Genomic DNA, 71,142 nt, shown 5'->3' on the forward strand with positions numbered 1-71,142 from the left:
CAGACCTGTACAGTTATATTTGGCATGGAGCAAGAGGGGCCAGTGAAGTCTTAGCAGACTTAAGTTTGCCATCCTAGGTGAACTGTATGGCCCACCAGCATCCCCAGCCATGTACAGAAGTTGCATTTCTGGGATAAAAAATGTGGAGAAAGTGCAAGTGGCTGCTCTTATGAGTAGAGCTATGCATGTCCTGACTAGAAAGGTGTTAGTGGAGGGCGGCACGACACAGGGTTCAAGGGCAGACCTGTCCCATTTCCCTTCTTGCTGCTACTGTGTGGTTTCTGTTCCTTTTCTTTAAACCTCTTCATTAGTGAAGGGGAGCCTTTTCAGGGAGTTGACTCAAAAGTACATGAACTTAGATGCCTGGATAGCATCTGTTTCTGCTTGCTGGGGAGCTGGGTAGAAAGGAACTGAAGGTTTTCCTCCTCCCCCTTCTCTTTAGTTTCCTGAGTTTCTGCCCCACTTCTTGCACTTCAATAGCTCCTGCCTGCACCTCTGGAGAGGAAGGCAAATCTTGAAGTGACAGAGTCATGTTCGAGGGCAGGAAGGCGCCTTGTGATGAAGGACTTGATGAACAGAGGCAGAGATTTACTGGAGTAACTTCTGGTCTCTCTCTCTCCTCCTTGCCAGCCCCTCCTTGGGCCTTTTCAGAGCTGAGCGCTGGTAGTGCAGGAAGCGTCTGACCGCACCGCGGGCTGCGGCTCGGCTCAGCTCGCAGTGATTTCCTCTCCGTCAGTCCGTTATCTGTCGACTGTCAGGACAGGCTTTCCCTCTTCCTCCCCCCCCCACCCCCGTTCCCCATCCCCGTCCCTCAACTCCTCTCCCCGCCTTCCCTCAGACTTTTGCACACGCACACACACACACGAACACACACACACACACACACACACACACACATGCACTTTGCTGCCAAAAACTGTCTCCCCCTCTCTGCTCAGCTAACTTCCTTTCAGCATTTTTGTGAGCTGGATAATCCTAGGATTTGTAAAACGGGGGAAAAGGAGAGAGCGAGCGAGCGGGAGTCAGAACAGGAAGCTGGTTTCTCATTCCTCTAACTGTCCGAAGGCAGGAGGAGGGGAAGAGGGGGGAGCCAAAGAGAAGCCTTGTGCAGACTCTTCCCCGGTCCCTTTTCATTAGTCCGTTTGAACTTCCAGTCTTCTCCGTAAGCTGAGAGAAGGAAGACCAGGCTGGGACGCTTTCTGCTGGAAGTGGCGACAGTGTGGCTGACAAAACCCAGAAGGTGGCTGTGGAGGATCTCAGGACCCTGCTGAGGGAAAGACATCCCCTCCACCATTGCCTGCTCCCAACTTGCCAGCTCCGATGTGGGCACCCATCCACCACCCGCTTCACTCTGATGAGAACCCTTCCGGGCTCGGGCTATGATCGCTGCTGCTGCCGACTGGGGATCCTCCTCTCGCCCTGACCTTCCTCTGCCACAGGAGCAGCCCAACATCTGGTGGGGATTAATGTTTACTTCTCCAGCTGGACGCTGTACGGGACCCCCGATGTTACTCCCTGGGAGCGGGACACAGACGGTGGTCTGAGAAGAGCAAGATTTTTGTCATCCAGAGTGAGGCCGGGGGGAGGGGGGCAAGACAGGAGGGGGGCGAACCTCTTTTGGGACTAACCTCATGAAGAACAAGGGAGCCAAGCAGAAACTCAAGAGAAAGGGAGCCGCGAGCGCGTTCGGCTGCGACCTGACGGAATATCTGGAGAGCTCTGGGCAGGATGGTAAATGCCTCTTTATTCTCACTCTGGTAGCAGAGGAACAGCGCGCGCGTCCCCCCCCCATTTCTTACCAGTAGGATGGCAAGGACCTTTCCCAAGGCTGAGGGCTACACAACCTGGAGCTGGTTTATCCCCAGGAAGTGGAGTCACTGCTCACAATGAATGAACAATTGGAAAGTTGCTTTGGTGATGTGTCTGAGTGACCCTTGCATGAGTAGTGCAGTGTGTGGGGAAAGGAATGGGCTTGGGCTTTTGCGCTGCCTAAGAGTGGACGGAAGCGGCTGACTGTACGTTGCGATGCCCTCTCCATCACCTGGCCATGGAAGGGGGTAGTGGGCTTTTAGAGGGCTAGATTCAGAAATCAGAACAGCGCATAGTATTGCCTCCGGCCGGACTTGGAAATTCTCTTGAAGCCCACAGTGTTGCAGGGCTGTAGGGAGGAACTGGGGATGTCCCTCCTGGACTCCACTACTGTTCCCATGTTGTTCTCTCACTGATGGATGGAGACCGGATAGAGACTGGGGGATGGGGTGGAGTAGGGATGGGTGTGAGGTGTAGAGGGCAGCTGAGCTAATATTTTTACTACCCTGCCTTATCTTTCTCTCCTCCTCCCCCTGACCTCCGTGCCCTTAGATATGGGATGAGACTATGGTAGCTCAGACAAGAGGTAACTGCAAAAAGATCAGAGGGTTCTGAGCTTAAAATGGTCAGTCCTAGAGGAGGGAAGGAGTAGAGTGATTTTTCTTAAAGAGAGTCAGATGACGAGAAATGGAGTCAAGAGTTTGGCTTACAGAAAGACCTGCAGTTTAGCAAGAGGAAAAATTAATACACGCCCGTTACCATCCCTGATGTGCACATTATGTTCCAGTTTGAATTATCCAACTTTTAGAAATGTCAGGCTACTCTGAGGAAAAAAAAAAAAAAAGCTTCTAGCAGCAATGTCAGCTTTGTAAGGGAAGGCTGGACAATCAGGTCTTTCATTTGCTGATGAGCACGGCTGATGAAGTGCAGTGTGGGACTGCAGTGGCAGAACGATGGACTACACAAGTAGTCCTTTCCATTGCACAGCGAAGAGAGCAGTACATATATCACTAAGCTAAAATGTTATATATGTGCGTTTATGTAGGTATATGGGGAAAAGATTCATTCAATGTCACTGTGAGGCATCCATAACAATTACTGTATCTTTTAACTTATATAGCCCTTAACGGCAACTGAATTGCAATAGCAAAAATAACAGGCTTAATGAACTGATAGCACTTTGCCAGCACAAGGTACAGCTAGATAAATTCCATCCGGTGCTAGCACGAGCTGCCGTGGTGCAGAAACAATTTACAGCTGTTTACAGGAACACTGACAAACAATGCAGGGAAGACGGGCACAGGCAGTATATTCTGTTGAAGCAGCAAGGGGGATTTCAGAACGGAGAAACATCGTTACTGCAGTTGAAATTAGGCCAGAATAGCAAAACTTATTACCCGAAATGCCACAGTTTTTTAAAATAGTTCTTTGGGTACAAGAAAGGACATTGTCTCAAGTGCCATTTGTGGGATGGTTCACAGTTCCAACCTACTTATCTCTCCATGCTGAGGAGCAGTGGAGGAGAACATGAAGTTCTTTTCCCTTTATGCGGTGCTGCTATTTGCTGAATAGCACATCCCATTGCCCACTGCTGTGGGATCCAGAAATGAAAGACTCAGTTGTTATAGGTTTATTGGAAGGGTGTAAGTTAGATTGGTACAATTCAGTTCACTGCAGCACGGAGACAAGAAGTGAGACAATTAGAGGTGCTATTTTATTTATTTTTTTCTTGCTGGTAGGGCTCTGAGGATCAATAGGAAAGTGACTGGGTATGCCAAAGTGACATCTTGGGAAGAAGTGTCACCAGGACATCACAAACTTGCAACCTGTTAACTACAAAACAAAATTAGAGAAGCTTTTATGGTATGAAAGATGGTTGATCCGGGGATAGTTGGGTTGTCCTGCTAAGAATTATTTCCAGTAACAAGCCAGGGATCCTGCAAATGGGGGCTTTGGTGGAGACAGAAAGCAGTAACTTTCTCTCTGCACTAGATAGCACTATGTGTTTAACTGGTTGTTCCCTACATGGAAGCAATGAAGATCTAAGACTGTATCTGGGAGCGATGAGGAGGGGGAGAGCACTTTGGATGCTGTCCAGGAAACGATTTGTTGTGGACCTTTGTGAAAGCAGGTTTTAAGACACACCCAGAAGGGTTAACTGCAAAAGAAGAAGAGGCTGTAGGACAGGCAGAACACAAGTCAGATTGCTTGTGCTTTCATGCTCCAGTCTGCTTTATGCCGTCCTGCAGTGATCCTTTGTGTCCTGCACACTCCCATAGGCAGAGCAGAGACCTCCTTTTGCTGGTGTTGGGGATCTCAAGGGGAGCAGAAGGGACGGCCCAGGCTAGTGCAGACAATTCAGTTCGGCTTGTTTTTCCCTCTGGATTAGTACACGGCCGTTGCAGTTAGGGGGTGCTGCACTACTCGTGTCCCCTACATGCCTGCGGTTGTTGAAAAGCAGATGGTGCTTACTGCAAGGACCTTAGTCCCTGCGCCGTTGCCAAATTCCAGTGGAGAGAATTATATTCTGCTTAAGGTATCAGCATTTCCTCTCCTGTCATTTAACTGTTTAACAACTTGCTGCGGTCCGCTTCAGAGATGGCTGCGTTTCAGTGACGGGTGAAAAGATCCTGCTGCTCTCCCTTTCCGGGCAGATGTACCTAAGGCTCTGTTATGAAGCGCTGTATGGTAATACAGTGAAAGCTGTGGCAGAGCCACAAAGTATTTCAGAGCGGTTGTAGATGGAAAGACTTCAGCAGGTATGGTGGGGTAGGTCAGGAGACTAAAAATGCATTGATTCTTCAGACCTGATCCGGGTGATGGACAGATGTTGCTGTCTGATGCCTGGTTCGCAGGTCAGATGCATTGAATTTACTGTATTTCAAGTCAGTTCCACCACATTTGACCCTACTTGGCCTTTTCCTGCTGGCAATCTCTACACAGAGACTGGTCATGCTCCTTATGGGGGCAGTCTGCTATAAGTGCTCCCAAGCATTTAAAGTCATGACTCAGACCACAGAAAATCATGAGATAAAATAAGAATCGCTGCTGGGTTCTTTTTTTGCTTTCTGTTTTCTGAAACTTTGGTGTGCATCTGAGTTATATTTTCAAGTCTTTCTACTGGCAAGAGGATGAGAAACTTGGGGAAAAATTAGCCTTTCTTCCTTCCCACTAAAATTCTCAAACAATGACTTTAATAGCGATAGATTTGATGAAAAGCTCACATAAAAGACTGGTGGCTGGAAATACCAATGAGTAAAAGTCAACTGATTTCACATAGTCTGTCTTGTGTTGCTGCCAGCACTGAATCCTCATACAGAAGCAAGTGATCTCTTGGAGTGTCAGTTCTTCACTAGAAAGCAGTGTCAGGCTTTGGGCATGGGTAGGCACCAGTGCAGGAGGAAGTTAGAGCTAAATTCCTCTGCTAAAACATTTTCCTGTGCCAAACTTCATTAAAGTGTTGTATGGGCGCAATGGAGCTAACAGATATTAGCCCTGGAGGGTTAACCTTTGTGCCATATTTTGGCCTCTTGATAACCAGTCAGAGGACATAAATCTGGTAATGTGTCTCCTTTTTCAAGAGGAGCAAAGCTGATACTGCCTCTTCGGAGGTCAATGCAAGCTGCAAATCAGGCCCCCAGTTCCTGTAATAACAACAGTAAAATTTTCTGGTGATGGATGGGCCAGCAGAGAAGACAAGACATGAGGTTGTGCAGAAACCTTAGTTGGGGCAGGACAGTCTGAACCACCTAAGAAAACAGTCACGAAGAGTAGCCTTGCCTCTATCACACAAGTGTTTTAAGAGGGGTCTGAACTCAAAATGGAGCTTAATATCCTCAGTACTTCTAACTATGGGAGATTCAGACTGAAATTTCAGGTATACAACCAGGTACAGCTTCTGTTTGTTTTCAAATGGAAATAGAAGTAGCATCTATAAAAATTTGATTGTGCTGGCTAAAGCTGATCCCATCTTTTGCACTACTGATTCAGGCCTACCTTTGCTTCATTTGCTTAGAGCCAGGTAGGACTTGGAGAAAGGCTGAATCGTTTCCTTCATTTTTTAGCATGCCGGTGTCTAGACGTTGGGATAGGAGGTGCTACCAGGACTGCAAAAACACAAATCTCAGATTAGACGCCTTGTTCTCATGGTGCAGGTCAGCTCTGTGCTCCTAGCTTCCCCTGTTTGCTGAGAGTTAGTTCTGCTATTGCTGTTACCCCTCTGTGGTTTCTTCCACATCTGTTTCCTGCCTGATGTTGTCTGGTTGAGATGCAATGAGATCAGCTTTTCCCCTTAACCCCCTCCCACACTCTTCACGGCTCCCTCAACACCTCTCATCCTGAGCCTGTGGCACCCAAAGCACTTTCTGTCTCTTCGTCTTATGCTGCATATTGGCTGTGTTTGTTACTTGCTGTAGAATCAGAGCTGCTTCATTCGAGGAGCTCCGAAGCCACCAAACCCCTTGTGCTCTCCACTTGAGGCTCCTTCTTGTATGGCAGAGAGTGGGGTAGACCAGTGACACTCCCTGGCACCCGGGAGGGAAAGGGAGCTGGTGTCTGTCTGCAAATGTAGTACAGGGAGATGGGTGAGGAAACCGTTGCGAGCCCCTGGATTGTCATATGGGGAAGGAGAAAGCAATGTGGGTAACCCACATGATACTCTTCTACACTGTGTGGCTGGGCAATGACTGCTTCTGCCTTGTCAGAACTGTATTTGAATGAAGGAAAGCTTTCATTCAGTGTTAGTGGTGTCATAAAAACACTGGACGCTTGGCCTATACTGACTCCCCAAGCAGGATCTTAACCACTTTTGAGAGCTGCAGTAGGTCAAGACTTTACTGTAGAATATGCAAGTATTTCTGAGGGAAAACATTAATTCAGTGGTAATATGCTTTGTACAAAGGAAAGGTCCCCTGGATACTCTTCAGCTGTTTTGGTACCACCCCTTAGCACGCTACCTGCCTGATTTTGATGCTCTGTGTTTCGTTGTGAAGCTGCCATGCCTGTGCTCAGATGGGTAAGGAGACCTGTCACCCAGGAGGAAAGTAGCTTGCTTTGCGAACAGGGTCCCTTCAGAGCCAACTGTTAAACCTGCTACCCAGATGTGATGCAGCTTTCCTGAGTCATGAGGCTTTCCTTCCTCACACTTGCGTATGCAGCTCTATCTCTATGTGTTTGTGGGGATGTACATGCAGGTGCACGCAAGTCTGTGGCACATGTAAGTGTGTACTGCACAAAGATGCACTTGTGACCACTTGGTGTATATATATATATATATATATATATTTATTTTTTCAAGCTGCTTTTCCTAGGATGGTGACGGGACTGCATGCCCTTGCTTTTGGGTAGGTGCTTTTAGTTAGCAGCGCATGCAGGAGGTCCTGGGAAAACTGCTGAAGGATCATTAATGGCAATGTGGAGGAAAAAGATGAGGGCATTTACACTTATTTTTTTTTTCTAAATCCCCTTGGAAAAATGAAAATGCCACACGAACATTTAATCTGCTGCAGAAGAATGAAGAGCTGCATTCATCCTGCTCTCAAAATTAGAAACTGTGACACTGGGGATTTCTGTCTCAAGAACTGACTGAGCTGAAAAACCTTTTTCTCTCTTTGTGGCCAGGTGGCTTTCAATCCAGATCTCTTCCCTGACCTACCTCACTCTGAGGCTATGCAAACACTTGTCTTCCTGCAAGGGAGGAAGCGGAGAAGGGGACAAGAACAACTTCTTGGGCTGGATTGAAATGCATTAGTCCTTTTTCTTTTTCTAATCTGATACACTGCTGCAGTCTGCTCTACATTTTTACATTGCTGATGTACTAAGCAGCCCTTGACCTGCTCTGTGGGGTCTATGCCCTAGCTGTAGTCACGCACCTTGCGTGGATACTTAAAGCTGCATCTCCTCATCTTCAACACTACCAAAAGGGACATTCAGACTCTGAAGTTTTGGGGCAAAAGAAGGGGGACTGTATTGTACTGTGGAGGAGAGCTGTGGCACTGCAGCCCTGAGGGTTGAGTACATGAATTGGCAGGTGAAGTAGCTGCGCAGGACTTGCAGGGGGAAACAGTTTCTTGGCTGTTCAGAGCCTGCCAAGCCATGTCCTGTGGACAGGGGAGTGAGAAACTCTACTGCAGAAAGGGATAGTGTGGGGGGATGTAACATAAAGGTTGCTTTTTTTCCACCTACTCTTGCAAGTGGAGCATTATGCTATGAGTCCCAGATATCAGCCTCTATGGCAACAAAGTGAGAGCAACAAGACATTGGGAACAACGAGAGCAGAAGCCATCTGTCTGCTCCTGTTACTCCGCTGTTCCTCCTTATTTTGGATGACATTTGTGTTACTTCCTCAATCTGTTTCTGGTTCCTGGGAGCTGGATTTTTGTGCCTCTGTGGCACAGTGTTACTGCAGTGAAACATGCATGTTGCAAGCTCAGCTCCTTGTTCTGTATTGACTTTACATTGCTAGCACTGTGTGATCAGCAGAGAGCGCTTCCATTGCTGCCTCCTGCTTCACATCTCCCTTACCAAGCACTGCAGGAGGCACACGTGTTGTTTGCATGCTTAAGCCCCACTTTGATCTTGCGTTCTCCCATCCCCTGCAAACAGCGTGAATCACATGTCTTGCCTGCAGATGCTAGATTAGAAAACATATCTTGATTCAGCAAATGTTTTCTCTCTGTTGGTAACAGCTGATTTCATCTGAACCTAGGAAACCAAGGAGCAGGGACTTCATGCGTGTGTGTGGTTTTGCAGCTCTCAAAGGCTCAAGGGGAGAACGGCAGTGGATGAAATGCTGTGACTGCACAGGGTGGTTGTATGGCCTAGACTGATGTAGACATGGAGAACAAGTAGTCTGGGGGATCCCCAGTAATCTGCAGTGCCTGGATCCAAAGTTTTGGTGTAGGCCTGGTCCTAGTGTGGGGAACTCGTGGCACAAATGAAATACTGGAAAACTCAGGCTTTGCATATGTGATACAGTTCTACAGCAGCACCGTTTGCTGGCAGTCAGGGTGGTGCCAAAGATTGACATTCCAGCATTTCCCCTTTAACGGTAGAGGGAGAAATGAAAACTGCCTGCCAGTAGCGGTATTCCCAGTCCTGCTCCGAAGGGCCTGGGCTGGGTGGCTCTCAGGCTGACTGCCCGTATCCCTGCTCTGGATGGATCTCTGATCCACACTGGATGCAGGTTTCCTGAGTGAGAAATACAAATGAAGAGTGATTAAAGGACGGAGAGCTACCAGTGTCTGCCTTCAGTTCTGAACCACCAACCGGGCGCCGGATGTACTTACAGCTTTGACATGGGAACCTACAGATACCTTATTACACTACATAGGCTGCTAATTGGCTCCACTGCTGGTTGCTTTAAGGGCAGCCAGTGCTGCTAGTTGCCTACTGATGCCTACTTTCCGTACATTCGCAGAGCCCCAAGCCCCAGCTGTCCTTTGTTCATATGCCAGAGCCTTCAGCTTCTCTGCTGATAACTTCTGTGAATGCGTTTTGCATTGTCAACAACAACAAAATAATCATAAAAAAATCTGCAGCATGTTTACAACAGACACAGACAGAGAACAGTGTAACATAAATTGAATTTAGTGTTCAATTAAATAACATGGGGCAACTGTGCTCACTGTATTATTAACTTTCATACTTAATGCAATAATGTAGCCCTCTGTTTTCTGTATTTGTCTGAAAACACAAGCAGATTTTCTGGTCTTCTGCACCACTGTGATTGCAGATATGAAAGTACTTACCATGGGCTTGAGACCTAGGTTGTGTCAAACGTCTAGGTCCTAGCATAGCATGAAGTTATAGACACCAACTTCACCCTCCCACAAGTGCCAAATCAATGCCATCAGTGTGCGTGACAGCAAAGAGTTTACTCACTAATGCTGCAAGTCTTTCAGCACACCCCACTTCAGCGGGCAGAGAAGTCCCAGTCCTCTTCTGTCTGACCCTCCTGCCTCGAACACAACCCTGCAGCTGGATTAGATTCCCCCTTTTCAGCCCCGCAGAGGCACTTTTGATCTTGCACCAAAAGGAATAAAGCAATCCTCATGCTTTTTACAGTTCGCTTCAGCTTCTCTGCCTCAGTTGCTGTCCTCCCTTTTGAGAGCAGCATCCTGGCCTATGTTCAAACCAGCCTGCCTTCATCCTGGTGTCAGCAGCTGATGCTGTGTGTGTGTGACAGCCCCTGTTTCAAGCAATGCTGGGTTGGCTGGGCGGCTTCTTGGATTTAGGTAATTTAATGTGCATATGGGAAAAGTTACATTAACAGCAACAGAAAATGTGACAGAATCCAGTATTACTGATATGAGTGGGGATCTCTTGAGATTGTTTGGACCAACAATCTCAACCTTGCCTGCTTAAGCAAGGCCTGCTAGTGCTGGTTGTCCAGGACTATGTCCAGCTGAGTTTTGAGTATGTCCACAACTGCTCTGGGCAACCTGAATCAGCCTTTGGCTACTAGCACAGAAAAAAACCTGTTGTGTTCAGATGGAACCTTATGGGTTTTTAATTTGTGCCTCTTGTCCTGTCAATGGGCACCACTGAGAGGATCCCCTTTCCCTTTTCTTCATTCCTCCCCATCTGTTATTTGTGCACACTGATAAGATCCCTCATCATCTTTTTCTTAATCAGGTTGAACAGTCACAGATCTCTCAGCCTCCCCTCATATGAGAGGTGCTCCAGTCTCTTAATTATTGTGGACTTGTGCTGGTCTCATTCCAGTAAGCCTGTGTCATTCTTGTACTGGGGAGCTGGACACGGGACTCCAGATCAGTGCTGAGCAGAGGGGAAGGATCCCATCACTCAACCTGCTGACAAGACTGGAGAAGGGAGCTACTGGACAGGGTATAAAAAAGGGTTACGGAGATGATTAGGGGATTAGAACATCTATCTTATGAAGAGAGGCTGAGAGACTTGGGACTTTTTAGCCTAGAGAAGAGAAGACAGGTGGGATCTTATCAATGCTTATAAGTACTTGGGGGGTGGGTGTCAGGAGGATGGGGTCAGTCTTTTTCCAGTGGTGCCCTGTAACAGGACGAGAGGCAATGGGCAGAAACTTGAGTATAGGAAGTTCCACCTAAACATGAGGAGGAACTTCTTCACTGTGAGGTAACAGAGCACTGGCACAGGCTGCCCAGAGAGGTTGTGGAGTCTCCTTCTCTGGAGATACTCAAAACCCACCTGGATGCTGTCCTGAGCAACCTGCTCTAGGTGATCCTCCTCTGGCAGGGGAGTTGGACTAGATGATCTCCAGGGGTCCCTTCCAAACCCTGCCCTTCTGTAACACTCTTCCTAATTCTTCCGATGATCCTAGTAATTTATACAGTTTCCACCAGGAATTTGTCTTAGCCTCCCAGCCTAAGCTGGCAATTTCAGTCAATAACTAACACGCAGTTGGGGTGGTGTTAAGCATCCTTCCTGCCCTGGTTAAAGCTGAAAAGGGATTGTCTTTTCGTAAAGGGCTGCTATTCTTTAATGATTTCTGCAGTCTTGCTGCTGGCCAGCTCAAACAAATTAGTGCAGGCTTTATATAATATGCTGATATGCTGCATCTGATGAAAGCTTTGCAGAGCCTTGGCTTAACAGAAAGCCTACAAACAAAGCAGTGAAGCAGCACACCTTTCCCAGGCAGTGGCTGTACAGCTCTCCCCCCCCCGAAGGTGCTGTGCCTTCTGGCACTGGGGGCTCGTGGCCGGAATTCACAGTGCCTATGCTACATGCCCCCTTCCCCAGCATGGGGACTGGATGAGGGGGGGGGAAATGTGCATCCCCATGCAGGATTCTCAGCTGTGGCTGCTGCTCTCAGAAATGCGCCCTGAGCAGCTGAGCTGGGTTCATAGCCATTTATCTCCAGCTCCTCTCTCTGCCCTCTTCTATGCTCAAGGCTCAGCTAACTAAATGCCTTTGGAAATGCTATTATCTCCTGTGCTCTCTGGGGCCAGGAGCAGCTTGAAGATTTATCATCTGGAACAGGAGGCTTTGTTTAGTTCAGTAAAGCACAGAACTGTTACAGAAAGAACAAAAACAAACCCCCAAACCAAATGCAAAGCTCTATTTACATCTCACATCCTTTCTTCGAGTCTCATCTGGGAACATGTGTGCATTTGGCTTTGTAATGGGATTAAATGCTGTCACGTGGTGAAACGGTTAGAGGAGAGATACCTGTATCTCTAGAATCCGGATTGAACATCCAAAGGGCCAGGAGACAGTCCTCATGTGACTAAGTTGTGTAACTTGTTTCTGACTCAGTGTTAGACAGAGGAACCGCTCCGATTCTCCGGTACAAACTTAATTTAAAGGATACCACTATGGTTTTCACCAAACACAGAAGCATTGGTGCTGCCTTTTTTTTCTGAAGGCTGCTGATGTGCTCACAAGCTTCACCTACATGTGGGATGCAGGGCTGAGAATCCAGGCTAGATCTTACCATCTGTAGTCAGTGCCTCATCAAAAAAATGCTGATTTAGCAAACCCAGAACACTGTGAGAAAAGGAAGGGGTTTGTTTATTTGGATCTGAATATTTCATTTGGAATCTTTTTGATACCGTAAGTGTTTGCCATCTCTCGCAGCGAATGTGACTGTCACTCCTGTTGCATACAGGCAGGTTGGCGGCACAACAGGGGCAATCAGCCTGTGGAAAAACCTTTGCTCCATATGCAACTAGTGCTTGTTTTTCTATTCATCTCTCATTATGGTGCTGCTGGTGGTGATGGCAGTCACACCTCAGGAGGTTCGGAGGTGTGATCAGGCAGGGTGAGCCTCCTTCTGGATCCCTTGCGTCTGTGCTGCAATTTGTGTGAAATAAATAAGCTGTCAGCAGGACTGAATTGTTTTCTTTCCTCATGAAAAATCAGAGAGGGGAACAGCTTCACCATTTTGCTCTTTCTCTTTTTATCTTCCTCGCACGCTCTGCTTGGTATTGCCTTTTCCTTACCCCGGCTCTGGTCAGGTAGTTTCAGATACATGAGAGGCTAAATGAGAACAAACACTCTTTTGAGATTTATTGCATCTTCTGCTTCTAATCAAGCCAGAAAAATAGAGCAACAGACTTCCTTCTATAATCCTGTTCTCTCCCTTCCAGTCCCGGCTGGAAACCAGAAGTACAACAAGGTAGAGGAATGCAGGAAAAAAAAACAACAGTTAAAACAAATGTCCTGAAGCCTCTAAAAGGAGCGTGGGCTTTGGCCTGAGGCAATGGCTCAGGGTTACTGAAGGGGCATGGGGGATTCTCCCTTCTCTCAAGTGTTTTCAGTTCCCAGTATTTAGTTGGGTTTTTTGGTTCCCGTGCCTGCCCTCTCCCTCCCTCCCTCCTCCATTTCAATAACTTCATTGCCAGGATGGCAGTATGTGTGTGTTGCCAAAGTCAATATATCAAGCGTCAGCGCCCGAGGCGGGCTTAGGAGCAGTAAATGGGAAGAGCTGGTTTTGATCTATCAAGTCCATTATTCTTCCTTCCTGGCTCGATAGCGAGCGCCAGTCACGTACTCTTGCCCAAGCGTTGCTGTGTAAAGCCACAAACAGGGGTCAAGTCAGGAAATACAGTTCTGCGTCCCAACAGCTTTGATTTGGGGGTCCTCCTCTGGGCACCATCCTGCAGCCCCCATCCCTAGATCAGCCAGGCGCAGGTGACCCCTCCTCGGGGTGGCAGGCAAAGTGTGGCGGCCGAGGCAGCCCCCCAGCACTGCTCGTAAACATGCTTCAGAGGCAGGGAAGGAACCAGTGTAATAAACACAAAGAAGGGCTAGGAGTCCTAATTAGTCCTCATTTCTAGCCTGGTAAAATGCCCATCTGTCACTCTGTTGCAATAATGAGATTTGAGAAGATTAACTGAATACTACTTAGGCCCTAAACACGGCCGCTCAATAAGCGTGCTGCTGTTCAGCCTTAAGCAGTGCTCGCAGCAATTACACCCTGAGCAGCAGGTTTGTGTCTGGTTAGCGCTTGCAAGGGAGTTGCCCAAAGAAAGCTGCTGCCGCAATGGGGTGGATGATTCAGAAGATGGCAAGCACAGCATCACTTCAGTCAAGTTGCTGCCTTGGCATCATCGAGGGAAATGCTGCCGTTTGGGTTACAGGTCCTTTAAAAACCCAAAGTTCTGGTTTATCTTTTGTTTCTTGGAGATAGGGACTCTTTTCCATATGTACATGCTGTGCTACGTCTTTCCCTTTCCAGAAGCCATTTCAGCTGGAGCCAGGATTTGTTGTGGGGCTTGTTTGGTGTTTTTTTATTCAGTGTCCTGAACTGTCATGGAGCGTTGCTCTGCCCAGCTCAACAGCTGCCACCTCTCAGCCTGGAGGTGGGTGGAGTAAGTCTTGTTTTCGCAGTTTGTGAAATATTTTGGGATGTAAGGGGACCTGTTACATTACTGATGTTAGCTCTTGGGCATTAAAGACAGACGTGAGCTGCAGCTCTGGATCCTCAGGGCTTTGAAGGCTTATCCCTGCCCTAATAATGGTTCCTTACTTTGGACTTTTTCATGCAACTCTTACTACAGATTTGAACTCACTGCAGGAAGGTGGAAGGATTTAGCAGGTGGAAAAAGGGTGACAGCAAGGCTTTTCTTTGCAACATTATGTACCTATGAAGCAAATTTAAGTGAGCTTTGGTAGAAAAAGGGAAAAGAGACATGCCTGTTTCCTTTGGGAGAATGGGAAATACCAGAAAAATGTGTTCCTGCCTCTTGACAGAGAATGTTTGCAGGGTATGATAAGATTTTGTACAGTTGTGATTCTGGAGACAGTGCAGGTGCACCTGACATCAATTCTTGTGCTTCAGAAAAGATACTTTAGCTTGTCAAGTACCTTATTTCTATCCCTTTTCTCACTTCTGTCTCCATGAAAGGAGACCGGCAGCAGCAGTGCCGCTTGCTTTACCCCACAGTGATGCCAGTGCGGGCGCAGTCCTGTCTCTGTCGTGCTGTCAGCTCTTTGGTTGGGCCGCGGTGCTGACAAGCGGGACCTCGGCCAGTGCAGGACAAGGGAGAGAAGGCAGCAAGGGTGGCACTGCACATCGCTGAGATCTCCAGGCAGCTTCAGTTCTCAGGGAAGGGACTGCAAACAAAAACCTGGGCATGGTGGGAAAATCCTCTCCCGTGCTTGACGAGGGCTCCCATGTTAGGGTTTCAATGGGAAGCTTCTCCCTTCCCCTCCCATTCTCCTCTCCCTGTGTTGGGGTGCAGTGGTTTCACATAACCCCCCTGTTTATTATGGGGTAGAGCAAGGGGTGAAGGCCATCTCTGACCCTCTCCTCCCCTTGGCAGTTTGCATGTTAATTAGCTTGTCCCTACGAGACAGGTCCGCAGCCCGACAGAGCGGCGATTCAGCGGCCGAACAATGTCTGATTATCCCGGCCTGGGGAGCAAGGGGCCGGCCCCCGGCACGTGGGCTCAGTGTCCCTGGCCAGATGGCTCCTCCAACTCGCTTGGCTGGGCCAGTACTGCTGCTCGGGGAATTTGACACATGTCAGCGGTTTTGGCTGAGCGCTGTTGTGAGCCACCAGCAACGCAGTTGTCTGAACTATGGGGAAGAGCTCCAGGCGTGTGCTGGGCGGTGTCACCGGCTCCATGTCCCACGCCAAGGCGGTTACCGGTGGCTAAAAGGGAGCACCGAGGTTCATGTGTGGAATGAAACTTTGCACCCTCAGCTTGGCTTCCTTTACCCCACATCTGGTTTGGAGACCTGGTGGAGATGTCAGCATCTTAAAAGCACGCCTCTTAGAAGCTTTTCTCTTTACTTCCTGGTGTTTGTACACCAATGAAGGCTGTTTTGCTCAGATTGGAGTTTGGATTATGTAGAGCACAGGAGGTGGTAGGAATCATGCTGGTGGCATGCCACAGGCAAGGTCTAGTCCTGCTCCCACTTGACTCAGTGAGAGACCACTGCTTTTCCCACATCCTTCTCCCCCCAGTGGTTAAATGATGCTGGTATTGTCTTTGCTGTGGTACAAAGTTCTTATCATCATCATTATTATTATTAAATATGGAGGGTCTGAGCTGTTTTTATCACCCAGTTCTGAAAGGGGAGCTCTTGCAGCTGTGGGGAGTGCTGCACCAGATGGCACTGAGGGGAGAAAAGGATGGTGCTCACCCGGGTTGCCCCTTTCAGCCATAACAAGAGCCTCAGAGGGGGGTGTGAGGAACACCAGGGCAGCATGACGTACCTAGAGAGGAAGGTTGCTCATGTTTCCTTCTGAGTTAGCGAGTCCTCTGCCCTGATACGTGACGCTTCAGCTTTGAAGAGAACATGACAGCCATTTACCACCTAACCCCTGGGTCTAGGAAATAGGAAAAACAATGCAGCATCTATCTGAAATAGCAGAAGAGATTACCCTAACCCGGAATTTGGCCAGGATGCTGTCTTTAGTTCTGCTAATCTTGCAGAAAAAAAGAAAAAGAAAAGAAAAAAAAAAGAAAAAGAAAAAAGTGCTACAAAGACTTTCTGCAAGACTGAAATCTTCATTTCATAGTCTCTCATTTAGAAGGGAGAATATGCACTAACACAGCCTTCTCTTTGCACACCATGGGACATGGCTCATTATCAGCTCATGGGAAGGACTGCCCCTTTGGAGTCACCAGCAGCAGTTAAATTGATTCTGGCTTTGGATCCAGTTGCAACATCAGGTTATTGATAGAAGCTAATGATCCTGCATCCAAATAAACAGCTGGGAGGGACGAAGTGTGGCAGAGATATTAAAAAGAAGACTTGAGGGAAGGGAATAAGTACAAAGGTGGAGTGGAGAAAGCATGTGAAGAAATTCCAGCGTAATGGAAGGGTCAGGTTGGAAAAACTAGTCTGAGAGCAAAACTGAGTGTATTTGAACTGGTAGAAGAGAGGGCTATAAGTGGGAGAAAAAATCAAAATCATTGCAGCTTTGGTAGTAGGGGTAGAGCAGATGAGGAGATGCTTTTCTGGGCACAGTCATCCAGAGGATAGACGGGAATAGTGTTCCTCTGAATCAGTGGAAAAGGGAGGAAGATGCTTAATGATGCCAACAGCTCTTGTTATCCAAAAATCCTCTTCCAGATCTTACCCAAAACTGAACCAGGGCAAGAGATGAAGGAATTGTTTCTGGCTCCTTTCAGCCCTTTAAATAAGCCTTGTTTTGGAAAGTGTGAGGAGATGCCACCGAGTTTCTGCACCACAAGTGATGCGTTTTTTCATCATCTAGCTTGGGTTTTTTTTCAATCTTCCCTTTGGTCCCTAACTGATATTAAAATGAGTTTCAGTCTCTCTGATCAGTTCCAGAGTCTATGGGTCTGAGCAAGAACAGCTTTATCTCACTTGGATAAGCTTTCAGTACTTAATGTTTAAATGTGCTCAGCTTCATTGCCTGCTGAGAGTATGCAGTGCCTCAGCTTCCTTTGCTGTGGAAGCCTGTGCTATAAATCAAAACTTTGATTTTACAGTCTCAAATAAATTCCTGCTCTTGGATCATGCGGTTTGTCCCACTTTGAGATAGACCTGAGCAGGGAGATGGTGGGTTTTCTTTTCTTTCCTCTGAAATCCATCAGCCATGTACTAACATCAGGATGCAGGTCTTGGCCCGAAGCGTGCAGCTCAGCTGCGTCGGCTGCGGAGAACTGCAGAGGCAAAGGGATGATTGACTTATACAGCAGAACCGCAGCTATCAAAATGTAAGGAAGTTTGATTAAGTATGATCTCAACGCCCTTTTCCTGCAACGCCCCTCCTTGTGTTTGCAATGTGTTTGTTAGTGTCTCAAAGCCCTTAGTACAGCAAGATCCAGGAGTCAGAAAGACAAAAGAAACACAGCCCAGAATACCAACTCCTTGTCATTTGCCTTTGAAGAAACATAGCACATTACAGGATTATTGTTTTTGCGTTGCTTCCTCTTTCCTTGCTTTCCCCAATCTTTGTTATTCCCAGCAATGACCATATTTACTTATTTGCCTTTTCCCAAACCACTGGACAGACAGGGGCTTCATCACTGAGCAGTTTAGCAGGGCTGACGGGGTGGCCGGCAACAATGGGGCTTTAATCAGGGCGCCTCCAGCAGCCGCTGCTGGCCAGAGGTTCCTCTGAATTCCCAACATGGAACAGTTGCCTCTTTCACAAGCGCCTGTGGGATGAGCAGAGGATTGCTACACCCAAAGCATTTTCATGCAGCAGCGGCTCTCTGAAAGGAAACGCTGCCGAGGACACCGCCTGCAGCGCCCCAAGCTACTGGGGTGTCCAGCATGAGAGCTGCTTTCTTCCAGGCCTGGGCTGTGTTTGCCTTCCACATGCAAGCTGCGAATAGCTCAAGTCTGGAAAGAGTTTAGGAAAGCATCTAACTTCTCTCTTAAAGGAGAAAAAAAAAAGAAAAAAAGATTTGGGGGGTGGGGGGAGGGAGAAGAAATCATTGGGGTAATGAAATAGTTTCCAATGACTTGATGCAGCGTGGCCAAACCATTTGCAATAATTTCCTTTAAATTCCTTTTATATAGAAAGAATTAAATATGTAATCATGAATCAGGAAGCAGTCATCCTGCCAGCCAGTGACATGTACAGAGAGATCAGAGCAAAGTGAGAAAGACACAGAACAGCAGGAGACTTGCAAACCCTCTTTTTAGCCCTCTCTTTTTCTTCCTCTTTTTGTTTAGTGTACGTATCCATGTAGTACTAACATCTCTTACCCAAAAAAACCCACGGGAATCTCCTGCTGTTCCTTGTCTCTCCGATGGCAGCCCTAAACCTTCCTGTCTCGATGTGTCTCATCTGTCTGTGTTTCCTCATGGATTTTTCAGTCCCCAGATGTTTGGATACCTGATTCATCTCAAAGGAGACTGTGAAGCATTAAGTGTTTTAAAATGCCCAGCTTTATAATTGCTTTGTTTAACTTTGCAACATTCTGAACTCATATAAGGCAATAATAAAAATCACTGCTGTTTTCCTTCGAACGATTTTGCTGTGCTGCTTCTAAATTTGTGTGTGCGCAGTGGCTTTTGCCTTTGTGCTAGCAAGGTTATAACATTCTTGTTTCCCAGATTCATATTTTTCCAATTCTCTTTTCCAAACCCGCTATAAAGCTTCCTGCCAGGAGTGCCCAGACTGTTGTGTAAAAAAGGGCTGAGGTGCTACCAAGTGCTACCAAATCAAAGTTAAGAAGTTTCCCTGACAAAACCTGAGATCAAAGGAGAAAGGCCCCATGTCTGTGTCTACAAAGGTCTAGAGAGCTACAAAGCTCACTTGAGTTTCACCTGAGTTTTGTGTATCTCAGGAACCTGCTTGGGTTACAATCTAGAGGTCTGACACTGGCCTCGGCTGTCTCCTGCCCAAGGAGGGAGATGAAGATGCCTGTCTAAAGCCCAGCTCATTTTGAATTGGTTCTTCTCAGATTGCTCTGACCAGGGCTTAATTTGAAGTTTGGACACCTGAGTTCAATTTCCTTGAAATCCGGGGTGCTCAGCTGCAGGGTTTTTATCTGAGTCTGTCTCTAGCCTGGCTCAATGGGAAAGGAGAGTAAATGCTACAGGCCAGGAGACTACAGATGCAAAAAATTATAGGCTTTAAAATGTCACTAGCTGAGCACATAATGGATATTCTTTGGATTTTATGATTAGTTGTTGTGTTTTCTAAGCCAATGCTGCCTTCCTGATACGATTTATAAGGGAGTTTTAGGTTGTGGCCAGGCAAGCCAGATTCAAAAGTGGATTCCCTGGGAACGCCATTATCTTTTGCAACACTTCCTTTGTTTCTTCTGAGCAGGGCAAGCTTGCTGATGTACATCTGAATGTGATTCCCACCCGCTCTGCCATCTTCCCTTCCAGCCTGAGTCCAACAAGACATCATCCACCCAAAGGTCTGCTTGCATACTGCAAGACCAGGGGGGTTATGCACCAGACTATGCTGCCAAATTATGACATTATGTCCAGAATTTCAGCTGAAGGGTTGTGCGTTTCGTGTGGGATTCATATAAGTGACTCCCATCCCTATCCAGAACCATCCTAAAACCTGGGATGGCCCAAACGCTGTATGTGAAACCAGACTCGAACTCTACATGGGATTAGCTGTGCCCAGGGGACTTGGGCATTGGTCTATTTTCCACAGCAGCTGTGTCTGCACTTCATGCACTCGTGTCTCCTTGCAGCCCCTTTCCTGCTCTTCTTAGGTCAGCCAGAGGCACAGCTGGCCTGCCTGAATGTCCTCTGCCCAGCTGTCCTCCGGTGCATGGAACTATGGAGTAGAAGAGAACGTGCAGGGCTGTGTGGCAGAGTTGGATGGAGCAGGGCTGTACAAGCCAGGGGATCTGGTTAGGAACCTGCACCTTGCCTGCACATTGCACCACAGGCCTTCCCTTAGCATGTGGCTTTTGTCACCCCTATGTCCTTCCAAGTGCTCCAAAACACAGGGTACCTCACAGTGGGACACGAGAAGTAGAAGGGATTTGCGTACTGGCATAAAAAGGGTGTCTTCATTTTGTTACTGTGGCTCTGAAAAGAGTTTCCAGCACCTTGCAGCACACTGCCACCACACTGCCTCTGACCATTAAGCTCCCCCAGTATCATAGACAGGCTATGTGGCATCTGGCCAGCTTCTGACCTCACTGACATGAGCATAAATCTGCGAAGCTACAGCCAACTGGTGTGAAAGTACTTCAAATCTGCATATACAGCAAGTGTCCGCAGCTGTAAGGGAGCTTATGATTTAGGGTGGCACAACAGAAGAACAAAAGCAACGTCTATGTGATGTGGGTACTTGCAAATTCATGACAAAGTGCTTCTGCAACATCCACACTTGCCCTGTTACCCTCGGGGAGACATGCATTAGCTCCAGGGAAGTCCAAGGACTGCATCAGAACACAATTGATGCCAAGAATGAAAAAAAAAGGACCAAATTTTAGGTGGATTTGTACAGGCAGGTAGTACTGTTGTGACTTACAGCAGTTGGCACTGAAGTTAGCGGTAGCATCAGCTCCAAGAGAAGTAGATTGTTGTTGGCCTAAATCTCTTGAAGGACAAACTGCTGAGGAAGTATTGGTGAGGTTGGATGTGTATCAGAGGAGCACTCAAGTTGAAAGCTTTGATGACAGTGCCTGGATAGGAGGTTCTGGAGACCTGTAGACAAGACATTGTCTGTTTTGAGAGTGCTTGACCATAGAATGAACTTCCTTAAATGAAGCCAAGCTGCAGACAAATCTGATCTTCTTTGAGACATGCTGCAAAATTCCTCATTGGCTGGGGCCCTTCTCTGCTGTAATTGGAGAAAATGAATTAATAATAAACAGTGGGGAAAAGCATTGTGGTAGGAAAAGATAAACTGAACCTGAGAGGTGCAAAGCAGGGAGCACAAAGAGCCTCAGCTCATTCCTAAATGCAATCGCATCACACAACATGGTGGCTACCAGGGAAGTAGAGTCATGCAGAGCTACTGGGGCTCTTCAGGCTGACACCAAGCACGTTGTTTCAGAATAGGTGCAAGGCCATGACTGATACTTTACAGACAAAGCAGAGAGAGCAGGGCAAGTGTCCTCTAAGCCCTTAGGAACCCCCTTGGTACAAACACTTCAGGTGGGCAGAGGAATGATGCTAAGGCAACCCTTACAGGGCAGTGCAGGCTAAAAGTGGTTCCTGTGATGTGGCAGAGAAATATGCCCTGTGGTTGGTAGTTGACTCACAGTCTATCTTTTTCCCCATCCCTCCTGCAAACCACCCTGTGATGCTGTGGCAGAGGGGAGATGCATTTTGTGGGTACTTCCCCCAGCTCAGGAGGAGCCTGCTGGGCTCCGCGCGGGCTCTCCTGTAACCCTGCGGGGAGCAGCATGGATCTGGATGGCCCCAGCATTGTCTGTCGCTACCCCGCAGCGCAGCCAGCACTGACCAAGGAACAGCCAGCAGCCAGGGAAGTTCCCAGGTCACCTCAGAGCGGCCCTGGGGGCGTCTGGGGAGGTGACAAGAGGTGTCTGGGATAGGACATGCCTTTCTCCCCGCACTTGGGCTGGAGAGAAACAGTCTGTTTCCAGGTGGAAGTCGTCAGAGAGCTAGAATAGTCACGAGGGCTGTGGTCTCTGACATCCCCTCAGTCTGTCGGCTTGGGAGGCAGCAGCGGTGCGTGTATTTTGAGCCTTCCTCCAGACAAAGAGGGGAATGTCTGAAGGGGTGGATATCCATCCCAATATTCAAGGAGCGCCCTGACTTCCCAGCGTGGCTTCCTGTCATCCTGGCAGCATCGGCAGCTGATGGTTTGGAACAAACAGTCTGCGGGTCGCTGTGCAAGCCAGGGCAGCTGGAGGTGGATTTGTTTTCTGTTGATTTCATGGCAGTGTTGCTGCTTCAGGCCACTGCCTTGGTGTGAGGAACAACAACATCCTAGAGGAGACACCCAGTGAATTGCTGACTGCTCCACGGCTACCCAATCTGTATGCCCAGCGTGGGAAGCGGTCAGACCACCCCGACGGCATCAACAAAGCCGTCATGTTTGCTGACATTTCAAGGGAACAGAGAAGGGAACAAAAGCTGGGAACAAAAGCTAGGAGCAAAAGTCTTTGATCCAGTTTAGAGCTGCAGTTGGAAGATACGGGCCTGAATCGTAAATGCCAGGCCTAAGTGCCTTTTTGCTAGGGAGGGATTTTAATCTGTGGTCCGGCTCCCAAAGGTTGGGTTTGAGTTTGGTCTTCATGGAAGAAAAGTGTCCTGTGAAATGAAAGGTAAAGAAAGGAAACTAATGGATAGTTGAAAAGATGGAAGAAGTCAGAAGACAGGGAATGCAAGAAGTTTGGTATAACTCATCTATGAACAGACAAGGCATCTTTTCCAGTGAGTTCAGGCCTCTCCCAGCCCAACTAACCTTCCTTCCCTGAAATGATCAGAAATAATGCAGTTTCTCCCCACATGGCCTCAGGGCAGCTTCTTGCCATTATTGTGGTATTTAGTTATGAGAGAACCATTCAAGAGGAAAAAAAAAAAAGTCAAGTCAGAAGTGAGACCAAGCCACAAAGTGTGGATCCAGTTCCAAACATTCCCAGGCACAGGGGTACTTCAAGTTTGGTTTTTTGGTACAAGGCTAACTCTTGGGACAACCAACCCAATAGGTTGCTCCAAGAATCAGATTGGCAATCTCTGACTCAAATTCCTCCTGAGGTTTTAGTCTATGTGCCCATATTTTGGCTAGAAGTTTGGGTAGGGAGGATCTTTCTTGTTTGGTAGAAGCCTGGGAAGAAATGAGCTTCTCCCAAAAACAGACATCAGTGTGAGATTTTTAACTCTACTTTTTGGGTCAGTGATTCTGATAAGCCAGTTGCAACCTCTACTGCCTTCTGAACTTTTGAAGGTAAGTTTCTGTTTACCAGGAGTTCAAATGCAAGAAAACTGTCTGTGTGGTTTAGTTACAGAGCGGGAATCAAAGCCATGGGCTCTTCCACTAACTCACTGCATGACCTCAGGCTGCCAACTAATCTCTGTTTCTCATTTTTTGCACCTATGGGATGAGAACAATACTTGCCCTCTGTTAATTCATGACTCCTTGCCAAGGGGTTAGATTTTTGCTGACGGAAGCGAAGCACATTCTGTGAGACTGCGCTGGGGTTTTATCCTCACAATGGGGGATGTGAGATACAAGCAAGATTTCAAATGAGGGTTTTTTTGTATCCCGGGGGTTGAAAAGCAAACCCATGGACACTCGCCTCCTTTTTCTCTCATTCATTGACAAGAAACGTACAGAATATTCTGGGCTTCAGCTTGAAAGGAATGGTGCTGCCATCCTCAGAAGTGTACAGCGAGGAGCAAACACGAGCCAGTCTCTGATGATATCACTCGATATTCATTAGAGCCGGTTCCTGTTTTGCACTGTGCTCCATCCTTCCCTACCACAAGACTTCCTTTCATCTGACATCAGGATGAAAACCCTAGAAATTTCCCTGAAATAAAAATTCTCCAAAAGGTATCATTTGAAATAATGATATGGAAGTGGATATATTTCACCTTCTAGAAACAATATATATTTGGGTGTTTCTTTGGTTGAAAAACTCAACCGAATCCCTGTGTTCCCATGAAACATTTTGATTCTGTGAAATGCACACTTTCCCACTGGAAAATCATTCTGCTGGAGGATTTTCAAGTAGCCTTTCCTCCCGCATGTTTCGGTATCCAATTTAAACTCCAGCTGCTGGTTGTGGTTGTCCCTTGTAGCAAGTGCTGGCACTATATGATTTCCTTTATAATTAACACAGCCAGCTCTTCCAGGGGTTCTTGCTGTGGCTTAAAAGGCATCACCTGATGCTGACATCAGACTGACAACAGCAGCCTGTGCAGGACTGTTTGCTTCAGAATGATCAGCCTAATTTTAAATATGCAGGCAGCGTGGCTCCTGCCTCCTCCCTTGAGAAGGCAATTCTACTATATGACACTATGTCTCGCTCTTAGGAGGTTTTTTCCTACCACTCAACCTAAATTTCCCCTCATAATTTCATTCAGTCACTCCTAGTTACAACCCCTTGATCATCCCGAACAAGCTGTTTCCCTTGGCTGTAGTTAAGCCCCCTGTGCAGACCACTGTTGCGCACGTTTGTTCCTCTCCTGGTAATTTGGGGCAGGTCTGCCAATTCACCACCACCATTTTGTTCCTCCTTGAGAGTCAGTCCTGGTAGATCATTAAGAGTGCCTGCTCCTTTTCTCTTCCTCCTTCCCATATGCAGCATGGCATCCTGTTTTCCTTGTAACTGTAGCCATGCTGTAGGGCTAAAAGATTCAAGGATTTTTCCATTAATAATCCCCACACCCTTTTCCTGGTCAGAACATTGCTTAAGAGGGATTGAGGTAATTCATTCACGAATAACAAGCTGTACTAAAAGAGAGTGAGAGCATGATGGGAAAATGTGAGCTTGGTGGAGGCCATTTCTCTTGCGTGCTCCTTCGTCCAAGGATTGGGAGATGGGGTCCCATCCTGCAAACTGCCGACAGGATTTAGCTGCTGGTACCAACTGTTAGGCAACTTCCAGAGAAACCATTTGGCACTGCACAGGCTGGAGCTCTCTGAGAAGAAAAGGGAGGTCTCCTTTCCTGGTCCCCCTTCCTGCTCTTGTGTGCGAGCAGTGGCACAGCTCCAGCTGAGTTTAGCCATGCGGGGCTCATCTTCTGCATCTGGGAATTCTTCCCTAAATGTCAGCACTGCGAATTTCAGCAGCTCCACTAACTTCTTTTGTGAGAATGTAGGTGGGTTGGTTTTTTTTTTTTCTTTTGCATCTTACACCCACATCAGCCATCAAGATTTTGCAACTGCACCTTGAGTAAGAATTTCTTCTTGTGAGGAACACTAAGCCCCGGTTCACCCTCTTGCAACTCAGACAGCTCTGCCAGACTCGGGGCCGCATCTGCTGCTGGCTACGGTTGCATAAAGTTGGAGCAATTTTGTCAGCCTCTGTGGCAATTTATGCCCAGAGATTGGAAGTGTAACCCTCCTTCCAGTGAGACGGGAAGGTGACCAGGCAACCGATAGAAAAAGGAGAAAATCACTTTATAACACTATTGAAACTCATCCTCAGAAGACCCATTAGGAGCAGTAGTTGAGACTCAAAGGTCCTCTTTTGGTCATTGCTAGGGGACTTAACTGGTTTGGTTATTGCTAGGGACCCCTTAGTAAAACCCCTCTCTAGTCCACCCATTTTTGCTGTAGTTTTAGGTGCGATATAGAGAAAACTTGGGGAGTCTACTTCCCCATTCGTTCCCTAGGTAAGGGAAACCTCTGCTTGCAGGGGAACGTGTTCTAATGCAAGCCAGCTCCTCACCCTGTGCTGCAGGCTGCGGGGGCTGTGTGGCTGAAATGCTATGAAGGGTGGGCAACGCTGCTGCCCTGGCTGGCTGTGCTGCTTGTGCTCCTTGAGTTTTGTGTCCTCACCACAGTGATCACCTGTTCCCAGGATGTTTCCGCAAACTGATAACCTCCTGGTGGGAGCTGGGACAAGCCCATCAGCTTCTCCAATGGGACAGATGGAAACCTGGAATGCCACAGACTGGGGGAGGTCTGAAATGGTGTTTGGTTAGGTTTTCCCTTCTCTGCTTGGGGCAGTGGCTAATGCAATAGCAGTCTGAGGAGCTGAAGTATTTCAGCTTGGCATAAACCATGTCTGCAGTCGTAGTCCACTGTTGATGAAACAGTGCTGGCAGCAGTAGAGCTTCATCCATTTGAAAGAATAAAAAATGAAGGCGGCGCTCTGGTGTAAAGGTCTTGGCATCTCCCACAGCTTGTGACAGCACTGCTGGAGCACGGGGGCCGTGGCTATAGCTTTTCTTTTGTGTGCTTACATTCCTTAGCAGTGGGAAATCGGCAGCTGTAATTAGTCTCTGATGTTCTCTGCTAATAAGCGATTTCTCTGATACTGCCAAATACCAGGCGCCCCTGAGATCCAGCTCTATTGTTTTGACCTCTTATCTCTTCTTTCTCCTCCTCATCGAGAGGGGCCCAAGACGTTCTTCAACACTGGCAGCAGCAACAACAACAACAACAAAATGTCCCTCCCCGGCTCCTCCCCATTATATCCCTGTCTCCAATTTTTTTTATTTTTCCTCCCTTTTTAAATCCTTTTTCACGGCCTCTGTGTAGGAAAATGGCTCCTGCTAGCCCTGATGGAAAAGGACGCAGATGCCGGCAGGAAGCCCATTTGCTTTGGGAGGAAGAGGGGCCTGATATCAACAGGAAGCGCTGTGAGGCAGAGCTGCTCCTACCTCTGAGCGAGGGGGGCCTTGAAAACAATGTCAGCTTGCGGCCCAGGCCTGGGCGGCAGGAAACGCGTGCACGCTGGTGTTTGCAGTGCAGAGGAAATGATAAGTACTACCTGGCCTGACTTGGAGCAGAGATAGCACAGGGGAAAAAAAAAAAAAAAAAGAAAAAAAAGAAAAAAAAGAAAGAAGGGGGTGGGGAGAAAAAAGAAAAAAGGAAAAAAAAAAAAAGGTTGTTTTTCTTTTTCTTCACACTGGTTTTGAGCCTGTTCTGTGCCAAATGGAAAACAAAATAAAGAGGAAAATGTGGAATGTATCAGGAATCTGTTGGGGGGCTTGGAAACTGAGGACCACGGTTGCGAAGTGACTAGGTTTAGTACTTCAGTAACAGCTGGATATTGCTTTTTTTTCCATTGTTAGCACTGAGAATGACCCTCAGCTTGATAACCCCTGGCATGCCTATTTATTGAGAGATGGAGGGGAAGGCTTGAATCCCATGTGGGACTAGGGGGATTTTCTGTCAGGGAGAAAAGTCTTGGGGACTGCACTCTGGGTGCACCTCGGTGGTTATGCACGGACATCCTGGGGCAGACATAGACTCAAACAGTGTGGCAGGAAATATTTTCTTCTAAACAATCCCAGCCCAGTATCAGCCTCTAGAAGGTTGGGAGGCTGTGTGACACCATCTGTAAATGCTGTTCTGCCTTGTCTGCTGTCCTTGATGCTTCTGGCAGGCTTCAGAGAGAAGCGAGTTGGCCTCTTGCAACATATGCGAACTGTTGATCTGCCACAAGGCTGGCAGATGGAGAAGCACTGTATTCCCTTCGTATTATGATCCCTGTGATCAAGGCTGTAAGGTGCACTTTAGAGGTCACAAGCTCTGGAGATGAAAAGGTGTTGCCAAAATGACTCGTATCCCAAGGGCTACCCTTTTTAAATAATGTAAAGAGTGAAACTGGTCCACTGAGACTGGTTCTGGACTTGCTGATACAGAAGTGGATGTATACTTGAGGTACCCACCCCAAACCAACAGCTTTCCTTGGCTCAGAGCAATTCCTTCACCCAGAATGACCTTCATCACAGTAGTGTAGGGCAATGCACAAGCTAAATGCACTTTGCCTGGGATAGGAGAGCATGGAAAATACCTGCAGCAATGACTTAGTCTCTGGATGAGCAAGCTTCAATGAGTAGAGCACCAGCTCATAGAGATGTATCCCCCAGATCTATGACATCAGCCTTGCAAGACTTTCGCAGCTTTTGACTCTGTAAATGCCACCTTTAGATACTGAGCTTTGATTGACACCTTATTTAATGAAAAAAGAAAAAAAAAAAAAAAAAAGCTGTTTCTCTAAGAAGATTTTCCTGGTGATGCAGATGAAACCTGTGACACCACATATATATACACACATAAATGAGTGTAATTGCATGTGTAAAAACACATGAGTGTATTCATATGTATAGGTATACACATATATATGTTGATATGTACATAGATGCCCATTTATTTACGTGTAGAGGTATGTGCATCTGACCAGGTGCTGCTTCTGGCAGAATTTTCTCCACGCTGCTCAGACACAGAAGCTGAGCCCATGGGCTGCGAGGACTGTATGCCCTGGGCATTACTGAGGGTGGGTAGAACGGCTCCTCCTTCCACCAGACAAACATCGGCAATCCCAGTCACCCACAGCTTAATCCTCTTCAAATAAAGACTGACTTGTTCTCAGCCTCCTCTGAGCAGGGCTGGGAGGAACATTTCTAGGTGACCTTCCACTGCCAGCAGCAGTCTTAATTCTCCACTCTGTGTTGAACCTCACACCATCATTTTATGCTCCTCTAAAGCTGGTGAAAATGCTTCTATCACTCCTGCACCTCAGTTGTTGGTATTTGTGTGCCACAGTAAGAGGTAGAGTAGAACAAACAGATTTGTTTGGTTTGTTTTTTTTTTTTTTCCCTTGTGGAAAATACTGCTGAATTCAATGGGATTTTTTGTATGAGTGTGGTTCTTTGGGTCAGGCACAGACAGCCTTGCGATGAAAACACTTGGTCTAAATATATGCTCAGCAGCTGAGCAAAGATGGAATGGATTTTGTGCTGCCTGGCTTCAGATTGTAATGACTGATTATTACTAGTGCCTTTGCATGTTTGTTTTCAATCAGATTGACATCATAAAGCCTTATTTACTTTTTCTCAAAAGTCTGTTTTCACTTGCCTTTCACTTCTCATTTGGGTTTGTATTTAGGCTCCTCATCTGTCTGTGATATATAATGATCCTCAGCAATCTTCCCCGCTCTTTGCCCTAAGTTGTTGACTGTCTGTAAAACAGCCCGTTTAGGGTAAACCTCTGGAAATTGCCGTGTCCACTCTTAGCTAGGAGAGCCCTAGAGGCGAGATCAGTGAGAGGCCTGAGAGAGAGAACATTGCTGCATAATCTACTGTCAGTCTGCATCAGTCCATCATCGTGACAGGGGGCAAAATAAAAAGACAATAAAAGGTATAAATACCGTGGCTGTGAGGTTCAGCCTGTAGAGATTGCTGTAGCTTTCAGTGTATGGAGGTGGTGTTTGTGAAAGGCACTAGCTGGTACTAGTCAGATGTATGTCAAAATCCAAGCACACAGAGTTTCTTGCTATCGTCCCCAAAAGGCTTCCTTCTAAAGAGAAACCTGGAATCCCGATGTCCTGGCACCCCAATGTCTTGGCACCCCAATGTCCTGGCACACTAAAGTGTGAGTTGAAAAGAAATGAGGAACAAACTAACACTGACAGCCAGACTGGGGATACGCGTTGATCCCCTTGAATTGCCTTTCTCCAGATTCTGGGATCCTAAGAATCTCATGTAAGAGTTCCCGTGTGTCAAGGGAGATATTTGTTGTTTACTGCACTCTTTTTACAGTCAAGAAATGGTGTAATGGCTTACAAGTCACCTCTAAAGTCATTTTGGGACTGTAAGAAACTGAGCAAGACTGCATCAGCTAGCAGGCTCAGACAGAAGATGTGGCTGTGCTCTGTTTTCCAACTTGCTTCTGAAGCCCTTGTAGATGAAAACATATAGATCAAAACCTGTTGAGAGGAGGAAAAAACTTATGAAGTCCATATATTTTCCTTGCTTTGTTGCCAGCAGCTAAGTAGGTTAGCGTGACTTACATCGGCGTCCATGCTTGAAAAGAGAAAGGAAGGCAAACACGATACAGCGTGACACCTGCAGTCCATAAGCTTGTTTATTGATCTGGATGAAAGACAAAGAGACTTCAAATGGAGCCTACATCACCAGCGCCTGCACTCTTCCCTTGCAAACTGCTTCTCCCAGCAGTAGTATTGCCCCCGCTTGCTCCTGCGCTCCATCAGCCTCTGATACCACCTTTGGATTTCGGAGTGGTTTTAGCACACGTTGTCGGAAACAAGGTGAGCAGCAGAGCCCCTGCCTCACAGCGTGCTTATCCTCGTAGGATCTAGGCATTCACCAAGATGGAGGTCAATCAGTACATGCAGTTTCAAAACTGTTCTGATCTTTTCTATGGTCATACCCAAGGCTCTTTTCTGAGACCCCATAAATTCTCCTGTTACCCCTACGTCCAGAATTAATTACCTCAATTCCGTGTGCCATGGTGAACAAAACACCCTATCCACCCTAATCTGCTGTGGGTCAGAGCTGTCAGGTTTCAAATCTGAGGCCATGTGCAGCTCATTGTTCCACCCTGCAGAGCATAAGCCACTGTTTTCCGAGGTGGCTGTACCACAGAGCCATAAAAGTTAGGAGTGGAGATATCCTGTTCGGTTATCTGGTCTTTTTTTTTGCAGGAAACCCACAGCAGGATGTTTCCCTGACAAAACGGTTCTAGTTTTTAGTCCAGCCCTTTTTCAAAAGTGCCTGTGTGACAGGGTCTGCCAGCTATGTCAAGGTACTAGTCACATTTCAGAGGGGCACGGTGACCGCCGGTGCTGGGAGTCAGCATTCAGCATCTGCTTGTGCAGAGCTTTCTCTTAGCCTTTCTTTGATGTGATGCGCTCGCCAGGGCTGCCGCGGGCTCTTTCATTTCTGCCTGGAACATCACAGCTGTCAGATCTGCTCTGGAAAATCAGGTGTTCCTGCGTGTCTCACTTAGATAGGTGAGATGTAAGCTGAGCATAATATCAATGGGGGGAAAAAACCACAACCCTCCTTGATAGCAGTACTGTTGGCTTGGTTCAGACTCACCCTGGGCCTGCAGGCTGTGTAGAAAGGGCTTTGCTTGAAATCAGCGTGACACATCCCAAACAGTGCTCAGCGTTTCCACTTCCCGCCCAGGCCGCGGAGGGCGATGGCTCACAGCGTCTGGCAGACTCGAGATGGCTTTTTTTTCCTATGCCTTTGCCCACCAGGCTCACAACGGCATTCAGGACGGTGCTTTCATCGCAGGGAAAGGCACTGTTGTGCTAACCTCTGTGACACTGCAGACACGTTTCCCACAGAAGTAGAGAGGGGGAGAAATTACGAAGCGTGTGAGTTAGGTGGGGATGCTGTTGTGCTGCCCAGGCGGAGGGGATCACCTCCGCCCCAGCTCTTCGCCTTAATTAAACTGTGTTTGTGGCAGCTGAGGGGGAAGAGGTGAGGAGGGCTCGAACAAGGTGGTTTGGTTTTAAGCCTGTTTGCTGGTGTTTAGGTATCTCATACTCTTCAAAGACGGGTGTGTGGGGGTGTGCGTGGGTGGGTTGCGGTAGCTCTGCTAACGGCTAAACCAAACACTGGAATTTGATGGTGAGAGAGTTTATTTTTTTCTCCTTCTTTAAAATTAATTTAATGCTTGTGAAAAGTATTCATAGACATCCTGCAGACTGAAGCCTTCTGTTTGTCCTTGTAGCAGCTATGTCCAGGCAGGGTAAGCCCTCCCTGTCCCCAGCTCTGCCAACTTCAACTCTGAGCAGGGGAGATCCTCGGCAGTGATTTCAGATGCTGTGGTCCCTTACATCCCTGGCCACCAGTGAAAAGGAGATGGTGGAAGGCAAAGGAGATGGTGTCTGGGAGCAAGGCAGGGTTTATCCATAGCTTCAGGTCAGGGCAATGCACTGTGAGGCAAACTGGAATTGTGCCTGCCAAGCTGAACCAGAGCTCAGGCGAGCTGCAGGGAGGGGAGCACAGTTTGATCTCCTCTGGAATCTGTTTCTCAGACAACCTTATGCCTAGTGAAAACCAGACAAGATCAGCAAAAATAATAATAATAATAAAAATATCTAATGAATCAGCATTACAACTCATGATTTCAAGTAGGAAGCATCAGGAAATGCAGAAAAAGTCACATCAGAGATAGTGACTCTCAAATATGTTACCATTTATACAATGCTGATCCTTCCTGTGATTAGGAAGCCAAGTTAATGTATTAGTATGTTCTAAAATGTGTACTGTTTTGTTATTTTTGTTTGTACAGAATAACAGCTCTAGCTTAGTACAGACTGAAACATTTATATTTCCTAATTTAGTAATTTAAATTGAAACAAGAGACTATTTTGACCTTTATTGTTATGGTATTGACATAGCGTGATAGGAAGCATGCATTACTATTGACGGCAATGGAAGACAATTTTAAATAATACTAATATGTAACAAAACCAAAATGATGAAATAAAATGCCCACAACTGTTTTATGGCACAGGATTCACATTGGGAAAAGTTAACCCGCCCCCTAAACTATTTCCTGCAAGTCAAACATCAAAAAGTTGATGCTTCAGGTGAAATGAAAGGACTGCATTTATCCTGCTGTTCCTTGAACTAAAATTAAAATAAAATTAGAGAGGACGTGAAACCTCCTCCATGTGGCATAAACCAACCACTAAGGAGGACTTGTGTAGCTCTGTCACTGAATTTTATGCTTGCAAGGAACCCCCTTGAGAAAACAACAGAAGAAGAAAAACACACACACACACACACACACACACACACACACACACACATACACACACACACAGAAAGAAGCCTGCTGCTATTCAGTCCAGTTCAGTGCAGTATATCCTGAATATATGACCCAGCCCAGGCTGGAGAGCTTTAAGCACAGTGTTACGGACAGTATTTGTACTGACTGGCATGGGTGTCTGACTTAGCAGTCTCATCCCTAAGGTCTTTCTGTAGCCCATGGAGATCAAAATTTTCTTCTGGAAGGTGGGACTGAAAGCTACAGGGCATCTCTTGCATCTCCAGCTGGACCAAGGTCTTTCTCGCTCTCTGCTGGCTTTGGTGGGACAGCAGGAGGCCATCATCCTCCCACTGGTTATTAGGTGGAATGTCTCGCCTTCCTCCCTAGTATTCCCTCCTACCAGGGCTGCCTGCTGATCTAGTTAGGTGCATGGTTACAGGTCTCCCTGTCTTCGATACGAAATGCTTAGCCCTGTGCCAGATGAAGGAAGCCTTTGTCAGGCAGGCAAAGAGTGGGGAGGTTTGGTGGATGGTAGCACTGTGGCTGTGAAGGGACAGGAGAAAGGGAGAGATGTCCCCTTCCCAGGAATGCTGGGAGGGAGGCGAGAGGCTCAGCACATGTTGCTGGCACTAGAAACTGGTGGGATTGGGAGTGGAGGGGAGGCAGGTGCGATACCTACACCTCGCAGGAGCCGCACACTTGTGTAAAGGAGGTGACGAGAGCTGTGGTCACAGAAAAGACTCTGGTGTAGGTGAATGTCTGTGAACACCGAGCTTGGAGGTGATATCCAGTGAGAGTGGAATGAGTTACTGTGGCTGCCCTTCTGGTTTATTTTTGTCTAGGGGAAGAGAAGTATTGTCTTTTGTGTGCAGCGTGTTTATAACTCAATTTCCCTTCTGACTGATGTCTTGCTCCACGCTCTCTTCTCCCCCTCCATCTGGTTTCTATTGTAGTTTTAAACGAGGACAGTTTGGCTGTCTGGCAGAACAAGCGGGGTCTGTGTGACACCAGCTGCCTCTTCCAACTTCTAAGCCTCCAGCACAGTTTTAATTATAGAAGTGTCAAGAATGGACACCCCCCCCACACCCCTTTCTGTGCCTGCACGCACACACAGAGCCCCTGCTGCAAGTCACCATCCACGTCCGATCTTCCTTTGGGGGAGACCCAGCGCTGTGATTTACATGGGCCCTGTGACACCAGTTGAGTCCCATTGTAAAGCATGTGCTGGGGTCTGCCACTCCTGGCAGTCAGGGCTGATAACAGCCTTTGTTTTGGTTCACTGGGACCCACATCCAAAGCAATCAAACTGTCTCAGAGATGGCTGGAGTTGGGAGGGTGCCTCTTGCTGCCGCTCTAAGCTCACCTCCCCCAAGTGCCCGGAAGACTCAGCTTTGTAGGAGACCAGAGCTGCTCAGGAATTTCAGAGCTGCAGGTTCTGCTCAAAGAAAACATTTACTGTGCTCCAGTTTCACACAGGCACTGCATTTAGGGCCTTGCTTTGCAAGAAGCTGATGGAGTCCCTTCACCTCCAGGGATCTGAGGTCAAAGTCTGTAATTTTGGGTTACAAGTGAAATCTGTCCTATGTGGGATTTTTTTGCTGGTGGTTTTTTTTTTTTTTTTTTGACATCACAAAACCACCACACGTTTTGGCGTAACTGGCTGTTTCTGTTCATAAGAACTAAAGACCTGGTAGGGCAGGACATCATGTACATGATGAGTGAAGGGCACTGGCAGAGTGACATGAGAAGCCCAGGGCTGGAAAAAGCAGGGAAGATTGTAGGGCTGGAGTCAGAGGTATCTGCAGAGCTCAGGGCATGTTGTCTATCTGCAGTCTTTGCAGTGAAGTCTTCACCCACTTTTAAAACTGGGTTGGATTTTATGTTTGCTACAGATTACTCCCCTCGGGCCCCTTTTTTTGCTTACCAGTCCTCAACAGATGGTTCTAGCCTTCTCTAGTCCTCATATAAGAGGTTTGCTTACCTGCCTGAGGCCTCTTTACCTAATTTATCTCACGGAAACTTAAAACTCAGCAAAAACTAAAGTGTGATTTAAATGTTCTTACATTCAAGAGGTCAAAGTAGTCACAACAAGCAGATATACATTTTTAGTTGGCATGCTGATTCTTAACAGTGAGGTTTTAAAAAGTATATGACAAAGGGCGCTGTGGGCACAGACTCCATTGCTGTGGGAGTCTATCATAGATGAAATTTGTCTATATGAAAAGCTGTTTAGTTTTTTTAAAAAAAAAACTTGTCATGCGGCTCTTCTCAAATAGGTTTTCTGTTCAATTAGTTCTTCTTTTTCAACATGGCATGGAGTGATTCACCCATTGTCCCACCCAAATGGATCTGAAGTGAACATGGATCAGTCTAGCTTTCTTCTTTGCTATTTACATTATTTTTATTCCCAGAGCCCCCTACCAAGAAGGAAATCTTAATGCGCCACTTGTCTGTAGCTCCTGCCACAAAGTCAATACAGCCTGACCAGACAGAAATGCAGAAGAGGCCTGAAGTAATTTTCCCTTCCTTTTTTATTTTTCATTTCTAGCATGCTCATCATCAGATGATGATTTGTTTTCCCTACTGCAGTTACAGAAATCAGGTCTTACTCAGTGGTAAGAAGGTCCTTTTTCTAGATAAGTCACTTGACAGCATTTTAAGGAATACTTCTCTTTTGTTCTGTCTCCTTCCACATTATCTAGTCCTCTTAGGAAGTGAGTGCTATGGGCACTGAAATGAATGTTCCTTCTGAAACATGCTGATGTGACTTCTCCTCAAAAGTCCTTGAGGTGAGAATCCTATGGCTCTGTGACTGTTGTGGATGAAGCTTGGACACTGTACACTTCCCCTGTTCTCTTGGCAAGTCCATGGTTTCCCATGAACCATGGGAATAGGCTAGGGCTCCTGCCAGAAGCTCCTCTGTTAGTTTTATCCCAACAACTTAAGGGTCTTAAAAATCAGCCCAAGGGCTCTGAGTGTGAGGCAGAATGGCTAATTGACCTGCACTATGGGTCCCTGCTCAAAAAAACCCCACAAGAGTCACTTTTCCCTGTTGTTCTGAAGAGGCTCCTTTTAACTGAGGAGAATTAGTCTGTTTGGATCATTCAGGTTTCCAAGTAATCACTGGTACTTTTGTGTGTTCCTGCATGTGGCTTGGCCAAAAGAGAAGGGACACACAAGAAGGACCCCTTTACCCCTCTCAGTAGGAGTTGGGAGGCAGAAGGGTAACACTTCCTTGACTGACTGGGCTCAGTCAGGTCACTCACTGAGTTAGGTGCCAGCTTGGGACCCCTCCTGTGCCGTAGGCAGCTTGGTAGAGGCAAGTCCACCCGTGGCCTGGCTCTGGTCTCAGTGGCACCCGTGAGAAATACAACGATCTGCCAGCTGCCTTTTGTCCAGGCTCTCCTTGGAGTGCTGTCTTTGGATCCTGCCTGATGGAACACACATTAACACCACTGTGGTCCTGAACTTCAAGCAGAAGTCGGGGAAGGCCCAACCAGAGTTGCAGTAATTGCTGTGCCTAGCTTTCCAGTTGAGTGTGTGGCTTTGTTTTCTTCCACCCAGCTTTCTGACAGCGCAGTGCAGCGGGGAACTTCAACTTCTGCATTTACTGACTTTTGTGCTTATGGCTGTGTGAAGCCTTGCGTTAAATACATAGTAGTTTCTAGCACCTAATAAGGAAGGGTTCTCTTACTGTTATTGTTATAGCTAGGGTTGTTATAGTACTGGGGACAGGGAGGCTTGGTCTGACCAAGAGAATGAGGGTTTCCTATACCTTTATAATGGGGGGAAAATAAACATATGCTTTGAGTCCAGGTCTGGATGTAAATGTTGTGCCCCAGGCTCCTCTCAGCTTTAAGGCTGGTTAAGTCTTCGGTTGGTTATGTTGATGGAGTTCTTTTGAAGCCAATGTCAGATTTTGTCAGTGTGCAGATCTAGTCAACATTTGAACTTTATACCCCCTCTGTGGGAGTTTATGAGCACTAAACTGTGGGTATGTAGGCTTATATGGAAGTGCGAATGCTTCTCTGATTTTTATCCAAGCCAATCAGACCTTTTGGCATGATCCAGTGAGGCTGGAACTCTGTCTTGGGGAGGGGGGAGGTTCCCAGGACCTCATACTTTACCTCATGCTTTCAATTAGAATGAAATGGCCTCTTTTTCTGGATAGAAAAGAAACAGGGAGAGAGAGAAATGCTACCTTGCTTCCCACAATGTTTCTGTGACTTCAGGCTCACATGGCAATGACTGTGGCATGGCCCAGCAACGATAGCACATCCTCACTCTGCAAACTGGCCACAGCCAATCTGTGGGGTTTATTTGGGGTTTGTTCTGTATTTCTCCCATTGCTGTGCCCTTCCCTGCATCCGCAGAGAGCCTCTGCTTTTGTTTCACAAAACTCTCTCCTCTGTGGTGACTTGTGGAAGTTCTCAATGTGTATTCATTGGGCATCTTGCCTTGCTTTCCTCTCCTAGTCCCCTACGTGCTGAAGAGCTGTGCGGAGTTCATTGAGACTCATGGCATCGTGGATGGGATCTATCGCCTCTCGGGAGTGACGTCCAACATACAGAAGCTGAGGTAAGGGCAGTCTGTCTGAGTGCCAGAAGGAGTAGGTGACATTGCACAGTACCTTTTCACTCTTAGCCCCTCAAGAATAGATTTGGGCCAACAGACCTCTACACTGATGCAAGAGAGAGTCTGTCTCTGAAGCTGGTAACAGAGAAATACCAGGATTTGACAGGGATTAGTTCATGACAAAGAAAACAGACATTTCCCTCTGCATCTATTAATGGGAAAGGCCTGGAGGGTCTCAGCACAAATGCTAAGTTGTTCTCACTCACTTCAAGACAAAGCAATCTCTTTATATCAGTTTGAGGACCACTCATGGGACTGCTATGGAAACCAGAGACTAGTTGAAACCTCGGGGCCTGATCCTGGGAGACAATCTAGGCCAGGCTGCAGAGACGTCTCTGCGTTCCAGATTGTTTTTTCCTCTAGCCCATAAAAGAGTAATTAGGGTGGAGTTCTGGGATGCTAACAGCTCTTATTTGCCTACATTGTTACGTTTCCATATTGTTTCAGACAAGAGTTTGTTTCTGACCAATGCCCGGATCTGACAAGGGAAGTTTACCTCCAGGACATCCACTGTGTGGGGTCCCTCTGCAAGCTGTACTTCAGGGAACTGCCCAACCCTCTCCTCACCTATGAGCTCTACAAGAAATTCACGGTGAGACCCACTGCTGCTCTCGTTCCTGTCCAGCAGTGTGGATGAGCTGCAGGTTCCTTCACGACAGCTGTGTGGGATTCACTCCAATGTCCTGGCTTCTGGTGCATCTATCTGTATAAACACTTCTCAGTGCTCTTCCCTTCTCCTCTTGCTCTGGCTTGCTTTCCCTGTCCTTGTTTCTTTCCCCGATCTCGTGTTTACTTCTCTGTGACTCTGCTGTTTCCTTGCCTTCATGTTGCTCATATTTTCACCACGTTGCTTCCCTGCCTTCCCCGCTGTTACTCTTTCTCACCGCTTCCCAGAATTACTAATACCCTTTCTTTTCCTCATTACTGTCCATCACTGAGAGTCTTCTGGATCACCTGGGGCTTGTGATAATAGTCACAAGGATGCAGTTTCCTCCTCCCTGTCCCTCTGACAGTCCCTGACACCTGTGCAAACTGATTGCTCAGCCCACGTGTAAAGCTCCAGCGTTTCTGCATCTGTAGCATTTTTCATACAGTTTGTCAGAGTGCAAAAGATGACACAGGTTGTGTCAGCTATGGTATATCAGGTCCACCGTGGCCATGTCATGGAGGAAAGTGGCAGCTGGCCAAGCAGAAATCTCTAACCACGTTTAAAGGGATTATAATTCAAAGAGTAGTAACTTGATCTGCAAAACAACCATAGATAATACATGGATACAGTTGGAGCCTGAGAGCAGACTGCGGGAGAGCAGAAAAATAAGACCACAAAGCCTGAATTTTTAAGAGGGTTGGCCAATTTTGATGACAGATAATATTTTATTAAAAGGTGGCACAGCAAGCGATGCTTCTTGTTAAGGTTGCCTGCTTCCTACCGCTCTAAATCCACGTTCAGTTGTTTATGACACTAACAAATTTAAACCCAGCCATTCAGGCTGATATCTTACATGCCAGAGGTGTGAATTTTCGGCTAAAAGCATTCACCACCTTCTTAAAACAACTGGGGTGGTGGGAGGATGGAAAAGATTGTTTCCTCAGCGTAAGAAACATCCGTCCTTTGTTAAGAATTTCTGTCATCCTGCTCCTTCCCATTTGCTGGGAGGTGGAGGGAACAGGCATCACCAAAAATGTCAGATGTTGCAGAGAAATTTTGCCAAATCATGTCTGAAGGAAATGGAGAGTGGCAAGGAACCTTAGCTTCAGGTGCTGCCTTGTCTCCATCCTGAACCGAGCGCTTTCTAGATGGTGCTGCTGTGGCACAAGAGGCGCAGAGAGAGATCCGTGGGGTCCATGTGAGAAGACGTTCTCCAAAGACTGCCTGTTGTCTGCTGTGGGAAGGGGCAGGCATACCTGTGCAAGGGGGCTTGCTGTAGGGCAAAGTCAGATGGGAACAGCCGAGCAGCAACCTGCCAGGAGAGGTCTGGTAGCTGTTAGAGACGACAGCTGAGATGGGGAACATGGGGCGGATACTGACTCACTGTGCTGCCTGACAGATACGCAACAGTGTTGTTTCAATGCCAAATTTTAAGCAACATTTTTCAGTGTTTCAAGGTAATGTTTGGTCAAAACTTCAGGCAAAATTCTGAGGAGATCTGAAAAAAATGACCTATATCCTCAGGATATAGGGATACTGGTTACATAGGGCAGGATCTGTAAACCAGAGACAGTCAGGATGAACAAGGATCTTGAAAATACAGGGTATTATTCAACCATTCACGGTAACTGATGAATCTCATTCTTGTTGAAACTATTTGGCTGGTGTCTTTCTGGCTATCAGTACTGATTTATGAAAGAAAAATGCTCTAAAGGAAACACAAAGATCTAGATGGAAACTTTTTTAGGAAAGAATGTTTGCTGAAAAGTGCAGTTTTGGGATGATGACTTGCAGATTTTCGTTAGATACATTTGGTAAATAGCTTTATTCAAAAACAAAAGGGAAAACACTTCTGTAACTGTCTAAATGTTTCTTTTACAAATACTTTCTAAAGGAAATGTTTCAACATTAAATCAACACATGTATCTCTCAAAGAAAACATCGCTCAGAAAAGGGTTAAACAGCCCCAAATTTAAATGATGACTTCTTTCCCTTTTATTTGAGTGTGATGCTTTGGTTAACCTCAAACAATTGCTTTTTAAAACCTTGTGCCAGCTCCCCAAAATGTTATCAGTTTGGATTGCCCTAAAAGGGATTTTTTATTTTTTAAATTTTTTTTTTTTTTAATCTCTGGCTTTTTAGTTTGTCAGCTCAGCCACAAAATCTATTATTCTCCTAAGACTACTCAGTAGGGATTTATAATGGGTAACCCAGCTGACAGGAAGCACAGTCAGATATCAGGAGGAAAGAAATAAAAAAGACCCGTTCCCCAAGGAGCAGAAAACTTGCGAGGAGCGCGTGTACGCGTGGGGTGTCTGTACGGGGAACGGTGGCAGCTGCGCCTCGGCAGCAGAGCGCTGGTAGGAGTAAAGGATGCATGCTGATCCCAGCCTGACTCAGTCGGAGCTGTCTCGGAGACGGGATAGGCTCCACTTTGAGTCACCCGAGTGATTCAGACGTTTCTGGTTAGGGAAAGTCAAGTTCTTCAACGCTGGGGAGGAGCTGGCCTTTTGGTCGTCGCTGTGCCAGCTTCACGGGTGTAACATCCTGGCCACAACCTCCCTGGCCGTCAAGGTTTGCAGAACGTTGCCCTCTCGTGCTCTCCAGTTTGCCATCTTGTATTATGGTGATGGATGCTTGTTTAACGGGTCAGTAACCTGAATCTGTGGGGCTTGTTCTAACCTGGGCTTGGAGGGACTCAGTATGTACTCAGAGCAAACCAGCTGTAGGAGGCCAAGCCTACCTTCTCTCTTGGGACTCTGTTCCACTTGTTAACCAGGGCCTGTGAATTGTGCACTCCCAGAATCAACATTGGAGTTAAAAAAACGCCCAAGATTTTAAATTGTGTTTTACATACCTTCTGCTATTCTCCCAGTCTTCTCTTCCCATTTGTAAGAAGAAAGTTTAAATGACACAAGTTCATACGTTATCAGGCATATAATAAGTGCCTATTATTATTATTATATTTCAGGCATATAATAAATTCTATATTGTGCTGCTGTAATCCTGAGGTTTTGAGAGGACCTCAGAGTCCAAAGGCACAACACTGGGTCAGAAATGTGACTCGGAGGTTTGAATGGGTCGTGACCTCAGAGAGGCTGGTATTCACTTGCTGTCTAAGAATTAGGGCTTTGAGACCTGGGAGTTAAATAAGGGAATGAAAACCAGCACTGGATGAGAAAATAGTGTACAGTCTAGCTAAAATACAATGGTTTAGGTGCAACAGTTAAAGTTTGTGTTTCTCCTTTTCTCCATCTTTGCAAAGCCATTCTGCTAGAAACCTTGTATGAAGCCCACAGAGTTCTTATACTTGGGATTTCTGGGTTGATGGTAATCAGCTTTTTTTTTTTCCCTAAAAAAAAAAAAAGAAAAAGAGCTGTCATTATGGGTAAAAAGTACTAGAAGGAGTTAATCGACCTTTAATTTGGGCAAAACAAGTGCATCCACGTCTCATTCACACCAAATTAGTGAGCTCGCTTGTTTTTCTTTGCCATCACACTAGTGAGTATCTTCAAACTAGCAGAGCTATTCTCACAGTGTTAGGGAATAAAACATGTTTCATATTCATCTCTGGCTTTGAAACTGGCAATGTTTAGTTCTCTGGTGGTTGTACGCAAGAAGTGGCGGGCTGGGAGATGGAGAGTGACCAGAACAGAGGTGGCAGATGTGGGTGTTGTAGTGACTTCAAGGAGAAGATGCTTCTCTGGCTGGTAATTTCAGGTTCATAATGCTTAAGCAACGGGTGATTTGGGATGGGTTATTTCCTTCCTTCGCTGGCAGCGCTGACGTCAGTCTGTAGGCAAAGCTTCTGCTGGCAGTGTGGGTCCCAGCGTCTTTCTCTGAACTGGCTCCAAACTCCAGTGGCAGCAGGGTAGGCAGGAGGTTCCCAGACAGTCATGCATTGTTTGAACTTGCTGGTGGTTTGTCTTCTCCCAGCACAAATACTGAAAGGGAATAGCTGAACAGACGAATACCAGCGTAGTAAACTTCTAGGAATGCAGACAAAAGCTTATCGTGGCTCTCTAAGCTCTTGGTCCATACAGACTTACCCAAGATCAAGATGTAAAACTTTGATTCTGTCTAACCTAGTCTAACTCTGAGTATGAGAATTTATTAATCCACCTGGACTGTGCTAAGGCTTCTCCTATCGTAAAAGATGCAAACTCGCACAAAATGCTCCCTATAGCTATCTTCATATGGCAGCTGAAAATGTTGCTTATTTTGATTAATGTGGAACATGTCTATCCCAGCTGTTTCCATATCACAGGGCTTGAAAGATTTATTTTATTTTTAACACAGTTGGGGGGGAGGGGGGGCGGTGTGTAGTTTTTTTTCATTATTATCACTTCTGTCTTTCCACCCATCACTGCACAAGTTAAAAAGAGAAAAAGAAAAGAAACATCATTCCTAATTGAAGCTCTCAGTCCTTAAACACGCCTCTCCCCAAAACATTGACCACCCTGTCCCGACATCTGGGAAGGATGTACTGAGATATAAAATGGCAGCGCAGCAAATCTCTGTTTTGCTGGGAACACAAAGCAACTTTTTCTACCAGTAGCACTGCAGGGTAACAAGAGACCATTCCCTCAGAGACAAGCTGTCTCGTGTGACCCTCCTTATCCCTCTTCCCCTTCCTCTGAGTCCATTGCCAGGGCGGACTGTTTCCTTGTATCTCCACAGGAAGCAGTATCACGCTTCCCCGAGGACGAGCAGTTGGCACGAATTCAAAATGTCATCCAGGAGCTCCCCCCATCGCATTACAGGTGAGAACATGTCCACCAAGGGGCTGAGAAACACTGTGTTGACCTTCACCATCTGAGAATATTGCCTGAAACAGCACTGGAGTTAATTTCCAGAAGCTGATGCCCAGGCATTGGTCCCTTGACACTTTTTTCTCCTTTTCACCTGAAACCGCTGCAGAACGCTGGAATACCTGATCAAGCACCTGACTCACCTGGCCTCCTTCAGCAACATGACCAACATGCACACCAGAAACCTGGCCTTGGTGTGGGCTCCCAATCTCCTCAGGTACAGTAGGCAGTCCTCTAATCCAGAGCACCATGGTGAGCTCCAAAGGGAGTGCCAGCACCTGAGCTAGAGACCCATCCCTTGAGAGAAATGCAGAGCAAGTCAGGGGAAAACAGAACTGCTAAAGGAAACACTACAGCAGAACAAACAGCTTTTAAAAGGGGAAAAAAAGTATTTCTGGTTGAATAATCTGAGGTTTTACTGACAGCATCCAAGGAAGCTTGTGGCTTTGTGTGCTTCTTATAAAAACAATACTGTTATTTGCAAGTTGAGTACATTGATTTAAAAATGAGGAGTTAGCTCATCCCTGTGGAACGGAAATGACATTTCTTTCGGTGCCAGTGCTTCTGCAGTGGGGTGGTGTGAGACAGCAAGGCTTGGGAGGGAGGGAGGGCAACGGGGCAATAATGCTGCTTGTGAGATAAGCTGTGATGAGATGTGGCCTTAAGATGGCAGCTAGTGTCACCATCTAGTTTGTCATGTTCACTGTGCCTTGCACTCTGCTGGGAAGACACATGGATAAGATGCTGGCAGAGGTTTGGGTGACAAGTTGCAAAGCTAAGCAGAACAAGAAAAAAAGTAGTACCTGGATTTATTTTTTTTAATGTTTTGTATCTTGTTGAAATTCCCTTCCCTGTCCATCCCATAACCATGGATTGAGAAGAGTGGTCTACCCACAGGAAGCTGGGCAGAAGGACACTGGAAGAGCTGGTGGGGAGAGCTCTAGGCTGGCAGAGGAGTGAAGGGAGGGTACAGGCCTGAAAAGCATTGTCTAAAGAGATACCTCACCCTTTTAAGTCACAAAACAGGCAAAGCAGGTTCTGAAAATGAATCAAGTGTTGACTCTCTTGAACATCGCAAGAGTGGAGCTTTAGTACTGAGACATTTTCATTCTAGCATCTATCCTTGTCAGAAAAACTGAAGTCTGTTACCTTTTGCAATATTTCCTAAGTGCAAGTCCCAGGGAGGGTAAGAAAGGAGCAAGCACTGCAACTGCAGCCTCCTTACAGGGTTATCCTCTTGGCAATGCCCCAAGCTATTATCTAACACACCAGTCATTAACTTTACAAAGGATCCGTTGCCCAGAGATAATTTCTTCAGCAACACTTTGGCATGTCAAGATAAGGAATGTTTCTTTGCTGAAAGCAAGAGTGAGAATGTGGGAGTGCGGGGGGGGGGGGGGGGGGGGGGGGGGGGGGGGGGCGAAGAGAAAGGACTACTAAAGCATAGGGTAAAACACTGAAAAAATCAGAGTGGGGAAGACCTGAGCAGAGTTTTAAGGGGTTTCACTGAGTGATGATGGAATCATTGAGCAGGGAACTGGAAGCAGGGTTTGAAGGCTCCAGCATTGTCTTTCAGGCTCCACTTCAAAATAGCTAAAAGGGGAGCATAAAGGGAGAAGAGTGGAGTTTGAAAGTCATAGTTTTATCTACTGCTGGAGAATGTAAAACTGAAGTAGGGAAAATGACACAGGCAGGAAAGAAAGCAGCAGAGGTGACAGAGAAAACAAGGAAAACAATTTTTAAAAGAGAGAATGATGGGCTGTGAGGGAAGAAGAGCAGGACGTACACAAAGAGTGGGGAAAACATCCCTGTTCCAAGTCTTGAAGGAAAAAAGCTGAACTTTCCTTCCCTGGGGCTGTCTGTGGTAAAATGCTGGCTGCTAGTATCCCTCCTTCCTGGTGCAGGTCAAAGGAGATTGAGGCGGTTGGCTGCAATGGGGACGCAGCTTTTCTGGAGGTGCGAGTGCAGCAGCTGGTGATCGAGTTCATCCTGAATCACGTGGATCAGATCTTCAACAACAACAGAAAAGCCAGCTGTGCGGAGAGCATGGGTAACAACCTCCCTGAATCACGCTGCGCGTCACTTGCAGTGAAATCCTGCTCTAACTGTATCCTCTTCCACTAATGCTTCCAGCCCATCAACCTTTACCATACTCACAGACTCCCCCCAACACACCTTCAGCCCAGCCCCTCATAACCGCCGTCCTTTTCATCCCCATGTTCTCTTTTGGAATACTAGCCTCCTTCAGTCTGCTCCCAGATACCCTATGGCGTATCTTTCACGTGATCTCACTTGTCTTAACCCTTTCTGCTTCTCAGTCCTGCCCTTAAGCTTTCTCTCTAAGCCCATCAGCCACAGTCTCAATTCTTCTCTCTGGCTCCCCCAGTTATAATTCCTCATACCAGTGATACCTGCCCTGCAGCAACCACATCCACCCATGTCAGAGGCCACACTCCAAGATAAAGCTTAAGTTTGTGTTTTAAAAACCTTATGTCCTGTACTTGCAGAACTTTTATAAAGGATTTTTTTTTCCTGGGACATCAACAGTCTTGGGAGATGCTATTTTTTCTTGTTTAGTGACAGGTTTGTTGTCAAAATGCTTTTAAACCTGGGAAGTGGGATGGCTTGGATCCACAGTGATATCACATAATTTCAGAAATATGAATTGTTCTGGTTTACACACTGGGGAGACTCATAATACCTGCAGAAGTGAGGGAATAACATTCCTGCTTTCCCATCCTGTGTCATTTTGTCCCATTCACCTTTCCCTTAACATGTGGCACTCCCTACTTGCCTGTCCTCAGAGCCCAGGGTTCCAGTACAGTGCCCTGCTCGACCTGTATCATCCCTGCTCTGCTGGTGCAGGTGCCATTCCTATGCCTTAGTTTATGTCCTGGCAGAAGGCGCAGAGCAAGAAGCTGCTCCTGTCCTGCCTTAAGCATTGCAGCAAAGCACTGACTGACTGGTAAATTCCAGGAGATCTGGTTGTACTGCAGGCCACTGAACTAAAACTGACACGAGTTTTCTAAGTGCTGGGCACTGCTGGCCTTTAACAACTGTGCAGAGTCAGGAGAGGAACATGCTGACGGTCCCAGTTAATTTCTTAGCTGGAAAGCGCTACCTTCCCCAGGCCTTGCTGCACAGGCAGGAGCTTGCACCCTGCCTTAGTGGGAGGGTTAAGTACCTAATGGACTGCAGAGACTGTGCTTCCTTCTTGAATGTCGAGGAGGTCTGTTTAGGACAGGGCTGTTGGTAGGGCAGCATGTGGGATGTTGTCTTTGCCACTGACCACATAAACAGAGACCCTCTGTTCCAAGAGCAGTTGGTCACACTCCTTTCCATAGCCCTGAAGTGCACTAGGAATGTAAAATAATGCTGTTTTTTAGAACAGTCCCCCCACCTGGAGAGAGACAAGGAGAAAGATGTGGAAATGAAAGAAAGAATTAGACACCAGGTTTCAATGGAGACTGAACGGCTCCAAAATCTGGCAAGGGAGGGAAAGATGAAGGAGAAAGGGGAATGTGTGAAATCCTGGTGGTTTGCAGAGGTGCTTCTTTCACACTAAAGCATCTATAGCAGAGGCAGCAAGTCTGTGCAACACAGTCTTTGGCTGGCGAGCGTGGACCCTGCTGGGAACGCGCTCAGATGGATAAGGTTGCTGGGGAGATGGAAGACTTATCTGACAAAAAGCCTCTCTCCCTGCATGTGCTGCTCCTTTCCCCCTCCGCAGGAGATGTTCCAGCTAAATAAAGACATGAAGCTCTTGCTCTCGTCTCTCTCACCCCAAGCTGGAATGTATTTTCTTGCTCTGCAGAGAGCGCATCAGTTGTGAAAAGCCTGAGCCTCCCCTCGGCCTCCCTGCCAATGAAACTGGTGAGCTTGGAAGAAGCGCAGGCACGGAGCCTGTCTGCCTCCCACCCTGCCCGGAAGGAGAGAAGAGAGAACAGCTTGCCTGAGATCGTCCCTGTAACAGGGTCCCTCTTCCACACAGTTGTTGACCTCCCTGACAGCAAGTAAGTGCCCAGCAGAGTGGGAAGCACAAACAAAAAAGTGCACGTTCTTCAGTATGGTCAGTGTGACACCCCCACACCTGCATGCATGAACCTGCAGCCACCTCTCAAAGGAGGCACAGCTGCTCCTGAGAAGCATTTCCGTGGCTGGGTTCATAGCTCCTTTAGTCCTCATCCCTCCATCAGGGCAGAACCTCACAGACCTCCTTTGGGAGGGATTATTTGTCTTTGCACCCTTGTGTCAGCTCAGGATTAGCTGAACGTGGGCTGAACGTGGAGCAGGCCCAGACACAGCTCTCCTGCGAGTTACACCTGCTGGCAGCTGGTCTGTGGCATGCAGCTGGTGGCAGTGACCTGCCCAGCTTCATTGCTCTCCACATAGCCAAGCAGGAAGGTGAATTTTCACTCCAAGCGTGGAGAGATATTTACATAGTGGCACCTATGCCATCTACACCTCCACAAGGAGAAGGGTCTTATTTCAGCTGAGGTTGCTGCCATTGTTGGCACTGCCGCCCAGCATAAGTATTTATCTATTGGCCTATCTATTAATATGCTCTACTGCCTGATTCTGAGAGATTATAGCCATTGCAGCAGGAGGCTCGTTAATCTACTGACCCATAAAGCACCAGAGCAAAGATTTGCACTTGATATATTAAAGCAAAAAGGAGCCATCTAACAGAATACTGGCAAGAGCATAACCCGCTTAAGACAAAAGGGTACGTGCCCCTCTAAAATGCCTTTTCCTTTCTCACATGAAGAAAACATTCTTATCCCCAAGGTATTAATCCTCTTTGTAGGACTGATTTGTGCTCTTCTGAGTTCTGATCTGAAAGAAAAGCAGAACTGTGGGAGTAGAAAGCCCTTGAGAGCAAAGCAGGGAGATAAGAGGGTTCTTGCCCTGGAAGAGGGGAGATTGAAGGAGGAGTCAGAATGTGTATGTGAAGGAGCATCATGCAGTAATAGGCATAGAAGAAAGCTGTCTTCAGGAGAAGCAGCTTCTTTCTGTTTAAAGCTGACATTTCCAAAGAGACACAGGGAAGTGGTGTGCCACTTCCTCTGAGAATTACAAGAAATTGATTTAATTCCCTTAAGCCTCCTCCTTTTTGGCTACTACATTATACTTGTGTATGATCCTATAACACCTGTGATTAAATTAATTTTGGCCTGAGAAGCATTAATAGCTAGTTTGTATTAAAGGATCCTTTTATTTTCACAAATTCATAAAAATTATAAGGCATGGGCTTTAAAGGATAGCTTTGAGCACTGAGCAATAGTTCCAGCTCCATCAGTTCTCTGGAATTTGCCTTGCATTCTGTCATTAAGAGCTGTTAAAAAGGCAATTTTTTTTCTTTACTGCATTGCAAGATAGTTTTAGCCTTGGAAACTTCTCCTTTCCGGGGCCAGGCATGGTCGATCATTCAATCATAGTTGCTGTAGCATGATGCCAGAACCCACTCTCTGAAGAGTCAGCTTAGGTGTCTTTCCACCCATGACATGGTTAAATCAGCAATACAGATAAGTCACTTACAGAATTTGGTGTTTGTTGTGTAGCTGTGTCTTGCACACCTTAGAATTTAAAGAGGTGTGAGAAGAAAAGAGAGACGGTTGTTGAGGGAAGAGAGCTCAGAGGCTTTTCTGGGATATTATAAAGACAAAAGTCTCTAGAGTTTGCTAACCTCCTGAACCCTTTTTCCTTCCAGGAGAAAACTATCTACCAAATCCAAGAAATGGAAGTCGATATTTAACTTGGGCCGTTCTGGCTCAGAATCGAAGTCAAAACTAAGTCGAAATGGGAGTGTCTTCGTAAGGGCACAGAAGCTCTCTGGTAAGAACACACTTTTCATTTAAGTATTTCTCTCTGCAGCATTCTCCTGTGTATTGATAGCACAGGGCAGCCTGTATCCACATGACACTAACAGCGACTTGAGATAGTCTAATGAGGTCATGTTTGTTGCCTGGTTTCTTGCACATCTCATTTTCATGTGATGGCAAGAAGCAGCCTTTCCAGGAGGATATACCAACCAGCTCCAGCAAATATTTCATCTTGGTATGTGATAAGCAGGCTCATGTTGCCCAGCTTTCAAGCTTGGGGACTAGGAAATGTGGTGTAGGTTTGGGTCAGTCCACTCTTCCAGCCTAGCCAGCCTCTGGCTCCTAATGTTCCTTATACAGCACTGGGTGCATGGCTGTCCTTCCAGGCTGTCCTTCCACCAAAGGGCAGTAAAGAACCAACTGTGGGCGGTGTCTTTGTGAAAAACAAGGCACCAGGAGTTCCTATGGCTGCTGGCTCTCAGTGCTTTGAGGAAAGCTATTACTTTTTGCAGAATTTATAAGAGAGAAGTTGTCTTTTCTCCTGGCTGTGATCCCAAGTTCTAGCCCCTCCTGAGCTGCAAGCTCTTAAACACTTGGCTTCCTAGAAAATCACATGGCAGTGCCAATTCTCGGTGTTCAGAAATGATGACTCAAGTTCTAAAAATCATGAAGTTGGCTTAAAAGTAATGACAATTTTTAAAAGGAAACATACCCTTTCCTACCCGATTTCATAAAGAACTGTTTTGTCCTAGATTTTTTAGTGTCCTCAAGACAAGAATTTTACTTTTTAAAAAGATGAAGGTGGGATTTTTTTGTAGATAATCTCATTACTCCAGGAGCTGGTGCTTATAGGAGCACTACCAAACGAGACTTAAAATTAAATAGTTAATGTTGACAGCATTACCTACCACAATATATGAGAGAGGCTGTATCCGGATCAGAAGTGAATGTGAAGCCCAATGATGGACCCAGCTCCTTTTCAGGCCCCCTGCCTTCTGCCATGTTTTGCATGTTCAGACGGGTACATACATTGGGTGCCCATGACAGACCTCAAAATACCCCTCCATCCTGTGTTGATCATGGGATCACCTTCTCACTTTGATAAGGAATACTCTGTCCCAAAATAGTGCTCACCTAAGGATGCCCAGGGATGACTGGAGCCCAGCGACCGTGGGAGACGGAGCCTTGTTCCAAGCATAGTACCGCGTGACAGGAGGCTGTTCGTTCTCATCAGCAGGACACACAAATGTACAGCCGCGTGCAGAGATTTCGGCGCTGAAATAGCGCTTTTGAGAGGCTGCTGTGTTGTATTTTTGTGGGCTCCCAGCTTACAGCCTAGTGTGAGGAAACAGATGAACTTGCTGTCGAAACTCAGCACATGCTTTAGCATACTCTGTGTCCGTGCACAGGAGTCTGCGAGCCACATAAAATGCGAGATCCACAGCTTGAATTCTGTTCCCCTGGGAAAGCGGAGCCAGCGCTCAAGACATCATGCCATATGAACGTGAAAGGTAGCCAGGACTCCATATAAATGCAAAAAGTAGCTGGAGTTCCTCTGATGCTCATATGAAAGTCAGTCCCAGAAGCCTTAATTATATAAACAAGAGAAGTCCAAGAGCCTGTTCACTTTCTGCCTTGCCTACTTTGTGCACCACTGTAAACAGCAAACTTTGCTACCAGACATTTTCCAGAGCTCCACAGACCCTTTTTGGGCTGCCAGAGACAAACTTATCTTCTTTGCCAGCTATATGCTCCCCATCTACTCTTTTCAGAGCGGTAACAGCTACATGCTTCCAAAACCTCTCTGGAGTGGACCTGTAGAGTGTCTGGTGACAAATGGCAGCTTGTTTCTGGACAGCCAAGTCCAACGAAGATGACCAGGAAAACACTGCCCTCATAAATTTCCCTGAGTGCTTGCTGGAGGCAGGGTATGCTCATGCCAGCAAAAAAAGCCTGGGAGTGCAACGTAAAAATAACCTAACATTTGCTGTCAGGAATGAGAGGTGAGAAGGCATTTATGTCAGTTTAGTTAAAAAGTCCCCACAACCAATAGCCTGACTTGATCAGGGAGGGCAGTGGCGCATAACAGCTTTGGGGATGCTTAAGTGCTTCACAGTGGAGATGGTGTTGACTGGCTGGGTTAAGTATAGCTCTCCACATGCCCGGCAGGTGCAAAGCTGTTGTTAGGGCTAGCAGATCCCCAGCTGTGTGGACAAGTGTTGTGGGTGATACACGCCGCATGGTGTGGACACAGATGGGGGCAATGCTTGGAAACAGAAAATAACTTTGATGTCTGCCCAGCGTGCCCGTCTATACGTGGCCTTTGGTCTTTATGGGCTGAAGCCTGCAAAAAGCTGCAGGAACTGAAGCCTGCTTCTAAAACTCTTTTTCCACAGAAAAAGCAACTATTCGGCCAGCGAAGAGCATGGACTCGCTGTGTTCCCTGCCAGTGGAAGGTGAGACATGAAGACCCTGTGCTGTAAGGGTGAAGGTTTCTCAGCTCTGCCTCGTGCTTGCGTGGGTGCAGCGGTCTCTTTCTTTGCCTGCCCCTCACCATGTTGTGTATCTTCGTGTGCTTATGCCGTGGCTGCTGACGGGTGCCCCTGCTTCTGTGTGCATACATTTTTAACCCTTTTCTGTGCCTTTTATGCCGGTGTGCACACCTGAGAGTTAATGCTGTGCCTAGCTGCATCTTTATTAGTGGTGGGATTCCCTCCATTTCCTTGTTACGTATTCTGGGCACAAAATTCCCATACATAAGTGGAAAGTGCTTGCGATAATCCAGCAAAGCCTGGAGCTGTGGTCTTGGTGGGCAATGCATGCTAGCCCTAGACTTGGCTGCATCTTAATAAGATGTGTCTCTAATTAAAGTCTTAGGACATTTCCACTTGAGGGCATCCTATCCAGCCCTGAAGGCCCAGTTTGAAGGAGGCCCCAGAGCTGGAGCCTGGAAAGCCTTCAGTGACTAATGTCCCCATCTCTCTGGGGAAATGCGGGTGTTCACCAGGGCAGGACCCATCCCTGGAGGGATTGAGGAGCGCTTCTCACAGAGGAAGGTTGTTTTCTAGTGCTTTGCTTCCCACTCAATTCCTCCTATTGTCCCACCTTTAGGAGAGGATGAAAAGAGCAGATTCAAACGCACAGTGACTACTGGAGGGTTTTTTGTTCCGGTGATGAAGATACGGACAGGAGGCACAGGCAGCTCATATGACCTCAGCAAGGACAATGAGTGGGAGCGGGAAGGATCTGCCATGGGGGCCAAAGGAAGTTCAGAGCTGAGTGGGGAGAAAGGTCCTCCCCGCACACCACAGGCAAAGTCACCCCCTGAGCAGCTGAAGGTCTTCCGGGCGGCAGAGGATGCCGAAAACGACCAGACTTGTACCAAAGGTGGCCGCATGTTCTACACCTCCGAAACAGCTGCCAAATCAGGCTTCCCAAGCAGCCTCTTTCCCTTGGAGGCCTCCCCTCGTCACCAGAGGAAAGCTCTGAACATCTCAGAGCCTTTTGCTGTCTCTGTCCCTCTGCGGGTGTCTGCAGTCATCAGCACCAACAGCACTCCCTGCCGCGTCCCCGCCAAGGAGAAGCTTTCCCTCTCCAGCCTAGAGGAGCTGTCTTCACTGGTGGCCGAGAGCACCAGCCCCTCTGCCCTAGAACCCGGGACCCAGATGAGGACAGAGCAGGCACCAGAGCGGAAGGAGAAACAGCCGGGGCCCAGCCTGCCAGCATCAGCATCCAGAGGTAAAATTGTTTTAAGAAGGGGGATGTGGGGCCTCTGTCGGGCTGCTGGAGGTGATCTGTAGTTCAGTGGCATGGAGGTTGCTCCAGCTTGCCCTTGTGGAAGGGAAGAGCCCAAGCTGTAGCAGGGTGGGTGGAGGTCAGGTTGGTGCTTCTTGAAGTAATAAGACTGGGGAGGTGTGTTGCCTCCTATCGAAGTTCTTTCGTGCCCAGGGGGAGCTCTCTACCTTTATTAGCTCTAACTGTTTTGAAACAGCACTGCTTTGTCTCACAGCACGTTTTCAGTCACAAGAAGCTGCATCGTTCATTTCTGTCTCTGATCCAGGCTCTCACCCTGAGGAGCTGGTGGCAGACAGGAAACCTGAATCCCTAGAAACTCCACAGCCAGCAGCAGAAAATCAGGAGATGTTATGTAGGCAAAGCAGCTGCACAGGCAGCACCAGCAGCCCCCAACAGTCCTCAGAGCAGAGTCCCACCTTGGAACAAGCACCAGCCTCAGAAGTTCACAGGGGACCACTCCCTGAGAACAAGGCAGAGCAAGGACAACTCAAGATGAAGGATGTCTCCTCAGAAGGCAGCTGTGGCCAGCTGGAGACTGAGACAACTAAGACAGAAGAAGGTTCATGCTTAAGAAATGTGGTAAGGAAGAAGGCATGGGAAAAAAGATAGGGGGCAATGTCATGGCAGTGACTGGGAGATTGTTTGAAGTTTCACTGTGTGTCCATAGTCATGAAAACTCTGCCTATGACCTAGGCAAAGCCGGGTCAAGAACTGACCATTTATTGATTTCACTTCTGTCCACACCACCATATGGTGATTTACCTTTACACAACTACCTACTGTCCCCTTTGGTCTTCTCTTCCTGCAACTGTATGATTGCATTCAGTAGACTATCTACTCTGAGGCTTTCCAGATGTCTGAGCATTTTGACCAATGGTCTCTGAATTTCCCTTCTATTTTTCTGCCCCTGTCCAGATTGAACTGTCCTTTTTTTCTTCCATTCTCTAGACACTATTTTTTAAAGTAGTAGTATTTTTGCCTTCTCTGTATCTCTTGCAGAGCTTTTTCACTAAGTTTCTTGCAGTGATACTCATCTGGACAGCTATTTAAAGATCTGTTGGCATAGCTCCTTGAATAGATTATTCATTCCAGTTCGTGTGCAATTTGGGAATGCAGATCCGCTGGCAAGACCAAGTGAGCCTGAATGGGAAGAGCTGAGAAACAGGCTGAGACATTCCAGCTACTCATTCACCTCACTCCTTCAGCACATCTATCCAGGCCTCATTTTGGCTGCAGCTTGGATCTTTTCCTACATAAACCCACTTGTTTATAGACGTATTTCTTACCTCGCGTATCTGTGTTTCTGTACCCGTGAGTGTGCTCATCCAGTAACTTGTCTGCTCTAAGAGGGCTGCTTGAGGAAAAGGGAAGTACATTTACTGGAAAGTTTTGAGCTGCCAGGTCATGGTATTTCTTCTATTTTTCAGACCGAGGAGGACCCTGCGCATGCCCTTCTAGAACCACTGTGGCCAGAGATACAGCAGGAACTGAAAATTATTGAACCTGAGGAGGACCTCTTGCTCTTGCCAGCAACTGTCCCTAAGACAGGCCTACTTTCTGAATCCTCTTCTTCAGTACAAACAGATAGCACTTCCTGTGGTCCAGGGCAGAGTCCAATGCTGTCTGAGGAGAAATCTGCAAGCAGAACACCACAGATAACAACCCACGTGCCTTTATTTGGTGCCACTGGCATGGAACGACAAGACAGCCTCCCCAGCTGCCAGTCTGATGTGGTTGCACAGCAGAGCTGTGCTTCAGCCCTACCCAAACTGGGTACCCTTCCAACTGAAACAGCCACTCCAAAGAACCACCAGCTGGTGATGGACAGCAGGAGTGAATGTCTCACTCCTCCCCTGGACTGGAAGCTTCACAGTCAATCAGAATTTCATGAAGTTGCCCCATGTGAAAAACTTTCTTCTTCCAAAGGAGCTTGCCCAGAGTCAGGGAGAGAAAAAGATAGCACTTGCCAGCTGCAGAGGGAAAAGGATGGTCTTACCAGAGTCCAGACTCAGAGGGAGAAGCCTGAGATAATGACTGCTGATGAAAGGGACACATTCTCCTCCAAGGAGCTGAGCGGAGCTGGAATCCAGGAGCTGAAAGAGGGCAATGCTGTTAGCAGAAGCCACGATGCTGGTGACCAGGATGACGAGGATACCTGGACAGACAATGTACAGAGCTTAGAACTTGTGGAGCCATGGGAGGATCACCAGTGGGTTACAAGCCCACTCCATTCCCCCACCTTTAAGGACATTCAGCAGAAGATGATACAGGAGTTCCAGCCACAGAGCCAGAGAGCAGAGGCAGGCCTTTCTCTTAGACCACGATTCAGTCGCAGCCTCTCCCTCGACAGTAAAGACACAGTGATGAGTCTGTGGACTATCCCATTCCCTCTCATAGATGCCACTGACCAGCAGCAACCATGCAGTGACATTCTGCCAGTGACTTGTGAACTACCCAAAACACAACCCATCTCCCCCACTAGCTTGGTCAAAGCTAAGCAAGATGAGAATGTCACAAGTCCTCCAGAAGAATCTTCAAAATCTGAGGAGCTGAGGTGTCCCCTCACCAGACAGAAAGCACCAGCAGAGAAAGAAGGACCATCCAGAATCCCTCTTTCTGAACCAGAGGAAAAGAAAGTGGATATGAGCAAAGAAAACCCTTGGAGTTCAAAGCTTGGGGTGTCTTTAACATACCAAAATACCCCAGGAAGTTCTTCACAGGCAAAGAACACAAAGGAGGAATTATCCAAGTCTCAGGACCCTGCCCTGGGAGGAGAGAATGTTACCAAAGCACTGTGCTCTGCCACTGAGTCACAGCTGTGTAATAAAGGTGGTGAAGAAACACCTCGCAAAGTGAAGACTAGGCCATCATCCCTCAACTTGGATTCACTCCTTCCAGCCCCAGATTTCTTCACATTTGAGAGCCTGTCCATGCCCTCTGCCCCTGGGAACCTCCTGTGTGGGCAGAAGGAAGTGAAAAGCAGCGATTCTGTCCCATCCCTGCCGACTACCTGCCCTGCTGCCAGTAAAGGCATTCCCTGGGGGTCTCATTTCAATGCCCATGTGGATCTAGACTTGGACTACCTGGCAGTGGCCCATGCCACCACTGGCCGTCGTAACTCTGCCCCTGTCAGCGTGTCAGCAGTCAGGACCTCCTTCATGATTAAGATGTGCCAGGCCAGAGCGGTGCCCGTGATACCGCCCAAGATTCAGTACACCCAGATCCCCCAACCCCTTCAGGCTCAGAACACCGCTCCACCGGCTGAGAAGAAGGAAGCAGAACCCAAGCAGGCCGTCAGGCAGAATCAAAGGGTGCCATGGAGTCACCTGGAGGGCCCCAAGAGCCCAGTGACAGAGAAAAAAGCCAAAGCAGAGAAAGAAAACAGTGACCCAGCTCAAAAGGACTCACCCTGTCCTTGGCACAGCAGCCTTAGTTCTCCACTGGAGCCGTCTCAGTCCGGTCATTACCCCGCTCTGGATGCCCCTGTTCTGCGCCGAAAGCGCACCTCTGAGGGGGAGACAGCTGGAGATAACCCACAATCCTCAAAGATGGAGAGGCCATCGGGGTTCTCCAAGCCTTCCTATAGATCTAGGCCCGGGAGGCCCCAAAGTCTGATTCTCTTCAGTCCCCCTTTCCCCATTATGGACCACCCCTCCTCTTCAGCAGACTCCAGGGTGTTGCTGTCACCCATAAGGAGCCCCACGCAGACCACCTCTTCGAGCCCCATTTGTGGCGACCTGTCTGAGGCTTCGCGGACAACGCCTGAGGGGGTGACGCTGCGGAACAAAATGACCATCCCCAAGAATGGCCAGAGACTGGAGACCTCTACCAGCTGCTTTTACCAGCCCCAGAGGCGCTCAGTGATTCTGGATGGACGAAGTGGGAGGCAGATCGAATAGCAACTGCTTCTCTTGGATCGGATGGGAGTGTCCGAGACCGTCTCTGTTGCCATTTTGCTGCCGTTATAACTATTTTGTGGAAGATGGACCTGAACCCTTTACGTTTTCCTGCAAAGCATTTTGCTACAGAGAGTCATAGTCGTTGTCTTGCTTTTCCTTCCCTTTCTCACCCTGCTTAGTCCCTCACTGTCTGCTTTTTTTTTTTTTTTTTGTTAGCCAGTCCCTGGGAACTTGCATTTCCTCATACATATTGTCTAACAAGCCCTGTGGAAGTGTCATCCTCCCTATGGAAAAAAAAAAAAGAAAAAGATTGGTGTAATTAGAAAATAGGGCTGGGAGGAAACATTATTCCAAAGCCCAGGGTGTAGGGGGACAACACCTGCTGAGGAGGTTAAGTCCTCAGGTTTGGGACCTCCTTCCATCGTTTCCCATTCAGCAGAGAAGGACCATGCCCATCCATCTCTGTTGTCTGATTTAGACAGTGTAAATAGTGCAGGTGCCTGGGGATAGCTGAAGAGGAAGGTAAAGCTGGCATGAGCAAGTCACACAGGGTGTGAGACATCCGAGGATGTTCCAGTGACAGACATACAACCTGGAGGTGCTGTCTCCAGCTTTGCCCTTGCATCAAAGCTATGCTCGTTCCAGCACGTGCAAAAGCCAGAATGGAAGTAGCTGGACAGGAAACGCCTAGTTGCTCTTTTAATATTGCAAATCCTGCTTATGAGCTTTGCTGTGCTCACCCATGCCTTCCTTGGGCAGGTAAGATCCACGTGGCTGGGCCACGACTGTCCTGGCTGTCCGGTGTTAGAGACTTCTCAGGCTGGTATCAACAGAAGCAAAGATATGGTCACAACAAGGGCCAGTATCAACTAATTTAATCATTGCTTAAAGCCAGATGACACCTCTGCAACTATCTCCAGCTGTGCTTCACACTGCAGAGAAAAGCAAGCAGATCTTCTGATCTGCATGTCCTTGGGCTATTGCCCTCTTGCACCCTGACTGACATTATCTTTGACCCTTGGTCTTTCATTGCCACTGTGTGGTATGTCCCTAGGTGCTTCTTCCTTCAAACTTCCTCTCCGTGTGATTTTTACACTGTTTCTTTGAGACTGTGGCTGGCTGTCACCTCCCTGGCCCTCAGCACTTCCAGGCTGATTAAGAATATGGTAAAGAGGATGATTCGTGGGACTCCAGAACAAATCATGAACAATGTCCTGAGAGGGGGATTTGAAGTTAATTAAACTGCCTCCTGAAGGGCCATAACTGTTACAGGCAAATGCGTGTCCATAAAAGCAACAGCTGCCAAGGGAATAGAGCTTAAGCTTCCTTTATACAGCCTCTAACTCCACCATGGGCTCATCTATTGCCTGGTATGTGACTGAGGGCAGTCACAATGTCAGGTACAGCCCGTGCTGGCCTTGTAATTGAAGTGTCACCAGTGACTGCAGAGTAGATGGGAACACAAGTGTTGCTGCCAGCACGGAGATTGTCCTTGTAATGATGCTTGCAGGGGCCATCATTCCTGGAGATGTCTGAGTTTGTAGGCCTTCAGATGGGTATTATGGGCTACAGTTTAAGCAGTAGCTGAGCATCTGGTAGGAAGTTCTATAGCCACCACAATCCGTGTCAGTCAGAATATCCCAATGGATGCATGTTTAGGGATGTTTTTTCTGAAGTACTGGGATTTTCAAATTGTTAGCAAACTCAAAGCATGAGCTGGTCTGTGCTGAATGTGTCACTTAATTAGCATCATTGTGGCTGGAGGGCCCAGAGCCTGCATGGTGCTTTCTCCGCACTCTTTGATTGCTAAAGGGAAGTGGTGCCAGCCTACTTTTGGGAACTTCTGGGCCCACAAATGCAAGGAATATACCTTCAGCATAATTTTCTCCTACTGTAGCCAAAGGAAGTGTGAAAAAAAACAAGAAGGCTTTTCCCTGTCACCAGCTGCAGTTTCTGATCCTCCCCATTGTACTCCTCACTTGTGCATTAATGCTGCCTGAGAGGGAATGGAGCAGAGAACGAAGTCCATGCTGTCAGTTTTATTGAGGAAGAATAGGAAAGCAGACAAGAGCCCAGAGCTCTTTTTCAGGTCTGTGTTCTCTCAGATGTCAGCTCATGCTTCACCTGGGTAAGCCAAAGATGGCAGGTCCAGAATATTCAGCTTCTGTGACAATTCTATTACCTCTTCCCAGACCATAAGATGCCTCTGCTGCCTCTCATTAAACTTACTAAGGGATTGCCAGTCCTCCATGCTCCTCATAGTTACCACAGCTCTGCACTGCATTTATGTAGCACCCAAATGCCTTTTGCCAGTGCCTCATGGGACAGCTTTTAACCACCACGACTGGGGTAACGGCAAGTGGCTCAGGAAGGTGTGCTGTGAGGTGTTGTGGTAAGGCTTTATTGAAGGAAAAAATTCTGGAAATGATGCCCAGGATTTTTTGGCATTGATAAAATAGTTTGCTTTGGGCAAGGATTTATATTCTCTCAGTTCCTAGAAGTTTTGACTGCCAAGGCACCTGGACTGTATCCAAGGAAGCTCACGAAGTAATGTATCAAAAGAAAAAGAAAATGTGATGAAACCTTGGCACCTTAAAACTGGTTTGGGTTTTTTTGGTTTTTTTTTCCCCTCCTTATTCTCATATAAGCTGATCTATGAAGAAGAAATGAGGTCTGGCAATTTGTATATAATACACTGTCTCAACTCTTAACAGCATTCCAGTTAGTAATTGCGCTTTTGGCATAAGTGCTGAAACTCCTGCAAGAGAGAATTATTAAAAATCTTTACTTAATATTAAAGATCAGCCTCAACTAAAATATGTATCCAGACTATACTTTTTAAAGATGCTTCAGAATTTGAACTCAGATCCAGGTCCTGGATTCTAATTAAGCAGATATTCTGAAATGACAGCTCTTATTTTGTAGCTCAATGCCATCTCTGTCTACAATTTCATCTCCAACCTGCAGTTGATCTATCAAACTTCCAAGAGCCTAGCCAAGCGGGCTTAATGCAGACACATCACAATACTTCTGTGGTCACAAGTGAGCTTGTATCAAGGGTGCTGAGATAAAGCCCCAGATCCTGCAGAGCTGAGAGTACTTGTTTAGTTGCAAGGTGCACCATTGCACAGGTGTCATCATTCCCAACTCCAGACTGACTTCTGTGGAGTTCTTAATGCTTGGTGATGGATCCATGTTGATACTGATAGTTGCAGCCAGCTTCAAGGGCCAGAGTTTCATAGTGGGACAGAACCAGCAGACAGAAGCCATATCCTGTCGAATGGTGCTGACAGTGTGGTTGGAACTTTGTGAGATCCAACTTGACCATTCCTGAGGTCAGCTTCAGGGTCAGACATGATGTCATGATGTCATCTTTGCTTCAGAGCCCTTAGGTTGTCCTTTGCCACCCTCTAGTAGCAGACTGGACCTGAGACTGGAAGCTCTTCCCAACTTCAGGGTTTTGCAGTGGTACATCATGGGTACCAAACTCCAGCCCTGCAGCACAACCCTGCAACACTAGGGACTTTAAGAAAAGATTTGGGTTTGGGTGGTTTTTACTTGGTTTTGGCTTTGTTTGCTTTCCTATGAAGCATTATGGAGAGGGATAGATCAGATATATGGGAGATGGGGCTTGAAGGTTTGTGCACAGGAGATCTAAGTCAGTTGTTCTTAAAAGGACTTTCCTGAGTAGACTGGCACATCACATTTGCAGCTCTACAAGGATCATTTCGGGGACCCTTCAGTACATTTTGATTCTCCTGAGACTGTGAAGAGTGTAAAGGCTATTCCCAAGTTTGCAGATGACCCCAGTCTTTGTCACAATATGGCAATCACCAGCACATTTTGCTTGTGGACTTTGGCCTGTGGGAGACAAGTGGCTAAATTTCACTCACTCTCCCTGTGTTGTCAGAGATTTTGTGCATTGTTAAGTGTAGCTCAGAGTGAAATGGTTGGGCTGGCAAGGATGAGAATCCCCCGATGGAAAGGAGGGACTTGAATAATGTTAGCTTATGTGGGAGCTGTCTTCTTGGAGGGAGAGTAAACAGAAATGAAGATTGTATTTTACCTTATAAACCACATTCCTCTGGGCTGTCCATCCTATGCTATCACTTCAGACGGACTGAAGCACGTCTTTTTTTTCATCTTTAGAGCTTCAGAGGTATTTAGGTCTGTATTAGGGAGCATACATAAAGCCCTGCAACGTTTTCCCTCTTCCAGAGTCCAAATGGTGCAATCGAAGTCTTCTTTTCTTTCTTTATGAATTCTGAAATGCCTGTAGTGGTGAATATTGTGTTAAATTTATATATATATATATATAAATAAAAGAACATTCTATATAAATATATTAAAAAGGAAATGTAATTAAAATGAAGGAGTTCACTGAAAAGAATCCTGCACATCTGTGAAACTTGGGCTGGTGCATGGGACTGTTCTCTGCTGCAATTCTTATAGCACTGAGGGTGTGAGACCAACTGGCTTTCTGCCCACAAAGGAGATGCTAATTAGTTCTGCCTAATCTCTGGTGGGCAGAAGACCTGAATCTGCCATCCTGAGCAGGATCTTGTCCTGGGAGAGGGGGAATGAGATCAGAGTGCAAGGAGAGATATGGCTTTCCACCACAAACTTTTCTCCAGTCCTTGAAAATGCAAACAGTCTACTGGAGTATAGATATCACCTTTCAGGCATGCCCAGGTTTTGCAGTTGGCCATTTTGCTGTAGCTGATCCCTATTTCAGTTTAGCTTTTATTTGCTCCTAAGTGATGTAATGGCTTGGTGGTAACTAATTCAGCTCCAAGCAAGGAATGGAAGACTTGCCACTGAGTTCAACTGGAGACGGAGCAGGACTTTTTAACAGCCCTGGAAAGGAAGGATGTCAGGAGGCAAGTGCTTCCTGAGGGCTCCGAGCAGCAGCCCAGACCTTCGATCTTGTTCTTGCAGGCACTGGTCCCCATTATTTGCTGCCAGGTCAAGGGAAGGGCTGGAAGTCAGACACTGTGAAAAGAACCGTCCCCATCCCACTGGCCCTGGTTTGTGATTATTTCTCTTGCTAGCTCTGATGGACTGTATTTTTGTTAAGCTTTGTTCTCTGTGTGGACTTGCCTGCCTTTGTGCCTTATTGCTTTAAAAAAGAAAGAAAAACAACAGCCACAAAAGAAAGATGTTTTGCCAGGTCTCAGCCATGAGATTAAACTGGAGTTTTTATAAAAACAGATCTGTGCCCTAGTGATGTTTTGGAACATTTTCTTTTTCCTGGATTTGGTTTATGAATGCAGTGCAAATCCGTTTGTCTTCCTCTGACATGGAGTTTGAGCCCTTCTTTTGTTGTGTGAGTGGCTAGGGCATTAAGCTGTTTTTGTCTGGGCTTTGACTTTGGGGATGAAAGTTAAGGCTTGATCACACACCCTCCTGACTGGAGGTTATGAGGGCTGGAGCCGATCTACAGCTCTGAAAATGAGGTGAGGACTTGCAGACGTCTATGGAATTACCATTATCTGAAATACTTCAAAATTTCCAAGGGCAAAATTCATCTTCCTACATCTGCCAGGCTGAAGTTTCAGTGATGCACAGCCACATCCTCCCATTCAGAACATCTCCAGGAGAACACTGCTTTGACTGTGGTAATGTAGAGCAAAGCAGAGCAGAGTATGAAAGCAGTTTGTGATCCCAATGCTCGTACAGGGGATGCCAAGCTGGAAAAAGAGAAGTTACCATGGAGCCTCTGGTACATTGTGTATGCACTTCTGTCGATTTGTAAAGGACAAGGAAGCAAACCTACTGTGGCATGGGTCAATCTCTCCACAGACTGTAGATGGGATCTCTGCTCCCTGTCATTATCCATGGGCTGCAGGGGGACAGCCTGCTTCACCGTGGTCTTATCCATGGGCTGCAGGGGAATCTCTTTCTCTTGCACCTGGAGCGCCTCTTTCTGTCCTCCTCCTTCTTCCCTGGCCATGGTGTCTGCACAGCTTCTTACATCTTCTCACTCCCTTCTCTGGTAGCAAAATGCAGCTGCTAAGGGTTTTTTTCTCCTAAATGTGATTGCCAGAGGCACTGTGACCATCGCTGATGGGCTCGGCCTTGCTCAGCAGCAACCAGCCTTGAGCTGGCTGTGGGGCCTGCAGAGAGCTTCTGGCTGCTTCTTGCAGAATCCCCCCTGCAGATCCACCTTCCCATTAGAACCCAACCATAAAAAACTGCAACACACAGAGGTGAATATTATTAGTATCTGTCCATTATTCTACCCTGAGGAATAGAAAGAAAAATAAAAGAGAGGGGTACTTGTGGTTGCAGCCTCAGTGGGCATACCCGCAGTTCCGCCCGCTCTTTGTTCTCCCTAAAACACGATGAATCATGAGGTTAAATGAAATACCTTTTTTTTTTTTTTTCCTACTCAGCTGCTGAATTTAGGGCTTGACTCCCTTTCCTACCTCCTTCATGACTTCAGTTTCCCTTTAGGAAAATGCCTGGGTTGTGCTTCCTGCTTACCATGGCAACTGGCACACAAAGTGAGAGAGAAAACCCTGCCTGCTGAACTCTGGAATCGTAGTGAGCCGTGGCCAATTACTAGTGCTGTATGAGAAACAGGATTTTGGTATTCTTTCTGCCGCAGAGTCCAGCGATGATTTGGCCATAGGACAAGAGGAGAATCTCACAACTGTCCCCCATCATTCCCACAGTTATAAAAATCAAGCACAAGACATACTGCACACCTAGTCATGCTTCACTCGGCAGCGTGCCCGACATCTAAATCAGGGTGCCCAAACACGTGGTAGTGCTTCAACACAGTTCCGTTTGCCTGCTTTCCCATCGCCACAAGTTTGAAAGTCTGACTCAGGGCAATCATCTGCGTAGGTTGTATTGGAAGCAACAGCTATAACATCTTGGACACTTTCAGCCAAGCCAAAACCAGGATTAAGCAAGTTCCCAAATTGGCTGTTAACCAGGAAAAAATCTAAGCCAGCGCCAAAGAGCATTTGATACCGGTGTCTCATGCATCCTCCCTGCAACGCAGGAGTCCGGCAGCTCTGGGTAGCAGGACATCTATGTGGTATCCCACTGGATGGAGCTGAAAGTCAGCTGGCAGCAAAGCAAAGGCAGGACGTGCAGGGAAGGAAATTTAGCCCAGCGAAGAAGATGACTTGGGCCAAGTTGGCAGAACCGTCAACAACAGCAAAAAGATCAGGATTATAATGGCTAAGATGGAGAAAGACAGTGAGATCTCTGCGTGCATTTTCCATCTGAGCAGGATACACTTTTCAAAGAAGGTATCTCACCACAAAGGGAAAGGATGACCAGTTTCAGAGTTAAGGATTGGAAATGAATGGGAGCTGTGATGCTCAGACCTGGTTCAGTTCTGATGTCCTCACAAGTTAGATACAGTATGAGTGTTAAATCGTAGAATCATAGAATGCTTTGTGTTGGAAGGGACCTCAAAGATCATCTAGTTTCAACCCCCCCAGCCATGGGCAGGGACACCTTCACTAGCCCAGGTTGCCCAAAGCCCCATCCAACCTGCCCTTGAGCACTGCCAGGGAGGGGGCAGCCACAGTCTCTCTGGGCAACCTGTTCCGAACATTTGGTCTACATGGTAAAAAAGGGTAGCTATTTTCTCCTGTCTTATTTGCAAACTGCAGTGCGAAATGAACTGAGTTTTGCAAATCTAGAAAATTCACAGGAATTCCGTCATGCACTTTGGGTCCAGATCCATCTTAAAACTGAGCCTGTTTTCTCCCATAGCATGTCTGATACAGGAGTGCATATCTATCATTTAAATCCCTTATCTGAAGAGACCAGGAAATATTTTAGTACAGTGAGAGGAAATAACTTCAAAGAAAACTTAGTAGCTACTTAAGAGTGAACCACAAGGAACAGGAACATGGGAACAACCAGGGCTGGAGAAAGGAGAACAACACACATGGTGATTATTAAGCAGGGGAAAGTTTCCAGATAAGCAAAACCCAGCAAACAAAACAACAAAATCCAGCCATAAGACAGGGTTGAACCAGTCTGAAAAACAGAAGGTAACTTCTTTTTTCCCTCCTCCTTCATAAAAGTCATGAAGACATTTAGATCAGAAAAAATAGGTGCTCAAAACCTGCTTTGCTCACCTATGTTTTTCTTATTGTGAAATACTTTGCATTAAGCACCAAGGATCAGACATTGGAGGCAGAAGAGAGTTGTAAAAAGACTAGGCTGCTATTTGCAGGGATTATTTGAAGAGGCTTGGCTTCACCTTCTCCAGCCTCTGTGCCAGCCACAATACCCTGATAAAGGCAAGCAACGCTTTGGAGAGAGTAGAGAGAGGGAAGGTTTTCACGTCTGCATTCACTCACAGTCAGTAACAGCCCTGGGTAGCCAGAGCAGCTCATCCCTTTGCTCTGTTGCAGAGTTTATCTCAACTCATGAATGTGCAAGAACAGCAGATGACCTTGCCTGTGCTGGAATTTCACCTCGCCTGCAAGCTAACACAGTCAGAAACACCCTCACCTTTTTTTCCTGTTGAGGATAAGCCCTCAGTAGTCATCCCCAACTCCTCACGAAGCTGGATCTCCTAAAGATAGATGCCTGAGATTACAGGAAGAGTCCTTGCAGGAGGTTCCCAGCATACCAGACGTTGCAGAGGCTTTCCCCAGTTGCCAGAGAGGGCAGGGCTGCCAAGGGGTGGGAGAAGGAGATTTCGTTTATGAGCTAGTTTTAGGTCATTCTTGGTCCCAATAAACATTTGCTTGGCACGAGTCCCTGTCATAAAGAATGTGAAAAACTAAAACACCAGAGCAGTAGGCAGGAAGGGGAATAAATCATCTGAGTCAGAGGACAGCAAATGCCACCGAGAGCCCGGTGCTGGTTTTTGCAGTGAGGTGGGTAATCAGATGCAAGTACAGCACGTATTGGGCACTGTATGTCATAGAGGAACCAGCAAGGCGAAGAGAGACAAGGACTGAGGGAGTCTGTGCAAAGAGATCTCACACGGAAGAAGGAGGAGTGAGGGGCAAGGAGGAGGGGGTAGGAAAGTCTGTTGGAAAAATGGGGGCAAGGCACAAAATACACAAAGGCAGTGCCACATTGCCCCATTGTCTGAAGGAACAGAGACCTTTGGTGCTGCCAGCCACAAACACTAAATGTGAACGATGCCAGGTTATGGTTGCGTGTGTACAGGAGGGGAGCAGCTGAGGGTGTGGGATTCTTGTTGGCTTGGAGGACACGTTGCTCTGTCAAGTATGAACAGAAGATGTTTCTCAGCAAGACCCTGATTTCTCAGAGCTGGGAATATGACAATAAATTAATAATTAAAAATACAGTTAGTAAATCCATGGGAGAATTGAAATAAGCTCTTTTTTCTTTTTTTTTTATTTTAAGGAGAGAACTATGAATATTCACACCTACAGAGAAGAAATACTCAGAGCAGGTTTGCAGACAAGCCACACAGCTTCCACCTGGAGAATTTTTTTCTTCATCCTGTCTTAGTCCAGCAGTTTATATGCATCTGTGCATACTGCCTGCTCTGAAGACCACATACATCCATCTCTTCAGGCATCAACCCAAACAGCTGAGAATGCCCAGGATTTCTTTACAAGCCTCAGCCAACACATGAACCCATTCACCACCATTCTTGTCATGGACTCCATCTTTTCCTCACCCTCCCCTGGCATCCCAGGTAAGGAACTTGCAGAGATTGGAATCAACCTTCAGAAGCTGAAAAACCAGAAAAAGCTGTGCAGGATTTTGAGCAGGATGAGCCTGCTCAACATCATTCTGCCACCAGTCCGGTCCTCTTCTTCCTCTTTAGTTCAGCTGGGTTTTTCTGGTTGCATTGTGGCACGCTCGGCACCATTGCCCAGATCATTTGTCCATCACAGCTTTTACTTTTGAAGAACATAAATTGTAATGTACCACAGGAGGGAAAGGCTTAGGAAGCAGAAGACAAATCAAAAGAACCCAAACTTAATTGGCTTAAAGTGCTGTTTATGCAGTAGGTCAATGGTATAATTTCAACTGGTTGGAGCTGTTGATAGTGTATCCAAAGTAGTCTCAGTTCCTCTTCTCCTGCAAAATTCTGCAGTGTTTTCTCAATTTTTGAGTGCAATGCTATAACCACACTGCATTTAGATGTAGCAGAAATGAAAAGACCTCTGGGTCTGACCAGAGGAGGAAAGTACTATTTGAAAGTACCTGCTTCTGTGGTCATGAAGTTTTATACAGGCCATATTACCAGCCACAGCTGTACACAGAAGGCCTTGCTAGTCTTTAGAAGGTCCCATAGCCAGTTGTAGGTGTGCAGCTCTCCACGAAGGCTGCCATGACTGAAGAGTTATTGGAGGGGTTTGGCCAAGCAAGGACAGAGGCTGTGTGCTTGCACTGTCCCTCGTTCCCCACCCACCTCTCCTCTCCGCTGTTGCAGTTGGCAGGGATTTGCAGTTTGCAGGACGTAAGCACCAAACCAAGTCTTTGCTATTGCTGCCTAACTTTGGCAGATATCTATTCTCTTTATATTTAGGTATTATTTAGTGATCTCCTGGAAAGAGTACAGTGGAGGGTTACAAAGATGATTAAGGGCCTGGAGCATCTCACCTACGAGGAAAGGCTGAATGAACTGGAGCTGTTCAGCCCTGAGAAAAGAAGACTGAGAGGGGATCTGATTAATGTTTATAAATACCTGAAGTGTGGGACACAGAGGGAAATGGCCAACCTCTTCTCAGTGGAGTCTATGGGACAGGACAAGGGGCAATGGCTTCAGGTTGGAGCACAGGAAGTTCTGCACCAATACATGCACCAATACATGAACTTTTTCACAGTGAGGGTGACACAGCACTGGAATGGGCTCCGAGCTGCCCAGGGGGTGTGGAGTCTCCTTCTCTGGAGATATTCAAGACCCATCTGGACGCCTACTGTGTGACCTGTCCTAGGGAACCTGCTTTGGTATGGGATTGGACTCAATGATCTCTGGAGGTCCCTTCCAACCCCTACAAGTCTGTGATTCTGTGATTATTGTAGCTCTCAGCAACATATACATGCAGACACACAAATAATTAAAAACCAGAAGCAGACCACTTCCATACACAGTTGCCATGGTCTGTCCGTGTCATTGAAAAAAGTTACTGAGGGCTAATTTCCTTATGGAAATTTCTGAGAGGTCAGGCTCTCCAAGGCAGTCACCATCCCACCGAAGCAGTGGAGTAGCTGCTCCACAGGCATTTTCCTTTCCAAAGGCACAGCTATGCAGAGAAGCCCCTCTGTGTCGCAGGGACTGGTTTCTCCTTCAAGCTGTTCACCCTCATAGCTGCCTCTTTCTCTCTTTCCCCCAGTATCCTAGAATGGGACTACTTAGCTGCAGACCTTTATTGTTTCCCCTTCCCAAACACACAGTCTTGAACAAGAAAAAAAAAATTCACTTCCACTTCTTTTTAATTAGTATTTTAGTGGGTATACAAAACAAAAAGAATCCAGGGAGCTGGCAAGTGCCAAGATCCGAACCAGTACACCTTAGGAGGAGGCTTTGCCTTAAAATGCTCTATACAGGATCATATTTCACAAGACACAGGTAATTACTGAGGCGTTCGCTAGGGCAGACACCAGGTCAGTTTGGGCCAAAGTAAACAGCTGCTATTGAAGCGAGTGAGAGCTGCAACTGCTGATGCAGGACTGGATTTGGTTCAGTTAGAGCCCTGCTTGCATTTTTCACAAGAACTACTCGTTGCCATTATTTGCCTTTTGTTCTACCTGATCTGGGGATGTGGAAGGGGAAGTACACTGGGGATGTGACCATGAAGGTTGCTGCGGCAAGAAGCACGGTGATCTAGGGGCGTGGGGCAACTACTTTTGCACAGCCAACGACAGCACTGGGCCCCTCAGATTCTTCACGAATTCTAGCCTGTAGATGCATGAAACTCTGTGTGAAGTAGGTGACAGCCTTCCGAAGGAGTTGTGAGTTAGCAAGCAGAGCTTTTCCTGGACTGGCACTTCTGAAGATAGGAGCACTTGCAGTAGTTTCATCAGTGACCAGAGGTAGGCTTGAATATAAGCAGCACATTGGCGAGGAGTGAGCTGGCCTTTTATTGGGCCTGACTAGCAACAGACTTTTTATCTGTGACGTGCCTTTACTGCTGACAGGCTTCAACTCTTAGAGAGTCAGCCTTGTTCTAAGGCAAGGGGTGATAGGACCAGGAAGAGAAGGATAAAACATATTATAGAGGTCGGCAGTCTTCTCCCTTGGAGCACCCATCTTTATTGGTCACAGGAGTTACATTTTGCTCACATAGGCCTTGCTGGAGCCTTTAGCATTATGATTTCACACTCAACCTAGTCTTAAAGATGTTTTGTCTGTAGCAAGTGCATATGAACATTTTCTTTTCTGAAACCATCACAGAACAAATCAGATCACCTTTTTATCTTACACCGCAAGGATTTCTTTCACAGCGAAATAATGATTGTGCCTCAGCCAGGAGGCATTAAGGCTGCAGAACAAGGGGCAAAGAAGGGACAAGAGGATTCTTTCCTGGTGTCGTCAGGTCTGTGTGTCAGGTTTTTGGAGAGGTAAAAGTATATGTGGGAGAGGTAGTGGGAAAACTTCAAATCCTCCAGGAGACAAACGAATGCAGTTTCACACGGTGCTTCAAGACAGCGCTGAGAACACCGGGCCTTCAGTCATCAATTCTGCTCCAGTAGAACATGGTACCAAGGAGGACACAGAACTGAAATGACAAGACTACTAAGTTTCTCTGCTCCACATTTCCTTCTCCCCAGATCTCCCCTAGCCCCATTTAGTCCCCCTGCCTGGAGAGAACACTTATTAAGAATTTATATTGAAGACCCCCTCAAGCAGAGGAAGCTGAAAGCTTTTTGTCTGCACAGAAGCTTCACAGTGGAGAAAGAAGATACGTGCAACCGTAACTACTGGACTGGATCACTTCGCTCGCTGGGGATTATCTGTTGTGAAGCTGCTGCATGATGAGTACTTAAAGCACTCATACAAAGTTTTAGAACTAGAAGCTGGATTACTTGTCATGATGACTGTTTAGATGATCCAACAGCCTTCACAAACAATCAGCTATGTTGTGTTGCTGAGATGGCAGCAGGCCCCAGCAGAATGGAAGCCCACCCAGTGCCTCACCTGTGGAAGCCACTGTGGAGGGGGACTTTTAAAATGTAACCTGGGCTACAAGCAGATTGCTGATGAAAGAATAGCTATAATCTACTGACATTTTAAGTGCTTCAGTCCTGTCATCCACCCCCACCCAACTGGGTGTGGAATAGCAAGAAAAGAGAAGAGGAAATAAAGGTTGATGTTAAGTACTCACAGTCCAGCAGAGGATGGCAAAACCAAACCAGGCAACACCCCGGGCATGCATGTTCATTGGCCCAGAAATAGCGTCATAACAACCCTGTAAGACAACTGTGAATGAATCAACACCAACTTTGAGCTTGTACCTCCAGGCGACAAGCTTATCCACCCCTGAGGGAGACTGAGGTGACATGCTCTTCTCCCACTGTGAGAGATTTGGGTAACTCACTGGGTCTCAAGAAGACAACCCAGCACTACATTGTAGTAGACCCATCTCAGACACTTCAAGGACAACTTCTCGTGCCATCTACTTGCCAAGTATACAGAGTTGACTTCCAGAATCAAGAAGCTGCAGGCAAATTGGCAAATTTGGAAGCTTGAATGCCTTCTAGAAATGCTTGTTAGCACAGAAGTTGGTACTCATGATCCAGCAATCTGTTTGAATAGGACAAAGATGGTCCCCTGAAAAGTTCCTTGAAGAGGAGAATTGCTGGCTTGCTCACTGATGTTGTACACACTCATCTTTGAGCAAAGTTTGATTGAGCTCCTATCCTTCTACATGTCGGAAATATCACTTCTTACTGGTAGCATTGGAAGAGTTTTCTTAATAGCTCACTCTCTATCAGAAAAGCCTTTATCACGACCTATCCTGTGTTCAGCAACACGGCCAGGACCCTACAGGCATCGCTTCTGCTCCAGAAAGCTTTTGAACACCTGTAGCTTACAGTGGAGAAAGAAGGAAGGCTATTCACTCTTTCTTTCCCTTCCAGCAAGGTGCTTTTGATCAACATATATTAACTGGAAGGAGCGGAGAGGATCTTACGTTGCTGTTGTAGTAGCCGGGGACTCCAAGCTTGCAGCCATCAAGGTTGACGGGAGACCCTTGGGCATCCATGACACAGCAGTTGTGTGGCCAAGGGAAGTCGGCATCGTTGTGCTTGACACGGAAGGCAGACGTGTACTCCTGCCAGTCAGAGGGGCCCCGCACCCCACAGCACTGATTCTGTGGGGAGAGAGAAAGGAACGGTCTTTATGGTCCCAGGCCACAGCCCCGCACGCAGCTGGACCCTGCCTATGGCTGGTTAGGCATTAACTACAGATTTATGGGAGAGATTTTTGGAATGCATGCCTTTGACAGTCTGCCATCTGATAAATGAGCAAAACGGGGAGTGTGGCAGGACTTTCTCTAAGGTTCAAGGCAGATGCCATCATTTTTATTACTGAGGAGCCCCAAAGAGGACTTGAAATTCCTGGGCTGCAGAATGTTTAGTAATTAGTGAGAGTTTTCAGTGTTGTTATTACCTGAAGCATGAGTTTATTCCATGTCTTTGTGACCCCTTCAGTCATCCATTTGTCATTGTTATTGTCTGTATCTGACTTGTTATATCTCTCCAGCATTTGCTTCAGGAAGAGATTCGGAGTGAGCTACAGAAAAAAAAAAACAAGCCAGTAAGAAGAAAATAAAAGAGAAGAATGCAGGAACTGTGTAGGAACTATGTAAATAAGGGGCCACGTAAAGCAAATACAGGGTTATTTGGGGTGGGTTTGTTTGCTTGTTTCGGTGTCCTGCTGGAGAACAGGAATGCTGCTTCTCCCCCAGTTGTACATACAGGAGAATAAAGAGCAGGATTTGAGGGGCAGGAGAAGCAAAGGCATAGACCTTGAGCAGAACTCTTAAGCAGGGTCTAACAGATGTCAGATCACAGGAGGTGTGCAGAAGCTACGGCTTAGCTGTGACATGTTGCTTGGAACCAAAGCACCGGAAGTCCTTTCCGTCCCTACTGATACCTCCAGTAACCCACTTAATCTTTCCCTCACTAGTAACACTGCCCGAGGCAGTGCTGGAGATTTGTCTTCTCTATGTATGATGGATTAATCAGTCTGTAGCTGAAAGGCCAAACACTGTAT

At 46.9% G+C, this 71,142-nt stretch overlaps 2 protein-coding genes across 2 annotated transcripts in view; one reads left to right on the forward strand and one right to left on the reverse strand.

Annotated features, from left to right (window-relative positions):
* Window positions 1-1,631: 1,631 nt before the first annotated feature.
* Window positions 1,632-55,955, forward strand: ARHGAP31 (Rho GTPase activating protein 31; the record flags this gene model as incomplete). The annotated part of the gene is made up of 12 exons (XM_084279330.1): window positions 1,632-1,731; window positions 36,820-36,922; window positions 37,427-37,571; window positions 42,309-42,391; window positions 42,549-42,656; window positions 44,344-44,489; window positions 46,254-46,452; window positions 48,150-48,274; window positions 50,658-50,717; window positions 51,373-51,999; window positions 52,322-52,635; window positions 53,484-55,955. 12 exons carry the CDS (start codon window positions 1,632-1,634, stop codon window positions 55,953-55,955), a joined length of 4,482 nt encoding a protein of 1,493 aa, XP_084135456.1.
* Window positions 55,956-68,593: 12,638 nt separating this feature from the next.
* The window catches only part of UPK1B (uroplakin 1B), a gene marked incomplete at its 3' end in the record, with an annotated part of 5,213 nt that continues 2,664 nt past the window's right edge, over window positions 68,594-71,142 (reverse strand). The window contains exons 4-7 of the mRNA XM_084275266.1: window positions 70,537-70,659; window positions 70,058-70,237; window positions 69,251-69,334; window positions 68,594-68,644 (exon numbers count right to left, since the gene is read on the reverse strand). Coding sequence (XP_084131392.1) covers window positions 68,594-68,644; window positions 69,251-69,334; window positions 70,058-70,237; window positions 70,537-70,659 — 438 coding nt within the window. The remainder of the gene's footprint in view (window positions 68,645-69,250; window positions 69,335-70,057; window positions 70,238-70,536; window positions 70,660-71,142) is intronic.

This window comes from Gallinula chloropus, assembly GCF_964237585.1.
Source record: "Gallinula chloropus genome assembly, chromosome: 1".
NCBI lineage: Eukaryota > Metazoa > Chordata > Aves > Gruiformes > Rallidae > Gallinula > Gallinula chloropus.